Source organism: Heterodontus francisci, chromosome 21, assembly GCF_036365525.1.
Source record: "Heterodontus francisci isolate sHetFra1 chromosome 21, sHetFra1.hap1, whole genome shotgun sequence".
Classification (NCBI taxonomy): Eukaryota; Metazoa; Chordata; class Chondrichthyes; order Heterodontiformes; family Heterodontidae; genus Heterodontus; species Heterodontus francisci.
Window position 1 is genome coordinate 86,398,399 of NC_090391.1, and position 72,089 is coordinate 86,470,487.

Genomic DNA, 72,089 nt, shown 5'->3' on the forward strand with positions numbered 1-72,089 from the left:
AGAAAGTCAGAAATAGAGAAAAGACAAAGTCAGAAAAAGACAGAAAGTCAGAAATAGAGAAAAGACAGAGTCAGAAATAGAGAAAAGACAGAAGGTCAGAAATACAGAAAAGACAAAGTCAGAAATTGCGGGGGGGGGGGGGTTGGATAAAACACGAGAGAAAAGAAAGAATGAGCGAGAAAGAAGGAGCGAAAAGATAGAGAAATAAAGAGAGAAGGAAGGAGAGAAAAGATAAAAGAAAGAGACAAAGAAGGGAGAGAAAAAGAATGAGAGAAAAGATAGAAACAGAAGTCAGAAATAGAGAAAACACAAACTCAGAGAAATGGAGAAAAGACAGAAGGTCAGAAATAGAGAAAAGAGAGTCAGAAATGGAGAAAAGACAGAAAGTCAGAAATAGAGAAAAGACAGAGAGTCAGAAATACAGACAAGACAGAGAGTCAGAAATAGAGAAAAGACAAAGTCAGAAATAGAGAAAAGACAAAGTCAGAAAAAGACAGAAAGTCAGAAATAGAGAAAAGACAGAAAGTCAGAAATAGAGAAAGGACAGAGAGTCAGAAACAGAGAAAAGAGAGTCAGAAATGGAGAAAAGACAGAAAGTCAGAAATAGAGAAAAGACAGAGAGTCAGAAATACAGAAAAGACAGAGAGTCAGAAGTACAGAAAAGACAGAGTCAGAAATACAGAAAAGACAGAGTCAGAAATACAGAAAAGACAAAGTCAGAAATACAGAAAAGACATACTCAGAGAAATAGAGAAAAGACAGATAGTCAGAAATACAGAAAAGACAGAGAGTCAGAAAAGACAGAAATAGAGAAAAGACAGAAAGTCAGATATAGAGAAAAGACAAAGTCAGAAATACAGTAGAAAGAAAGTCAGAGGAATAGAGAATAGGCCGAAAGAGACACAGAAAAAGAGGAGGGAAAAAAGTGGAGGGAAAGAACTGTGACACAAAGAAATTGCAGGCAGCAAAGAGACAGACAGAAAGCCAGTGAGAAAGGCACACAGAGAATCACAAAGAGATTGAGAGAGAGAGAGAGACACAGAAGACAACCCCGGCATCTCCAATCTATCCACATAATTGAAGCCCTTCATCCCTGGAACCATTCTGGTGCATTATTTCTGCACCCTCTTTCATGCCCCCACATTCTTCATAAAGTACGTTGTCCAGAATTGGACAATGATCCAGTTGAAGACAAACGAGCGTTTTACAAAGGTCACATTTTCCTTGCTTTTGTATTCAATGTCTCTATTTATAATCTCAGGACCCCTTATGCCGTTTAACCACTTTCTGATCCTGCCCTGCCACCTTCAGTGATTGGTGCACAAAAATCCGCAAAATGTGTCTGTTCCTGCACCTCCTTTAGAATTGCATCATTTACTTTATATCGTCTCTCCTCCTTTTTCCGAACCGTGGTGGCGGAAGATGCGGGCATGTTTCTTAATGGATACATTGCGACTGTGTTCACAAAAGAGGGTACGACACAAATATTGTAGCCAATGAGGAGGGGTTTGAAATATTGAATTGGATAAACAGTGAGAGAGGAAATATTCAGGGGTTTAGCATCTTCAAAAGCTTATAATTCAACAGGCTCAGACTGTTTAGAGGTGCGAGGGAGGAAATAGCAGAGGTTCTGACCATCATTTTCCAATCGCCTCTGGTTCTAATCGTGCTGCCAGAGGACTGGAGGACTGCACGTGTTGTGCTATTGATTAATAAGGGGAAAAAGTAATAGACTGAGTAATTACAGGCCACTCAGCCTAATCACAGTGGAGGGCAAATTATTGGGCAGAAAGGAATGATTAATTCCTTTCTAGTACTGGGTATCTCAGTCTTTCCGTGTCTATGTCTCTGTCACATTTTAAGCACTATCCTTACATTGGTGAGGAATCGGTCTCTGGAATAAATGTCCCAATGTTGTGGTAACATAAAATGGCCACCGAGAACCAGCCTAAAATGGCTGACTAATGTTTGTGGCTTTCCACAGATATTTGAGAGAGGAGAGAGAGACAGACAGACAGAAAGAGAGATAAAGAGAGAGACACAGACCAAGACACAGAGAGTGATAGCAAGATATTTGTCATTGGACAGAGGAAGAGGAGGAGGCCATTTGGCCCCTCAACACTCTTCTTTCATTCAATGAGCTCATGGCTCATGTGTGATCTAACCAAATGTACCTAACTTTGCCCCTTAATACCATTGGTTCACAAAAATATATCAAACTCAGATTTAAAAACAAACAAGTGTCTCAGCATCAATTGCCGTTTGTGGAAGAGAGTTCCAAATTGATACCACAGCTGGTGTGTTGAAGTGTTCCTTCATTTCACTCCTGAAAGGTTTTTAGACTACGTTTAGATTTTTAGAATATGCCCCCATGTTCCTGACTCCACAGCCAGTGGTAATTGTTACTCTCTGTCCACCCGTTCAGTTTCCCTTATGATCTTGAAAACATTCATCAAATCACTCCATAACCTTCTAAATTCCAGGGAAAAGACATGTTGGAGCTGGAGGGGAGAGTGGAGCAGATGGTTTTGGAAAGTGGATAAACTGAAGCAATGGATGAGGAGACTGATGATTCAATACAGTGAGAGTATATGCTGAGATTCACAGGGAGAGACTGCAGCAGAGTGTTAGAGGAAATCTAATCTATAGATCCCAGTAATACAACTCAATTAATACATTCAAACAATAATCCCTGTGGTTATTGGTGTTGGAGAACAGTTCATTGTTTCTACAATATAGTCAATATATTTAGTTTGTACAGGCTATTAAATATAAATTTAAATATATTTCTGATATCAGCCTCGCTCTTCATTGAATTCAGCAGTCACAGAGATTGTAAAGTGCAGTATTTCTAATAATGAATTACCATCAGTGTAGAACTGATTGTATTCAGTTCATTCAGTCACTGAAGAAGGAATAGGAACTTTCTCCAAAACAAAATGAGGACCTGACAGAAATCAACACAGAGGATCAAGTCCAACAGGAAAATGAGCACAATCTGACAACAGACAACTTCAACTCTCAGTTTCTCTCACCAATTGTTCTGGACATACCAGCACTTTATGACAATGAATTATTTACACTGCTACTTCTTTCACTTTCTCTTTACTTCTGCCTATCTCTTTCCGTCTGTTTCATTCTCCCTGCTTCTATTCTCCTTCCCGATCTCTCCGGAGTACTCACACCCTGCAAACTGTTAGCTAATGCTACTTTTCACATATGATTTATTCCTAACATTCTGCGTCTGTGTTCTGTTCACCAGCCCCAGGTTCAATGATTCTTTTCTCAGAGTCAGTTTATTCAATGGTGAAACCTCTGTGAATAATTTAATGTATCTACAGACCACCTGTTCACCTGCACTCTTCACTTCATCTAGAATACATGGAATAAACAGGATCGAAAGCGACTTCCAGAAAAAACCTCACAATCATTGAAATTCCTTCTCTGGAATTATGAAGTAATCTGTTAGAATGTGGGATTGTTTAATTAATAAAACACCAACATCAGCGCTGCAGCTGATAATCTACAGATAAATGGAAAGACTCTTGATTCCAACTGATCGAGTGAAAACCAGTAAAACATCACATCAATACTTTCTATTTTACAATGTAGTCCAGTGACAGTGAAGGTCCACAGTGAAGCAGAGAAGGAGAAGTGAAAGTGTCAGCAGCAAACTCAGTTCAGTAGCCAGACTTCTGAAGCAGTGCCAGACACACACAGAGTGAAATAATATTTGATAATAGTGATAATCAATAAATACATTGAAATCCCAGTTAATCTGAGCCATGTTATTGGGGAAGGAGGACATTGTTCTGTCCCCTTGTAACACTGAGACCGTGAGATGTCTCATTGTCAATCGCTGAAAAAAAATCATTAAAATATTCCAGGACCGGTTAGATCCACATCATGAAATTGTTGAAAACTCCTGATCGTCTGGTTATTAATCCTCACTGAAACATCTACTTCCAATACATTCAATGCACAGAATAATCCAGTAACAATGCCACAGTTACTTAAAACAATACCATTAAATACATAATACAGCTCCTGCAAGAATGAACTAGTAGACAATGAGGAGATTCCATCAGTCAATTGCTGAAAAAGAACAGGTGGCTGTGTAACACACACAGTGAGAATTAATACCGAGCACAGTAGCACAGTTAACATTGATTTACACCATTAACAGCTGAGATACTGCTCACCAGGAACTCCAATTGCTGCAAGTACAGGATAATAAATGTCTTCTATCTGATAGATTACTGGATCTCCCATTTCTGTGAGAAGAAGAGTCTTCTATTAGCCTGGAACCCACAGCTCCACCAGGCACTCTGAGCTGATCCATTCCAATGGGTCCTGATTTATACAGGGGATAAGTCTCCACTAACACGGTTATACCCCTGATAATTGCTATTAGTTACACTCACCTGAACAAACACATAACATCAGCAGTTTTAACTCTGAAGTAGAAATGTGGTGGATAACGCACAATCATTGCTCCAGTTGCTCTAAACAGGCTCCAGAAGATGGCCGAGCGTGTCTACCCTGAGGCACAGTGTGGCGTTCATGCAGAGAGATCGACCGTTGACATGCTGTTCTCCCTTCGTCAGATACAGGAGAAATGCCGTGAAAAACAGGTGCCCCTCTACATTGCTTTCATTGATCTCACCAAAGCCTTTGACCTCGTCAGCAGACGTGGTCTCTTCAGACGACAAGAAAAGATTGGATGTCCACCAAAGCTACTAAGTATCATCACCTCATTCCATGACAATATGAAAGGCACAATTCAACATGGCGGCACCTCATCAGACCCCTTTCCTATCCTGAGTGGCGTGAAACAGGGCTGTGTTATCGCACCCACACTATTTGGGATTTTCTTCTCTCTGCGGCTTTCACATGCGTTCAAGTCCTCTGCAGACGGAATTTTCCTCCACACAAGATCAGATGGCTGGTTGTTCAACCTTGCCCGTCGAAGAGCGAAGTCCAAAGTATGGAAAGTCCTCATCAGGGAACTCCTCTTTGCTGACTATGCTGCTTTAACATCTCACACTGCAGAGTGTCTGCAGAGTCCCATGACATGTTTGCGTCTGCCTGCAATGAATTTGGCCTAACCATCAGCCTCAAGAAAACGAACATCATGGGGCAGGACGTCAGAAATGCTCCATCCATCAATATTGGCGACCACGCTCTGGAAGTGGTTCAAGAGTTCACCTACCTAGGCTCAACTATCACCAGTAACCTGTCTCTTGATGCAGAAATCAGCAAGCGCATGGGAAAGGCTTCCACTGCTATGTCCAGACTGGCCAAGAGAGTGTGGGAAGATGGCGCACTGACACAGAACACAAATGTCCGAGTGTATCACGCCTGTGTCCTCAGTACCTTGCTCTACGGCAGCAAGGCCTGGACAACGTACGTCAGCCAAGAGTGACGTCTCAATTCATTCCATCTTCGCTGCCTCCGGAGAATACTTGGCATCAGGTGGCAGGACCGTATCTCCAACACAGAAGTCCTCGAGGCGGCCAACATCCCCAGCTTATACACACTGCTGAGTCAGCGACGCTTGAGATGGCTTGGCCATGTGAGCCGCATGGAAGATGGCAGGATTCCCAAAAACACATTGTGCAGCGAGCACACCACTCGTATCAGACCCACTGGCGGTCCATGTCCCCGCTTTAAAGACGTCTGCAAAAGCGACATGAAGTCCTGTGACATTGATCACAAGTCGTGGGAGTCAGTTGCCAGCATTCGCCAGAGCTGGCGGGCAGCCATAAAGGCGGGGCTAAAGTGTGGCGAGTCGAAGAGACTAAGCAGTTGGCAGGAAAAAAGACAGAGGTGCAAGGGGAGAGCCAACTGTGTAACAGACAGACAAATTTTTCTGCAACACCTGTGGAAGAGCCTGTCACTCTAGAATTGGCCTTCATAGCAACTCCAGGCGCTGCTCCACAAACCACTTACCACCTCCAGGCGCTTACCCATTGTCTCTCGAGATAAGGAGTCCAAAGAGATTTCAATGTCAATGACATTTTCTGAGTAAGACCTCTCTCGGGAATAAACCTGAAATCTGTACTCACACTGGACGGATGGCAATTATGAGAGGCGTCATTTACATTTTCCATATTATTGCATTGACCTTGTTCACTCCTGGCTTTTCTATTGTAAATGTAACTGATCTGTATGCAGTGGTCACTCAATCCAGGGACAAAAGCAATCCCGTTTCAATCTGTTCCTGCATTTTCCCAGTTAAAATGTGAACTTTGAGTCTCTGATTCCGGACCATGTTCAGGGTTGCAGTCCAGAAACTACTGTGAGTGATATTACAGACACTGTACGCATCCATTTGGGAGGCAGTTGGGTCATGATAATATCACTGGTCATGTAATCCAGAGGCCCAACCTGATGGCCTGGGGACAGGGGTTCAAATCCCACGACGGCAGCTACATAAAACAGAGGGAGCTCCCTTTCTCGTTTGGCAGGGGGATGGGAACCGGAGCTACGGATCAGTGGATGGGGTAGCTGTTGAACAGGCAGATACAGAGTGCAGAGAGTCTGTGAGGAAGGTTAGACAGCTGACAGGGCAAAGTTGCAGCCAGTATGAAGGGTTGAAGTGTGTCTATTTTAACGCAAGAAGTGTCAGGAATAAGGGTGATGAACTTAGAGCATGGATCAGTACTTGGAGCTACGATGTTGTGGCCATTGCGGAGACATGGATATCACAGGGGCAGGAATGGATGTTGGATGTTGCAGGGTTTAGATGTTTCAAAAGGAATAGGGAGGGAGGTAAAAGAGGTGAGGGAGCGGCATTGCTAATCAGGGATAGTATCACAGCTGCAGAAAGGGAGGTCGTCGAGGAGGTTTTGTCTCCTGAGTCATTATGGGTGGAAGTCAGAAACAGGAAAGGAGCAGTCACTTTGTTGGGAGTTTTCTATAGACCCCTCAATAGCAGCAGAGACATGGAGAAACAGATTGGGAGGCAGATTTTGGAAAGGTGCAGAAGTAACAGGGTTGTTGTCATGGGTGACTTCAACTTCCCTTCTTTTGATTGGAACCTCCTTAGTGCAAATAGTTTGGATGGAGCAGATTTTGTCAGGTGTGTCCAGGAAGATTTCCTGACTCAATATGCGGATAGGCCGACGAGAGGGGAGACTATTTTGGACTTGGTGCTTGGCAACGAACCAGGCCAGGTGGCAGATCTCTCGGTGGGAGTGCATTTCGGTGATAGTGATCATAACTCCCTGACCTTTACGATAGTCATGGAGAGGGACAGGAGCAGATGGGATGGGAAAATATTTAATTGGGGGAGGGGGAATTACAATGCTATTCGGAAGGAACTGGGGAGCATAAATTGGGAACAGATGTTCTCAGGGAAATGCACGACAGAAATGTGGAGGTTGTTTAGGGAGCACTTGCTGCAACTGCTGGATAGGTTTGTCCCGATGAGGCAGGGAAGGGATGGTAGGGTAAAGGAACGTTGGATGACAAGAGATGTGGAACAGCTAGTCAAGAGGAAGAAGGAAGCTTACTTAAGGTTGAGGAAGCAAGGGTCAGACAGGGCTCTGGAGGGTTACAAGGTAGCCAGGAAGGAACTGAAGAATGGACTTAGGAGAGCTAGAAGGGGACATGAAAAAGTCTTGGCGGGTAGGATTAAGGAATATCCCAAGGCATTCTGCACTTATGTGAGGAACAAGAGGATGGCCAGAGTGAGGGTAGGGCCGATCAGGGATAGTGGAGGGAACATGTGCCTGGATTCGGAGTAGGTAGGGGAGGTCCTAAATGAATACTTTGCTTCAGTATTCACTAGTGAGAGGAACCTGGTCGTTTGTGGGGACAGCGTGGAACAGGCTGATACGCTTGAACAGGTTGAGGTTCAGAGGGAGGATGTGCTGGAAGTTTTGAATGATATGAGGACAGATAAGTCCCCGGGGCCAGACGGGATATACACAAGGATATTATGGGAATCGCCGGAAGAGATTGCTGCGCATTTGGCGATGATCTCTGCGTCTTCACTGTCCACTGGAGTCGTACCGGATGATTGCAGGGTGGCAAATGTTGATCCCTTCTTCAAGAAATGGAATAGGGATAACACTGGGAATTATAGACCAGTTAGTCTTACGTCGGTAGTGGGCAAATTATTGGAGAGGATTCTGAGAGACAGGATTTATGATTACTTGGAAAAGCATGGTTTGATTAGAGACAGTCAGCATGGCTTTGTGAGGGGCAGGTCATGCCTCACAAGCCTTATTGAATTCTTTGAAGATGTGACAAAACACATTGATGAAGGAAGAGCAGTGGATGTGGTGTATATGGATTTTAGCAAGGCGTTTGATAAGGTTCCCCATGGTAGGCTCATTCAGAAAGTGAGGAGGCATGGGATACAGGGAAAGTTGGCTGTCTGGATACAAAATTGGCTGCCCATCGAAGTCAGAGTGTGGTAGTGGCCCTTGTGATTTTTATAAATGACTTGGATGAGGAAGTGAAAGGCTGGGTTGGCAAGTTTGCCGATGACACGAAGGTTGCTGGAGTTGTGGATAGTGTGGAAGGCGGTTGTAGGTTGCAACGGGACATTGACAGGATGCAGAGCTGGGCTGAGAAGTGACAGATGGAGTTCAACCTGGAAAAGTGTGAAGTGATTCATTTTGGAAGTTTGAATTTGAATGCGGAATACAGGCTTAAAGATAGGATTCTTGGTAGTGTGGAGGAACCGAGGGATCTTGGGGTCCATGTCCATAGATCGCTCAAAGTTGCCACCCAATTTGATAGGTTTGTTAAGAAGGCGTATTGTGTGTTGGATTTCATTAACAGGGGGATTGAGTTTAAGAGCCGCGAGGTTATGCTGCAGCTCTATAAAGACCTGGTTAGACCACACTTGGAATATTTTGTTCAGTTCTGGTCGCCTCATTATCGGAAGGATGTGGAAGCTTTAGAGAGAGTGCAGAGGAGATTTACCAGGATGCTGCCTGGACTGGAGGGCATGTCCTACGAAGAAAGATTGAGGGAGCTCGGGCTTTTCTCATTGGAGCGAAGAAGGATGAGAGGTGACTTGATAGAGGGGTACAAGATGATGAGAGGCATAGATAGAGTGGATAGTAAGAGACTTTTTCCCAGGGTGGAAAGGGCTATCACCAGGGGGCATAATTTTTAGGTGATTGGAGGAATGTTTCGGGGAGATGTCAGAGGTAGGTTCTTTATACAAAGCGTGGTGGGTGCGTGGAATGCGCCAACTGCGGTGGTTGCAGAAGCAGATACATTTGGGGCATTTAAGCGACTCTTGGATAGGTACATGGATGATAGTAGAATGAAGGGTAGGTAATTAGTTTGATCTTAGATTCGGTTAAAGGTTCGGCACAATATCGTAGGCCAAACTGCCTGTACTGCTCGATGTTCTTGGTTGAGGGAAGGGCATGATTGGCAACTAAATATCCCAGGATATCGATGCTTCAGGCGGGATAGAGAGGGAGGTAAAAGGGGAGGAGGAGTTGCATTACTGGTCAAAGAGGATATCACAGCTGTGCTGAAGGAGGGCACTATGGAGGACTCGAGCAGTGAGGCAATATGGACAGAACTCAGAAATAGGAAAGGTGCGGTAACAATGTTGGGGCTGTACTACAGGCCTCCCAACAGCGAGCGTGAGATAGAGGTACAAATATGTAAACAGATTATGGAAAGATGTAGGAGCAACAGGGTGGTGGTGATAGGAGATTTAAATTTTCCCAACATTGACTGGGATTCGCTTAATGTTCGAGGTCCAGATGGAGCAGAATTTGTAAGGAGCATCCAGGAGGGTTTTCTAGAGCAGTATGTAAATAGTCCAACTCGGGAAGGGGCCATACTGGACCTGGTGTTGGGGAATGAGCCCGGCCAGGTGGTTGAAGTTTCAGTAGGGGACTACTTTGGGAATAGTGATCACAATTCCGTAAGCTTTAAAATACTCATGGACAAAGACGAGAGTGGTCCTAAAGGAAGAGTGCTAAATTGGGGGAAGGCCAACTATACCAAAATTCGGCAGGAGCTGGGAAATGTAGATTGGGAGCAGCTGTTTGAAGGTAAATCCACATGTGATATGTGGGAGGCTTTTAAAGAGATGTTGATTAGCGTGCAGGAGAGACATGTTCCTGTGAAAATGAGGGATAGAAATGGCAAGATTAGGGAACCATGGATGACAGGTGAAATTGTGAGACTAGCTAAGAGGAAAAAGGAAGCATACATAAGGTCTAGGCGGCTGATGAAAGACGAAGCTTTGAAAGAATATCGGGAATGGAGAACCAATCTGAAACGAGGAATTAAGAGGGCTAAAAGGGGTCATGAAATATCTTTAGCAAACAGGGTTAAGGAAAATCCCAAAGCCTTTTATTCATATATAAGGAGAAAGAGGGTATCTAGAGAAAGGATTGGCCCACTAAAGGACAAAGGAGGAATGTTATGCTTGGACTCAGAGAAAATGGGTGAGATTCTAAACGAGTACTTTGCATCGGTATTCACCGAGGAGAGGGACATGACGGATGTTGAGGTTAGGAACAGATGTTTGATTACTCTAGGTCAAGTCGGCAAAAGGAGGGAGGAAGTGTTGGGTATTCTAAAGGGCATTAAGGTGGACAAGTCCCCAGGTCCGGATGGGATCTATCCCAGGTTACTGAGGGAAGCGAGAGATGAAATAGCTGGGGCCTTAACAGATATCTTTGCAGCATCCTTAAACACGGGTGAGGTCCCGGAGGACTGGCGAATTGCTAATGTTGTCCCCTTGTTTAAGAAGGGTAGCAGGGATAATCCAGGTAATTATAGACCGGTGAGCCTGACGTCAGTGGTAGGGAAGCTGCTGGAGAAGATACTGAGGGAGAGGATCTATTCCCATTTGGAAGAAAATGGGCTCATCAGTGATAGGCAACATGGTTTTGTGCAGGGAAGGTCATGTCTTACCAACTTAATAGAATTCTTTGAGGAAGTGACAAAGTTGATTGATGACGGAAGGGCTGTCGATGTCAAATACATGGACTTCAGTAAGGCGTTTGATAAGGTTCCCCATGGCAGGCTGATGGAGAAAGTGAAGGCGCTTGGGGTCCAAGGTGTACTAGCTAGATGGATAAAGAACTGGCTGGGCAACAGGAGACAGAGAGTAGCAGTAGAAGGGAGTTTCTCAAAATGGAGACGTGTGACCAGTGGTGTTCCACAGGGATCCGTGCTGGGACCACTGTTGTTTGTGATATACATTAATGATTTGGAGGAAAGTATAGGTGGACTGATTAGTAAATTTGCAGACGACACTAAGATTGGTGGAGTAGCAGATAGTGAAGGGGACTGTCAGAGAATACAGCAGAATATAGATAGATTGGAGAGTTGGGCAGAGAAATGGCAGATGGAGTTCAATCAGGGCAAATGCGAGGTGATGCATTTTGGAAGATCCAATTCAAGAGTGAACTATACAGTAAATGGAAAAGTCCTGGGGAAAATTGATGTCCAGAGAGATTTGGGTGTTCAGGTCCACTGTTCCCTGAAGGTGGCAACGCAGGTAAATAGAGTGGTCAAGAAGGCATACGGCATGCTTTCCTTCATCGGACGGGGCATTGAGTACAAGAGTTGGCAGGTCATGTTACAGTTGTATAGGACTTTGGTTCGGCCACATTTGGAATACTGCGTACAGTTCTGGTCGCCACATTATCAAAAGGATGTGGATGCTTTGGAAAGGGTGCAGAGGAGGTTCACCAGGATGTTGCCTGGTATGGAGGGCGCTAGCTATGAAGAGAGGTTGAGTAGATTAGGATTATTTTCATTAGAAAGACGGAGGTTGAGGGGGGACCTGATTGAGGTGTACAAAATCATGAGAGGTATAGACAGGGTGGATAGCAAGAAGCTTTTTCCCAGAGTGGGGGTTTCAATTACTAGAGGACACGAGTTCAAAGTGAAAGGGGAAAAGTTTAGGGGGGATATGCGTGGAAAGTTATTTACGCAGAGGGTGGTGGGCATGTGGAACGCATTGCCAGCGGAGGTGGCAGATGCGGGCACGATGGAGTCTTTTAAGATGTATCTAGACAGATACATGAATGGGCAGGAAGAAAAGAGATACAGAAGCTTAGAAAATAGGCGACATGTTCAGAGAGGATCTGGATCGGCGCAGGCTTGGAGGGCCGAAGGGCCTGTTCCTGTGCTGTAATTATCTTTGTTCTTTGTTCTTTGTTCTTTGTTCTATATTCTTTCTGAGTGACAGTTTTTCCTGTCTCTCAGAATATATTCCAATCATTTGCCCACTACTGAGGTTACACTGACTGGTTTGCAATCCTTCGCTCCCTTTTTAAACAGAGGTACAATGTCAGCTGTTCTCCAATCCTACAGCACCACACCTGTGTCCAGTGAGCACCCAATCTTCCCATCTCTGTCACCTCCTCCAACCCATAAACCCTCCCTATTTCTGTAACCTCCTCCATACCCTACAACCCTCCTCGCTCTGTTACCTCCTCGGCACCCCAACTCTCCCTACGGCTTTTACCTCCTCAGCCCCTACAACACTCCCTATGTCTATGACCTCCTCCAGCCCCTACTAACTTCCCTATCTCTGTCACCTCCTCCAGTCGCTGCAACCCTCCCCATCTCTGTTACCTTCTCAGCACCTCAACACTCACTACCTCTGTCACCTCCTCCAGCCCAGACAGCACTCCCTTATCTCTGCAATCTGCTCCAGACGCTACAACCATCCCTTGCTCTGTTACCGCCTTAGCCCCCCAACACTCGCCATCTTTGTAACCTCCTCAGCAGCTACAACCTTCCATACGTCTGAAAACTCCTCCCTCCCCTCTAACCCTCCTTATCTTTATCACTTCCTCTAGTCCCTACAACTATCCCTATCTTGTCACATCCTCCAGCCCCGACAACCCTCCCTATCTCTATGACCTCTTCCTGCACCTACAAACCTCCCTACCCCTGTAACCTCCTCCAGCCCCGACAGCCCTCTCCAGCTCTATCACCTTCTCAAAGTCTGGCAACACTCTCTAACTCTGTAACCTTCTCATCCCCAACAAACCTCCCTCACCCTGATACATCTTCCAGCCCCTGCAACCCTCCCTAGCTCTGTCATATCCTCCAGCCCCTACAACCCTCCTTATATCTGTAATCTCCTCCACCCCATCAACACTCCCCATCCCTGTAACATCGTCCATCCCCTAGAACCCTCCCGGGCTCTGTCACATTCCCCAGCCCCGACAACCCTCCTTATCTCTGAAATCTCCTCCAGCCCCTACAACCCTCCTTATCTCTGTAATCTCCTCCACCCCATCAACACTCCCCATCCCTGTAACATCGTCCATCCCCTAGAACCCTCCCGGGCTCTGTCACATTTCCCAGCTCTGTGACATTCCCCAGCCACTGCAACTCTCCCTACGTCTGCAACCCCCTCCAGCCCATACAACCCTCCCTTGCTCTGTAACCTCCTCCACCCCATCAGCACTCCCCATCCCTGTAAAATCGTCCATCCCCTCGAACCCTCCCGGGATCTGTCACATTCCCCAGCCCCTACAACCCTCCTTATCTCTGTAATCTCCTCCAGCCACTACAACCCTCCCTAACTCTGTAACCTCCTCCACCCCATCAACACTCCCCATCCCTGTAATATCGTCCATCCCCTAGAACCCTCCCGGGCTCTGTCACATTCCCCAGCCCCTACAACTCTCCCTACTTCTGCAACCCCCTCCAGCCCATACATCTCTTTGAAACTTTGTGACCTCCTGCAGGCCCTCCAAACCTCCCTATCTCTGCAACCTCTCCCAACCGCACAACCCTCCCGAGCTCTGTCACCTACTCCAGCCTCGGCAATCCTCCGTATCTCTGTACTCTCCTCAGCTCCTGCAACCCTCCCTAACTCTGTCGCATCTTCCAGCCCAACAGCCCTCCCCAGGTCTATCACCTTCTCCCGCCTCTGCAGCTCTCCCTATGTCTCAACACCGCAAGCCCCGACAACACTCCAAATCTTTGTAACCTCTTCCATCCCCTACAACCCTCCATATCTATGTAACCTCCTCAGCCCCTACAACGCTCCCAATTTCTCTAAACCCCTCCAGCCACGTCAACACTCCCTATCTCTGTAATCTCCTCCAGCCGTGACAGCACAACCTTTCTCTGTAACCTCCTCCGGGCCCTACAATCCTCCCTATCTCTGTCACCTCCTCCAGCACCACAATCTTCCCCATCTCTGTAACCACCTCCAACCCTACAGCCCTCCCTATCTCTGCTGCCTCCTCCAGCCCCGATAACCTGTCCGATCTCTGTCACCTCCTCCAGGCCCGACAACCTTCCCCAAATCTGTCACCTACTCCAGGCTCTACAACCCTCCCTCTCTCTGTAACGTCCTAAGCCCTACAACCCTCCTGATCTCTGTAACCTCCTCCACCCCTACAACCCTCCCTGTCTCATGCTTCAGGTCAATGATGAAGGTTCTGATGATGGGTCACTGTCATGCAAAGTTAACTCTGCTTCTCTCTCCACAGATACTGCCAGACCGGCTGAGTATTTCCTGCATTTCCTGTTTTTGTTTCACTTTACATCTATGACACCTAGTCACTGACCTCTCTGCGAAGTTAAATAGGCCCATCATGTCCACTCTAGCCGGGCCCCTCAAAACTTTGAAAATTTCAATCAAACCTCACCTCAGACTTCTCTGTTCCAGCATAACAGTCCCAGCCTATCCAATATTTCCGCATCGCAGCATTTTTCCAGACCTGGCAACATCCTCGTAAATTTGCTCTGTACAATCTCTAGTGCAATTAAATCCTTTCTGTAATGTGGTGACCGGAACTGCACAAAGTACTCACGGTTCAGCCGAACCAGTGACTTATATAGTTAGAGCATAACCTCTTTCCTATTCTGCACCTCGGCTAATAAAGGAACCGTATTCCCTATACTTCTTAACTCTCTTAGCGAGCTGCCCTGCTATCTTCATGGATCTGTGAACATCCACTCCAAGATCCCACACTTCTTCTACACCTGGAAGGATTCTACCATTAATTGTGTATTACTTTGCCGAGCTCGACCTCCCCAAATTCATCACCTCATACGTCTCTGCATTGAATACCATTTGCCACTTGTCTGCCCACCTGGCTAGTCCATTGACATCTTCCTGCAGTCCACAGGTATTCTTCTGTCCATCAACCAATGTGCCATTTTTTTTGTACCGCCTGAAATCGTTTTGATCATTTCCCCTACATTTACATCCAAAATCCTATATATATCGCACAAAAAGCAATGGATCTATTAGCGAGCCCTGTGGAACGTCACTGGAAACAGCCTAACAGTCGATATATCAGCATGAAAAGAGGATTAGCTAAATAACAGGAAGCAGAGAGTCGGGATGAATGGATTATTTTCAGGGTGCAAAGCTGTAACTAGTGGAGTACAACAGGGATCAGTGCTGGAGCCTCAAAGTTTGTACAGTCAATAATAATGACTTGGATGAAGTCCTGTAGCCAAATTTGTTGAGGAGGCGAAGATTGGTAGGAAGGCAAGTTGTGATGAGGGTAAACATAGTCTGCAAAGGGAAATATATAAGTTAAGTGAGTGGAGAAAAAGTGGCAGATGGAGTATAACGTGGAGTACGATGTGAGGTTACCACTTCGGTGGGAATCACAGAAGAGAGGACTATTATTTATGTGGTGGGACACGGCAGAATGCTGCGGTATGAGGAACCTGGGTGTCCATGTACAGGAATCAGAAAATGTCAGCATGCAAGTACAGCAAGTAATTCGGATGGGAAATGGATTGTTGGTATTCTTTGCAAAGGGATGAAGTATAAAAGTAGTGAAGCATTGCTCCAATTGTACAGGCCATATGTGAGAAGGCAGCTAGAGCATTGTCTGCAGTTTTGGTCACCTTATTTAAGGAGCGATATACTTGTAATGGAATCAGATCAGAGAAGGTTCATTGGGTTAAATCCTGGGATGAGAGGTTTCTCTAATGAGGAAATGTTAGACCAGTTGTCTCCATACTCAACGGAGTTTGAAGATTGAGAGTTGATCTTACTGCGAAGTAAAGGATTCTGAGGAGACCTGACAGGGTAGAAGTTGAGAGGAAGCTTCTTCTCGTGGGGAAATCTAGAACTAGGGAGCACAGTTTCATATTAATGTGTCTTCCATTTAAGTCAGACGTGAGGAGGAATTTCTTCTCTCAGACTGTTGTTAATATTTGAAATTCTCCACCCGAGCGAGCAGTGGAGCTGAGTCATTGAATATATTCAAGGCTGAGATCGACAAATATCCATTAACATGAGAGACAATGGTTATGTTGTGGGGGAGAGTGCGGGTGGGGGTTGCAAGGAGGGAAGTGGACTCAAGGTCGCGATGAGATCATGCATGATCTTATTGAATGGAGGAGCAGGTTCGAAGGGCCGAATGGCCTACTCCTTCTGCCAGAGGGAGCTGTGCAGAAGAACTACTGTACTATTGGAGGGAGCAGTACTGAGGGAGTGCTGCACTGTTGGATGGGCAGTACTGAGAGAGTGATTCACTGTTGAAGGGGCAGTATTGAGGAATCACTGCATCGCCAGTGGGGCAATAGGGTGGGAAACCACACTGCTGGAGGGGCAGCAATGTGGGAGTGATGCCCTGTTTGAGGTGAATTACTAATAGCATGCTGCACAGTTGTTGGGTAAGTACAGAGACAGAACTGTACTGTGGGAAAGTCAGTATTGAAGAGGTACCGGACTGTCGGTGGGATATTAATGGGGAACTCGGCCCTGTCAGCAGAGACAGTACTGGAGGAATGCTGCACTGTCAGAGGGGCAGTACCTTTGGGGCCCTGCACTGTCAGCAGGGCAATATTAGTGGAGGGCTGCATTATCCGATCTTCAATACTACGGGAGCGCTGCACTGTTGAAGGGCCAGTACTGATGAAGTGCTGCACTATCAAAGGTGCATTTTTGGGGATGACACGTTACATTGAACCCCCTTTGCCTTCTTTTTGCAGATAAAAGATCAGAAAGTACTATTTGGAAGGAGAGCGGGGCCTTATCTGCGGTGTCCCAGCCAATATTTTGCCCTCAATGATGATCTGTGATGATCTGTTTATTATCACCTTGCTGTTTGTGATATATTACTGTGTGTCAATTAACTGCTCTGTTTTCCACATTCCAGCACTGATCCCACATCAGAAACATTTACATGGCTGTAAGGCACTTCGAAACGTCCCGTGGTGCTCAACAACGCAATGCAAGTGCAAGCCTTTCGTTCTTTTCTTTGCTTCATGCCACTAAAGATAACTGCAGCAAATATCACTTCAACTGACCACCGCAAATATCTCTTAAAATTGCCACAGCAAACATCAAAATATGATTTTAAATTTCCAATAGGCATATCACATAAAATGGACTCAGGGCACATCACTGAAAATTGCCAGAGCAACTATCTTGTCATTTCATTGACCGATATATAATGAAAACAGTCACAGAAAATATCACTTTAAATGACCTCAGCATATTTCACTTAAAATGACCACTATACCTGTCAATTGAAATGGCTACAGGTGATATCACTTAAAATGGCCGCAGTGCTTATCACTTAATATATGTACCTTGTATGCCACTTAAAATGGCTGCAACGCATATAACATAAAATGGCAGCCATACAAGAAACTTAAATGACAACTGTGCTTGTCATTTAAAAGAACCAATCGGCATATCACATAAAATCACAGCTGTAGTCAAAAATTACTTAAAATGGTACGGTGGATCAAACGAATTTAAAATGGCTGCTGTGCATTTCACTTAACCATGGAATTCATTGCATTGCCCGGATAACAGGCATTGTCCTGGAATTATCAGAAATATTCGCACTTCTCATTGATCGCTCAAAGGATTACAGGAAATAGGAGCAGGAGTATGCAATTCGGCTGGCGAGCCTGCTCTGTCATTCTAACAGTGTCGTTCAAACAGATCATGGCTGACCATCTACCTCTACACCATTTTTACCCACTATCTCCATATCCCTAAATGTCATTAATATCCAGAAATCTATAGATTTCTGTCTTGAACATGCTCAGTGATTGAGCTTCGTCATCCCTACGGGGTTCGGAATTCAACAAATTCACCACCATCTGAGGAAAGAAATACCTCCTCATCTCAGTCTCAAATGGCCTGTCCCTTATTCTGAGACTGTGTCGCTTGGTTCCAGACTCACCAGCCAGAGAAACATCCGACCCACATCTGCCCTGTCACACCCTGTAAGAATGCAGTAACTTTCAATGAGATCAACTTTCATTCTTCAAAACTCTAGCGAATACAGGCCCAGTTTCTGCAATATCTCCCAATAAGATAATCCCGCCATTCCAGGGTGAAATTGCTGAACCTCTATTGCACTCTCTCTATGGCAAGTATACACATCTTAACATCAGGAGACCACAACTGTATAGATTACTCCAAGTGAGTCTCACCAAGGCTTTTTACAATTGCAGCAACATATCTTGAAAACCTGTATTCAAATGCCGTTGCAATGAAGGCAAGCATACCATTTGACTTCCTAAATGCTTATTGCATCTGTGCACTAGCTTTTAGTGACTGATGAACCAGGACACCCAGATCCCTTTGGACATCAACACTTCACAGTCTCTCACCATTTAAGAAATAATCTGCCTTTCTGTTTTTCTACCAAAGTAGATCACTCTCTGGAACTGGTTCAAGAGTTCACCTACCGAGGCTCAACTATCACCGGTAACCTGTCTCTCGATGCAGAAGTCAAGAAGCGCATTGGAAAGGCGCCCGCAGCTATGTACAGACTCGGCATGAGAGTGTCGGAAAATGGTGCACTGACACGGAACACAAAAGTCCGAGTGCATCAAGCCTGTGTCCTCAATACCTTGCTCTATGGCAGCCAGGCCTGGACAACTTATGTCAGCCAAGAGTGACGTCTCAATTCATTCCATCTTCGCTGCCTCCAAAGAATCCTAGACATCAGGCGGCAGGACCGTATCTCCAATGCAGAAGTCCTCGAGGCAGCCAACATCCCCAGCATATACACCCTACTGAGCCAGTGGTGCTTGAGATGGCTTGGCCATGTGAGCCACATGGAAGATGGTAGGATCCCCAAGGACACATTGTACAGCGAGCTCGTCACTGTTATCAGACACACAGGCCGTCCATGTCTCCGCTTTAAAGACGTCTGCAAATGCGACATGAAGTCCTGTGACATTGATCACAAGTCGTGGGAGTCAGTTGCTGGTGATCGCCAGAGCTAGGGGACAGCAATAAAGGTGGGGCTAAAGTGTTGCGAGTGGAAGAGACTTCGCAGTTGGCAGGAAAAAAGACAAAAGCGCAAGGGGAGAGCCAACTGTGTAACAGCCCCGACAACCAGCGCCGGTGGAAGAGTCTGTCACTCTGGAATCGGACTTTAGAGCCACACCAGGAGCTGCTTCACAAACCACTGACCACCTCCAGGCACTTATCCATTGTCTCTCGAGACAAGGAGACGAAAGAAAGAAAGAACGAGAAAGAAAGAAAGAAGGAAGGATCACTCCACACTTACTCACATTATATTCCATCTGCCATGTTCTTGCACATTCACGAAGCCTGTCCAAACCCCCTTAAAGCCTCCTTGCATCCTCCTGACAACTTAATTTCCCAGCTAGTTTTGTGTCATCAGCAAATTTGGAAATATTCCCTTTGACCCCCACGTCCAAACCATTTTATTTTATATTTGTTTAGAGATACAGCACTGAGTCAGGCCCTTCGGTCCACCGAGTCTGTGCCGAGCAACAACCACCCATTTATACTAATCCTACATTAACCCCATATTCCCTACCACATCCCCACGATTATAATGGCCAATTTACCTATCAACCTTCAAGTCTTTGGCTGTGGGAGGAAACCGGAGCACCCAGTGGAAAACCACATGGTCATTGGGAGAACTTGCAAATCTCGGACAGGCAGTACCCAGAACTGAACCCGGGTCGTTGCAGCTGTAAGGCGAACCACTGAGCCATTGTGCCACCCATTTAGATAGATTGTGAACAGCTGTGGCTAAAGCACTGATCCTTGTGGTACCCTATTACTAACAGACTGCCATCTTGGCAATGTCTCATTTATTCCTACCCTCTGCTTTCTTTCTGTTAACCAGTTCTCAATCCATAGTAGTATGTTATTCGCAATCCCATGTGCTCTGATTCTGTTTATTCATCTCCTGTGCAGCATCTTATCAAAAGCCGTCTTAAAATCCAAAGACAGCACATCCACTGGTTTTCCTTTCTCTATGCTACAAGGAACATCCTCAAAAAATAAACTCCAACAGGTTTGTCAAACATGATTTCCGTTTCATAAATCCACATTGACTGAGCCCGATCATATCATTTGTTCCAAGTGCTGTGATATCTCATTCTTCTTCATAGATTCTGACATTTTCACTACTACTGACATCAAATTAACAGGTTTATAGTTCTCTGTTTCTCTTTCGCTCTCTTCTTAAAAATTGGGATGACATTTGTTAATTTGCAGTGTGCAGGAACCCTTCCAGAATCTATAGAATTTTGAAAGATAACCTACTATTTTATAGCCACTTCCTTCAATACTCTGGGATGTAGCTCATCTAGTCCAGGGGATTTATTCATTTACAATACAATTATTTTTTCAATAACTACCTCTTTATTTATACTAATTGATTTCAGTTCCTCATTTTTACAAGTCCCATGTTTCCCTAGAATTACTTGAGGATTTTCTGTATCTTCCTCCGTGAAGATAGATACAAAGTATAATTGTTTAGTCTCTCCGTCATTTCCTCATTCTCCATCACAAACTCTCCGATCACCGCTTGCAATGGACCCACATCCGTCCTTGCTAATCTATTCCTTTTCAAATACATAAAGAAGCATTAAGTTGCTAGCTAGTTTACATTCCAGATTTATTTTCCCTTTCCCGATTAGTTTATTGGTTCTCCTTTGTTGGTTTCTAAATCGCTCCCAATCCTCGGGCTTGCCACGTTTCCTGGTGACCTTGCAAGGCATACAAGTTTGACCGAATGCAATCTTGTTTCGCCAGGGATGATTCACCTTTCCTGTTGGGTTTTTGGTCCTTCGAGGAATGTACATTTCTTGTCAACCGTGAAATAACATCTTTAACTGCAGCCATTGTCTTTCAACTGTCAAATCGTTCAATGCATTTTCCCAATACACCAGAGGCAATTTGCCATTCATATCTTCATAGTTTCCTTTGTTCAGATTTACAAGCCTCGTTTCAGAATGAACTATAACATTTTTTCAAATGTAAATTACTATCATATTGCGGTCACGATTTCATAATGGCTCCTTTACAGAAAGGTTATTAATTAGCCCTTTCTCATTACAAAATGCAAAACCTGAAATAGCTCAATCCCGAGTTGGTTCTTCAACAGACTGCTCCAGTCATCCATCTCATACACATACTAGGAATTCTTCCTCCACAGAATTAGTGCCAATTAGCATGAGGCAATCTATCTGTAAATTGAAGATGCTCATTGTTACTGAATTGCCCATGTTACATACAGCTGTAATTTCCTAATGTTTCCCATGTCCAACATTACCACTGTAGTTTGGTGGTCTACAAAACATCTCCCACCAATGTTTGCTGCCTCTTGCTGTTTCTTAACTCCACCCAAACTGATTCTATATCTTGCCCCTTTGATCTAAGATGCTGTCTCACTAATGTACTGTCTCGTCCTGCATTAACAGCACTATCACACCTCCTTTTCCCCTCCACCTATCCTTCCAAAATGACTGCATCGAGGATTAACATGTTCGTGTCGTAATGACGGGCCAGGCCTAAATTAACCAAACCTTTAATCCATTTTAAAAATCAAGGACCACAATCCAACAGGCACATGTTGAAATGAGGGATCAAAAGACTGACACAAATGTAGGTAGACACATTGAATCCAGCCTCTGGGTGAAGGACACTGTCCAAGGCGGATGGACAGTCTGTCCAATAATATTCCTCATCCCAAAACTCTCTGGGACTCCTTTCCACCCAGACACAACCCAGCTCAGCAGTTTGCTTCACCAGTGAATATGTTTTAATTTAAAGCTAGTCTAATGATGGCCATGAAACCATTGTCAATTGTTGTAAAAACCCATCTGTTTCACAAATGTCCTTTAGGGAAGGAAATATGCTGTCCTTACCTGGTCTGGCCTACATGTAACTCCAGATCCACAGCAATGTGGTTAACTCTTACATGCCCTTGAAATGGCCTCGCAAGCCACTCAGTTCAAGGGCAATTAGGGATGGACAATAAATGCTGGCCTGGCCTGCGACGTCCACATCCTATGAAAGAATTTTTAGAATGTTACCGTTGGGATGTTGTTCAATATGTTCCTTGGGGTCCTGTCCATTGACATGTTAATTCAGCACAATGAGGACAGAACCAGTTTGACCAATGGACCTGTTTTCTTGATGTGAAACATTTAACTCAAAGCCCTTGTCGGGAACATTACTGGAGTTTGAAAATGTCTGATCCCCCTTAAAGGTCCCACACAGGGATTGAAAAATGTTCGGGAGGCAGTGACACATGTCAATTCCAACCTCAGCTCAAAACTCACGTTGAACAAATTCAGATCCATCTGTCTGACTTTCTCTCTGTGTCTGTCTGTCTCTCTCCCCTGCTCTGTCTGTCTCACTGTCACTCCCCCTCTCTCTCACTCATTCTATGTCTGTCTCTCTCCGTGTCTGATTTACTCTCTCATTCCACGTCAGTCTCTTTCTCTTCATTTCATGCTGTACCTGTCCAACTTTCGTTCGCCCTCTTTCTCTCCCTCTCATTCTCTCACTCTTTCTCTCTCTCTTTTTCTCATTTTATTTGCCAACCTGTCTCTCTCAAACTATGATTCTCCCTACTGTCAGTCTGTGTGATTCCAAGTCAGCCCCTCTCTTTCTCTGTCTCATTCTCTCTCACTTTCCATCTTTCTCTGTCACATTCTCTCTCGCCCGCCTTCTCTTTCTCTCCAGCACTCTATCTATCTCTCGAGCCTACTGGCTCTTGCTCTCTCTCTCTCGGATTTTGCTCTTTATGACTCTCTCTCACTTCCGTTCTCGTTTTTTTCTCTCTCTCTCTCTCATTCCCTGTCTGTCTCTCGTGCACATTCCGTCTGCCTAACTGTCTTTTTCATTCCTCTCCCCACGTCTCTACCTCACTCTGTTTGGTGCTCTGTACTTTTCTTTTCTCTCTCTCTCTTCAATCCTTTTTCTCACTCCCTGCCTGTATTTCTGTATCAATCTGTCTGCTTCCTTTATCTCACTCTCTGTCACCTCGTCTCTTTCATTCATGTGGTCTGGCAACCTGTCTCCTTCGTCCAGACAGTCTGCAACCCGGCTCTTTCGTCTCTCTGTCTCTCTGTCTCTCTAATTTGTTTTGTTATCCATACTTTGCCACATTGTAGCTCTGCCTTTTATCTGGGCCAGCGACAGGATCTCCCATTGTACAATACACACTGTAGAATTTCGTCATTCACCTTTTGAAACTGCGTGTTTTCTGGGCCAGAGAGAGCAGGTTGCATTGTTAAATGGAGTTCTGAAATATATTCATTCACACATTGCAGAATTGCTATGTTACTGGACAAGATAAAGAGAGAGAGAGAGTGAGAGAGAAGCTGGGGTTGATCATTGGAATTCGATGCTGCGTTTATTGTAGCAAAGATATTATTCTGGCTGGAGGGCTAAATATTAATCAGATCGTCAGTTCTTGGCTAATTGTAATGAAACGTTATATCATAGAAAGAGAAACATAGAACGTTTAACGCACAGAAAGAGGCCACTTGGCCCATTGTGTCTGTGCCAGCCCAAAAACGATCCACCGATTCTCATCCCACCTTCCAGCATTTGGTCCGGTGCCCTGCAGATTATAGCACTTGAGGTGCATATCCAGAGTCCTTTTGAATGAGTTGAGGGTCTCTGCCTCAACTACCCTTTCAGGCAGCGAGTTCCAGACCCACATCAGCCTCTGGGTGAAAACATTTTGCCTCATCTCCCCTCTGATTATTTTGACAATCACTTAACATCTATTCTCCCGAGTCACTGAACTCTTTGCTAAGGACAATAGAACCTTCACCTCCACTCTATCCAGGCACCTCAACATTTTATACATTTCAATCAGATCTGTTCCAAGGAGAATAAACCCAGACTTTCCAATCTTTCCTCATAGCTGCATTTTCCTGTCCTGGCATAATCCTCGTAAATTCCCTCTGTACCCTCTCCAGTGCAGTTACATCCTTTCTTAGTGACGTGACCAGAACTGCACACAGTACTCAAGTTGTGACCGAACTAATGAATTATACTGTTCCAGCATAACCACCCTGCTCTTATATTCTATACCTCGGTTAATAAAGGAAAGGATTCCATATGCCTTCTTAACCACCTTATCGATCTGTCCTTCTACCTTCAGGGATCTGTGAACATTCACTCCAAGGTCCCTTGATACTTCTCAGTATTTTCCCATAAACCGTACATTCAGTTGTCTTGTTTGACCTCCCCAAATGCATCACCTCACAATTCTCTGAGTTGAACTCCATTTGCCACTTTTCTGCCCATCTTACCAGATCATCAATATCTTCCTGCAGCCGACAACTATACTCCTCGCTATCTACTACAAGGCCAATCTTTGTGTTGTCTGCAAACTTCTTGATCATGCCCCCTTTACATTTCCATCCAAAACTTTAATATATACCACAAAAAGCAGGGGACTCAGTACTGAGGCCTGCAGAATGCCACTGGAAACATCCCTCCATTCACTAAAACACCCGTCAACAATTACCCTTTGTGTCCTGCCACTGAGACACTTCTGTATCCACATTGCTGCATTTCCCTCAATCCCATGGGATTTTAATTTTTTAACCAGTCTGTCCTGTGGGACCTTATCAAAAGCCTTGCTAAAATTCTTGTAGACCACATCAACTGCACTACCCTCATCTATCTTTCTTGTTATTTCTTCAAAACATTCAATCAGGTTGGTCAAACAAGATCTTCCCTTAATGAATCAATGCTGACTATCTGTGATTAAGCTATACCTTTCGAAGTGACAGTTTATCCTGTCTCAGAAAATATTCCAATTATTTGCCCACTACTGAGGTTATACCGACCGGCCTGTAATTAATCGGTCTATCCTTCGCTCCCTTTTTAAACAGAGGTACAATGTCAGCTGTTCTCCAATACTCCAGTTCCACACCTGTGTCCAGTGAGCACCCAAACTCCCCATCTCTGTCAACTCCGCCAGCCCCTACAACCCTTACTATCTCTGTAACCTGCTCCAGCCCATACAATCCTCCCAACCCTGGTAACTTCCTCCAGCCCCTAAAACCCTCCCTATTTCTGTAACCGCCTCCATCCTCTACAGCCCTCCCAATCTCTGTTAACTCCTCAGCCGCAGAACAATCCCTATTACTGTGGTCTCCTCCAGCTCCTAAAACCCTCCCAGCTCTGTTACCACCTCAGCACCCCAATTCTCCCTATCTCTGTAACCTCCTCCAGACTGCATAAACCTCCCCATCTCTGCCATGTCCTTCAGTCCCCACAACTATCCCTATCTTGTCACATCCTCCAGTCCCTACAACACTCCCTATCTCTGTGACCTCCACCAGTGCGCACAACACCCCTCCCGCTTATCTGTGTAACCTCCTCCAGCACTTACAACTCTCCCGATCTCTGTCACCTACTGCAAACCTGATAACCCTGCCTATCTCTGTAACCTACTCAGCCCCGACAACACTACCTAACTCTGTTATGTCTTCCAGCCCCTCGAAGAATCCCTATCTCTGTCATTTCCTCAAGCCCTTACAACATTCCCTAGCTCTGTAATCTCCTCTAGCCCCTACAGCCATTCCGATCTGTGCAGCCTCCTCCAATCCTCCCTATCTCCCTAACCCCCTCCAGCTGCTCCAACCCTCCCTATCTTTGTAATCCCCTCTCGCCCCGACAGCCCTCCCGATCTGTGCAGCCTCCTACAATCCTCCCTATCATCGTAACCTCCTCCAGCCCCTCCAACTCTCCCTATCTCTGGCACCTATCCAAGCCCCTACAACGCTCCCTATCGCTGTAACCTCCTCCAGAGCGACAACCCTCCCTAACTCTGCCAACTCCACCAGCCCCTACAATCCTCCCTATAAATGCAACCTCCTCCAACCTCTAAAACCAACCCTATCTCTGGAACCTCGTCCAGAGCTACAACCCTCCCTAACTCTGCCAACTCCTCCAGCCCCTACAATCCTCCCTATCTCTGTCACATCCTCCAGCCTCCACATCCCTTCCTATCTCTCCAAACTCCACCAGCCCTACAACACTCAATTTTTCTGTAACCTCCACTAACCCAACAACTGCCCCTGTCTCTGTAACGTCCTCCATCCCCCAGAAGCTTCCCTAAATCTGTCACCACCTCCAGTGCCGATAACTCTCCCTATCACTGTACTCCCCTCCAGCACATACAACCCTCCCGATCTCTCTAACATCCTGCAGCCCCTCCAAGCTCCCTATCTCTGTAAACTCCCCCAGCGCCCACAACACACCCTATCTCTGTGACCTACTCCTGACCGTCCAACACACCCTATCTCTGTCACCTCCTCCAGCCCCTACAACCCTCCCTATATGTGTAACTTCCTCCAGCCCCTACAGCCCTCCCTATCTCTGTAACCTCCTCCTGACCGTCCAACCCTCCCTATCTCTGTCACCTACTCCAGCCCCTACAACCCTCCCCATATGTGAAACCTCCTCCAGCCCCCACAACACTCCCTATCTCTGTAACCTCCTCCAGCCCGTACAATCCTCCCTATCTCTGTAACCTTATCCAGCCCTGACAACCCTCCCTATCTCGGTAACCTCCTCCAGCCCCTACAACCCTCCCTATCGCTATTACTTCCTCAGCTCCTACAACCCTCCCTATCTCTGTAACCTCCTCCAGTCCCTACAACGCTCCCTATCTCTGTAACCTCCTCCAGCCCCTACAACCCTCCCTATCTCTGTAACCTGCTCCAGCCCGTACAACCCTCCCTATCTCAATAACCTCCTCCAGCCCCAACAGTCCTCCGTAGAACTGTCAACCCTTCCAGCCCCTAAATCGATCCCTATCTCTCTAATTCCTCGCAGCCCCTAGAACACCACCCGCCCCGCCATGTCTGCACCCTCCTCCAGCCCCTACAAACCTCCCGATCTCTGTAACCTCCTCCACCACGACAACCCTCCCTACCTCTTTAACCTACTTCATCCCCTACAATCCTCCCTATCTCTGTTACCTCTTCAGCCCACGACACTCCCGACCTCTGTGACCTCCTTCACCCCCTACAACACTCTGTATTTCTGTAACCTCCTCCTCATCTCTGTAACCTCTTCCAGCCCCTACAACCCACCCTAGCTCTTTAACATCCTCTTGCCCCTGCAACACTCCCTTTCGCTATTGCTTCCACAGCTCCTACAACCCTCCCTCTCTTTGTAACCTCCTCAGCCCCTACAACCCTGCCAAGCTCTGGAGCCCCCACCAGTCCCTAATACCATCCATATCTCTGTAACCTCCTCCAGCTTCTATATTCCTTCCTATCTCTCTAACCTCCTCCAGCCTCTACAACCCTCAACATCTCTGTAAACTCCTCCACCAGCTACAACCCTCCGAATCTCTAACCTCCTCCAGCCCCTACAGCCTTCCCAATCTCTACAACGTCCTCCAGCCCCGACAAACCTCCCTATCTCTGAAACCTTCTCCACCAAGACAACCCTCTCGATCTCTGTAGCCTCCTCCACCAAGACAACCCTCCCTATCTCTGTCACCTCCTCCAGGCCCGACAACCTTCCCTAACTCTCTAACGTCCTCAGCCCTACAACCCTCCCGATCTCTGTAACCTCCTCCACCCCAACAACCTTCCCTGTCTCATGTTTCAGGTCAGTGATGAAGGTTCTGATGAGGGGTCACCGTCATGCAAAGTTAACTCTGCTTCTCTCTCCACAGATGCTGCCAGACCTGCTGAGTATTTCCTGAATTTCCTGTTTTTGTTTCACTTCAGATCGATGCCCCCTTGTCACTGACCTCTCTGCGAAGGTAAATAGGCCCATCACGTACACTCTATCCGGGCCCCTCAAAACTTACGACATTTCAATCTAACCTCACCTCAGACTTCTCTGTTCCAAGCACAACAGTCCCAGCCTATCCAATATTTCCTCACAGCAAAATTATTTTCCAGACCTGGCAACATCCTCGGAAATGTGCTCTGTACCCTCTCTAGTGCAATTAAATCATTTCTGTAATGTGGTGACCGGAACTGCACAAAGTACTCATGGTTCAGCCCAACCAATGACTTATATAGTTCGAGCATAACCTCTCTCCTATTCTACACCTCAGCTAATAAAGGAAACGTATTCCCTATGTCTTCTTAATTCTCTTAGCGACCTGTCCTGCTATCTTCATGGATCTGTGAACATTCACTCCAAGGTCCCACACTTCTTCTACACCTGGAAGGATTCTCCCATTAATTGTGCATTCCTTTGCCGAGCTCGACCTCCCCAAATTCATCACCTCACAGGTCTCTGCGTTGAATACCATTTACCACTTGTCTGCCCACCTGACTAGGGCATTAACATCTTCCTGCAGTCTACAGCTACTCTGCTCTCTCTCAACCACACGGCCATTATTTTGTTTCACCTGCAATCTTTTTGATCATGCCCACTGCAGGGGATAAGTCTCCACTGACACGGTAATACCCCTGATCATTGCTATTAGTGACACTCAACAGAACAAACACATTAGATCAGCAGTTTTCACTTTGATGTAAATAATGTGGTGGATAAAACACAATAATTTCAATTTCAATGATATTTTCTGAGGAAGACCTCTCTCGGAATAAACCTGTACTCATACTGGATAGATGGCAATTCTGAGAGGCGTCATTTACATTTTCCATATTATTGCATTGACCTTGTTCACTCCTGGCATTTCTATTGTAAATGTAACTGATCTGTCTGCAGTGGACACTGAATCCAGGGACAAAAGCAATCCCGCTTCACTCTGTTCCTGCCTTTTCCCAGTTAAAATGTGAACTTTGAGTCTCTGATTCGGGACCATGTTCAGGGTTACAGCCCAGAAACTACTGTGAGTGATATTACGGGACAGACAGTGTCCGCATCCATTTGAGAGGCAGTTGGATAGTGATAATATCACTGGTCACGTAATCCAGAGGCCCAACCTGATGGCCTAGGGACAGGGGCTCAAATCACCCCTTAACCTTCTACATTCCAGGGATACAGAGTAAAGCTCCATCTACACTGTCCCATGAAACACTCCCAAGCCAAGCACAGTGTGGGGTTAGACACAGAGTAAATTTCCCTCTGTACTGTCCCATCACACACTTCCAGGGCAGGGGCAGCATGGGGTGAGATACAGAGGAAAGACAGGGCCTATTGTATTATAAACAGAGAAATGGTCTTCTGCAGTACAAACTGAGACCGGGTGAAACGCAGCATAAGCAGAGACGACTCCCAGGGCAGGAACATCATGGTGTGGCTACAGAGTGAATCTCGCTCTGCGCTCTCCGAAACAGACAGAGAGAGAGAGATGGAAAGAGAGAAATAGAGAGACATACAAAGACAGGGTGACTGAGAGTGAAAGAAGGATATTTAACATCGGACATAGGAAGCGTGGAGGGCAATTTAACCCCTCAACCCTCTTCCTGCATTCAGTGAGATCAGGGCTGATCTGTGATCTAACTAACACCATTTACCCCGCCTTTGCCCCTTATCTCTCAATACCTTTGGTTAAGAAGAATCTTATCAATCCCAGATTTAAAAATTAATTAAGTCATCCTGCAGTGATGTCGTGAGACTGAGATGATTGACCTCCAACAACCACAACCATCTTCCTTTGTGCTCGGTATGACTCCAACCAGCGGATTCCTACTGACTTCAGTTTTACTCGGGCTCCTTGATGGCACACTCAGTCAAACGCTGCCTTGATGTTAAGGTCAGTCTCTCTTCCCAGTAGCAGACAGGAGTAAATCGTTCCCTTTGGCCCGTCGTGTACTGGGACATTTATTTCAGAGACTGACTCCTCACTGATGTAAGGTTAGTGCTTTAAACTTGACAGAGAAACTGATCCTGGGATTCATCTGAATGCAGCTTCTCATCCTGAAAAGTGTTTGCAAACGTGTTGGGAAATGTGTCAAAAGCTGTTTCCATTCAGACATTCCTGCATTGTGGAAGTGTGGAGGAAGAGAGGGATCTTGGGGTCCGTGTCCATAGATCGCTCAAAGTTGCCACCCAAGTTGATAGGGTTGTTAAGAAGGCGTATGGTGTGTTGGCTTTCATTAACGGGGGATTGAGTTTAAGAGCCGCGAGGTGATGCTGCAGCTCTATAAAGCCCTGGTTAGACCACACTTGGAATATTGTGTTCAGTTCTGGTCGCCTCATTATCGGAAGGATGTGGAAGCTTTAGAGAGGGTGCAGAGGAGATTTACCAGGATGCTGCCTGGACTGGAAGGCATGTCTTATGAAGAAAGGTTGAGGGAGCGAGGGCTTTTCTCATTGGAGCGAAGAAGGATGAGAGGTGACTTGAAAGAGGGGTACAAGATGATAAGAGGCATAGATAGAGTGGATAGCCAGAGACTTTTTCCCAGGTCGGAAAGGGCTATCACCAGGGGGCATAATTTTAAGGTGATTGGAGGAAGGTTTCGGAGAGATGTCAGAGGTCGGTTCTTTACACAGAGAGTGGTGGGTGCGTGGAATGCGCTGCCAGCGGTGGTAGTAGAAGCAGATACATTAGGGACATTTAAGCGGCTCTTGGATAGGTACATGGATGATAGTAGAATGAAGGGTTTGGAGGTAGTTTGATCCGAGAGTAGGTTAAAGGTTCGGCACAGCATCGTGGGCCGAACGGCCTGTACTGTGCAATACTGTTCTATGTTCTATGTTCTAAAAAGAGAATGTGTGTATGGAGGTGGGAGATGTGGGCCTGGTTCCCCTTAAAATCTCAACAATTTGATCAAATCACCTTGATACTCCTAAATTCCAGGGAATAAATCCCTATTTTGTGTACTACCACCTCGTAATTTAACCCTTGGAGTCCAGTTATCATTCTGGTAAATTTACACTGCAAAAAAATGGACAAGGATCCCTCAAGTCTCTTTGGACCTCCAGTGCTTCTAGTTTTTTTAATTATTTATAAAGTACTCTGTTCTTGTCTTTTTTTACTGACATTGAAATCTATCAACCACAGTTTTGCCCATTTGTTTAAGATATTAATATCTATCTGTAATTTGATGCTTCCAGCTACACTGCTTACAATGCTGCCTATTTTTGTGTCATTGGAAAACTTGGGTATGTGGCATTCGACCCCATCATCTTAAATCGTTAATAAATACAGCAAAACTGAGACACACACGGACTTTGCACTAGTAGACAGGAGTGAATCATTCCATCCTAGAGGTTTTTTAATTCCAGATTTAAGTTTTTCTTAAGAAAAAAAAAGTTCAAATTCACAACCGCCCAGTGTGGGATTTGAATTCCTGCTGTTTCAATCATCAGCTCAGGCCTTCAAATTAAAACCCATAAAGAGATTCATTTTCCTACTGCTGTTGTCTGACTGTCTCAGGTTTTGGATATTGTTCCCTTCTCCTCTTCTTCCATGTGTCTGATGTCTTTGAAGTTTGTCAGACATTGGTAAACTACTTCATGTGGTGTTCTGTAAATACCTTCAATTCTGTGTATGTGCAAGGGACACAATTCAAATTCTTACCTTACTGCATCAACCAAAACCTGCAGGTCCAATCAAACACCCCTATTTCCTGTCTCTGCAAAGATAGCTCACACTTCCACAATGCAGGAATGTCTGAATGGAAACAGCTTTTGATACATTTCCCAGCACGTTTCTAACACTTTTCAGGATGAGAAGCTGCATTCAGCTGAATCCCAGGATCAGTTTCTCTGTCAAGTTTAAAGCACTAACCTTACATTAGTGAGGAGTCAGTCTCTGAAATAAATGTCCCAGTGCTGTGGTAACATAAAATGGCCACTGAAAACAAACTGGAAATAGCTGACTGATGTTCTGAGAGAGGAGGGAAAGAGAGACAGACAGAAATACAAAGAGGGAGACACAGACCGAGAGGGTGTCTCAAACACAGAGAGTGATCGCAGGATATTTGTCAGACGACAGAGGAAGAGGAGGAGGCCATTTGGCCCCTCAACCCTGTTCTGTCATTCAAAGTGATCATGGCTGATCTGTGATCTAACTCCATGTACTCGCCTTTGCCCCATATCACTTAATATCTTTTGTTCGCAAAAATCTATCAAACTGAGATTTAAAAATTAACAAATATCTCAGGATCAATTGTTGTTTGTTGAAGAGTGTTCCAGAGTGAAACCACCCCTGGTGTGTTGAATTGTTTATCCATTTTACTCCTGAAAGGTTTTTAGACTATGTTTAGATTTTTAGACTATGTCCCCAAGTTCTGGACTCTGCAGCCAATGGGAATAGTTTCTCTCTGTCTGCCCTATCAGTTTCCCTTAATGTTCTTAAAACTTTCATCAAATCACCCTTAATCTTCTAAATTTCAGGGGTTAAGAGTAAAGCTCCATTTACACTGTCCCATTAAACACTCCCAAGAATAGCACAGTGTTGGGTTAGACACAGAGTAAATTTCCCTCTGCACTGTCCCATCACAAACTCCCAGCACACGGGCAGCATGGGGGAAGATACAGAATAAAGACAGGGCCAATTGTATTATAAAGAGAGAAATGGTCTTGTGCAGGAAAAAACTGAGATCGGGTGAAACGCAGCACAAGCAGAGACACACACACAGATACAGACACTGATGCTCACACAAACCGACAAACAGAGACTGCACAATCTGCACATCGGTAAAAATCAACCAACAGAACCTTCATAAAATATCCCCATGTTCTGTCCAATCCTATGTTGGGCATTTTGTGTTCTTGTGTGTTCCATTTCACCAGACTACCTCTATCCTCCTGAAGTTTGCTCCCAGTCCCTTCCATGTTGATTGCATTGCAGATGCCACAAACATTGGCAAACTTTGAAGTTATGCCCTGTAAACACAAGTCCAAGTCATTAGTATATATCAAAAAGATCAGTGGTCCTAATATGATCCTCCACTGTATACCTCCCTCCAGTCTGAAACAACCATTGTCCACTCTCTCAGCCAATGTTGTATCCACTCAGCCACTGCCCCTTTCATCCATGGAGCACCAATATTGCTAACTAGTCAATTAGGAGGCACCATTAAGTCCTCCCCATGAGGACACTGGTCCCAGACCTCTCTGTTTGCACTCTCCCATCAAAGTTTCCTGGACAGGTACAGCATGGATTAGATACAGAGTAATGCTCCTTCTACACTGTCCCATCCAACACTCCCGGGACAGGTACAGCACGGGGATTGGCTGGTCAATTTGGAGCATTTCCTGCCAGCAATCAGGGGGAGCAGCTGCACCTGTGTTGCTGCATCTGCAACTGGAGAGGAGAGAGGAGACTGGAGTTACTGCAGAGAGGTGACTGCAGACAGCTGTATTTACTGTGGAACTGTTGCACTTTTTCAAGACTAAGAAGACCTGAGAGTCATTTTGGAGACGTGGGTGTTGGAGCACCAGAGAACTGTTGGTTGTTTGGACTGTTGGGGGAGGGAGAAGGCACCGGAAGATCCAGGGGTGGGGCTGCCAAATTCTATAGGGAGCCCCTGCACTAGCTCTTGTGTTTATCTGCCATCCTGCACAAAAGGGGCTCCCTCCCCACCCCCAACTGTGTGGCTCGGGACGGCTGGAGCTGCCCGGCTGAAGAAAATCCTTATACAACAACAGAAAAGGGAGATAACTGGGCGGCTCTAACCGACCCGGGCGAAGAACCCTCCCCTAACTGGAAGAGTGGAGTGTCGACTCTGCAGGAAGGTGCTCCAACCACCAATTGAAGTGTAACATCCTTGCAGCTGTTCTCTCTCTTCCATCACTCGGCCACCTATCCTCTCCTCTCCTTGTCCTTTTCAGCCCTATCCTCCTCCAGTCCCATCCCCCCTCCCCCATCATATTGCTTGTGTTAAAGAAAACTGTCGTGTGCTTTGTTTCTTGGGGGTGGGCGGAGCTCTGCGACCCCATGGCAAGCCTCTCTTCGCCGGTGGCGGGGCCTTCCCGTTCATATGCTGCTGCGGCTGCTGCAGCTGCACCTGTTGCCCCGTCACCGTTTGCTTTGTTAACATCGAAGCATGGGGTCAAGAGCTACGTCCACCCGAACATGACTATCGAGGCATGCGTGAAAGCAATGGCCGAGGTTGTCGGCCCTTCGGCCATTGTTGCAGCCTCTAACATGTACGGGAAGGCAGTGTTTTTCCTGAAGACCGAGCGGGCGGTGTCCCTGGCTCTGAGCAAGGGGCTCACCGTGGGCGGGACCTTTCTGCCAGTGGACCCCCTGGAGGCCACTGCGCAAAGGCTCATTCTATCCAATGTCCCGCCCTTCATTCCTGGTGAGCTCCTCCTTCCCCACCTGCACCATCTGGGGGAGGTAAAGACGGGGCTCACCCCAGTCCCGCTCGGTCTTCGGGAGAACAGCCTCCGACACGTGTACTCCTTCCGCTGCCAGTTATTCATGCAGCTGGCGCGGGAGGAGGTGACAGAGGGCCACTTTTATGTAGAATTCCAGGGGACGGCCTACCGCGTCTTCTGGACCTTGGACGGGGTGCGGTGCGATGTCTGTAAGGGGGTGGGGCATGTTCGTAAGAACTGCCCCAACCTCCCGGCTGCCAACTCCAACTCGGCGGCCCAGGGTGGCGACGCTGCACCTCCCCCCACCCCCACTACACCACCACCAGATACCATTCAGTCGGTACCGGAGGCTGTGGATTTCACGGCCTCCGGCAGGGAGTTGGGTGACCGTCCAAGTGGAAGGAAGGCGCGGAGGAGAAATAAACATCGAGAGGCTCGTCCCCTGGACACCGTGACACTACCCGAGCCTGAGCTCAGCCCAAGGCCCGATCTCGGGAAGTCAACTTGCCCCAGGGCTGGGCTCAGGCCCTGGGTGAATAAAAAAAAGGAGAGGGTGGAGGTGGAGGCCTCTGATGATATGGAGGTCTCTGAGCCTCCGCACACAACTGGGAAAAAGAGGAGAAGGAACCCCTCCAAAGAGGTAACAAGGGGCCCTGAGGCGCAGGGCCCATCTGTTGGAGGGGAGCTGTCTCCTGTTTCGGGTCCCCAGGTTTCCCCTACCGCCACCACCAGGGCTGCAAAGTCCGGGCAGGAGCACTCTATTCCTCAGGATGGAGGGGAGGGGAAGGCCCCGGTACTTGAGGCCCCTCCTGAAGGAGTAAGTGGGGCCCTGCTTGTGGTGGGGGAGCCTGGGGACGCCGCCCATTCTGCCACTGCTACTGGGTCGGGTGCCCTGAATGAAGGGGAGGGCGATGCACCAGAGGGTCGGGCCTCCCAGTCGGAGTCCACCACCAACCAGGAGACACCCGACCCAGTTATAACTGAGAATGCTGCCCCATCTGCTGGGCCTGTGGGTGCTGGCGGAGCGGGAGATAGCCTCCTCCCTCCGCCTCCAGTCCCGGCTCGGGCTGGTGTCCCGGAGTCCGGGACTTCTGTCTCCCCTGGACCACTCATTGGCCTGGGGACGGAGGTGGAGGGGGGTCCTGAACCGCTGGTGCCGACAGGTTCCAGGTTCACAATAGAACCCAGAGAGGACTCCTCCGCAATCGATCCTGGGGGTGGGATCGTGATGGAGGCGGGACCAGCTGGCGCGGCCGGGACGTCCGCCCCACAGTGTGTGGTAGATGTGTCGGCCGGTGGCGGTGACGACCTGGAGGAGGATGGGGATTCGGTGCGGGACATGGAGGATGATCTTAATTCCATCGCCAATGAGGTGGTGGAGTCCCTCGTGCCTCCCACCGAATCTCCTCTCATCCCCACGGCGGAACTCCGGGATTTCCTCGCGGCTTGCAGGGGTTGCCGCAATAAAGTTCAGCTGGCCCTCGACCGTTGGTCGAATCTGGCGCTGATCATACAGTCCGTCCGTGCCGCCCTTAAGCTAGCGGGCAAGCGCGCAGACGTGAAACTGGTTGAGAGGCGCCATTTTAATGTGTTCCTCAACGGGTTGCTGGGGGAGTGGAGGGCCAGGTGCACTTCCACTCCCTCCTCACAGTGAGGTGTTTGTGACGGGTTTTAGTTACCTTTGACATGAAGATAACCATAGCCAGCCTCAATATCAACGGCAGCAGAGGGGCTCACCGCAGATTTCACAATCTCTCAGTCCTTAGGGAAGGGGGATCCGTGGTGAGCTTTCTGCAGGAAACCCACGCCGTTCCGGGAGATGAAGCCACCTGGCTCCTGGAGTGGCAGGGTGGGGTCTACATGAGTCACCTCACCCCTATTTCTAGTGGGGTGGCTACCTTGTTGGCCCCGACTTTTCAGCCGGAGATCTTGGGGGTCAAGGAGCTAGTGCCGGGCCGCTTGCTCCACCTCGCCGTTCGCCTGGGTAGCGTGCCGCTCCACTTTGTGAACGTATACGCGCCCAGGCCCGGCGCATTGCAAGCGCGCTTCTTTGAAGAAGTGTCCGCTCTCTTGAGCTCCATCGATAGCGGCGAGTGCATCATCCTCGGGGGGGATTTTAACTGCACCTCGAGGTGGGGGATCGCTCCGGTCCCCAGCGCTGACAAGCGTCGGTGGAGAAGTTGAGGGGACGTCTGGCGGAATCTCCATCCCGACTCCAGCGCCTTCACGTGGAGGTCTGGAGGAGGGGGGTCGCGGATCGCCCGCCTCTACATTTCGCAGGCGTACATCTCCCGCGTCTCGCCGGCCTCCATGCGGCTGGTGCCGTGCTCAGACCACCGCCTGGTGTGGGCGGAGTTTACTCCGCTCCGCACGCGGGCGGGGTCCGCGTACTGGCACTTTAACAACAGGCTGCTGGAGGACGTGTGATTTCGGGACTCGTTCTGTCGATTCTGGGCCGACTGGAGAAGGAGGCAGGGGGGCTTCCCCTCCTTGAGGCTATGGTGGGATGTGGGCAAGACTCACATCCGCGTCTTCTGTCAGGAGTACGCGAAGGGGTCGACCAAGAGGCGGGAAGCCGAGATCGGGCGCCTTGAGAGGGAGGTGCTCGACTTGGAGTCCCGCCTCGGTCATGCCGTCGCGGACCCGGCCCTGTGGCAGGCGTACAAAGAGAAGAAGGGCGCGCTGAGGGACCTGCAGCTCATAGGGTCCCGAGGCGCGTACGTGAGGTTGCGGATCCAGATCCTGGAAGATTTGGACCGCGCCTCACCCTTCTTCGACTCGCTGGAAAAATGGCGGGGGGTCCATAAGCAGCTCGTCGAGCTGCTGGCCGACGACGGATCCTCCATCACGGATCCGGAGGGAGTGGGTTTTGTGGGAGGACCTGCCGCAGGTCAGCCCGGAGGGCGCCGAAGGATTGGAGGCTCCGCTCACGTTGGCGGAACTGACTGGCGCCCTCCACCAGCTCTCGAGGGGCAAATCCCCAGGGCTGGATGGGTTGACTGTGAAGATCCTCAGGGCATTCTGGGACGTCCTGGGGGACGATTACGCGCGGGTCCTGGGGGAAAGCCTGGCGACCGGGGAGATGCCCCTCTCGTGGCGCAGGGCGGTCATCATCCTGCTGCCGAAGAGGGGCGATCTCCGCCTGCTTAAAAACTGGCATCCGGTCTCCCTCCTCAGCACGGATGATAAGATCTTTCCCCGGGCTAAGTCTACCCGCCTGGGCTCCGTGCTGGCCCACATGATCCACCCCGACCAGTCCTACTTGGTCCCGGGCCAGTGCATCCAGGACAACATCCACCTGGTCCGGGACCTGATCCATCTTTCCCGGAGGACTGGTCAGTCGGTCGCCTTTCTCTCCCTCAATCAGGAGAAGGCATTCGACAGGGTGGATCACGATTACCTTTTCGGGACTCTGCGCGCTTTCGGACTCGGGCCGCATTTCGTGGCCCGGGTCCGACTTTTATACGCCGCCGCAGAGTGTCTAGTCAAAGTTAATGGGTCCTTGACGGCGCCCCTTCGATTTGGGAGAGGGGTGCGTCAGGGGTGCCCCATGTCCGGCCAATTGTATACCATCTGCGTGGAGCCATTCCTGTGCCTGCTTCGCAGGAGGTTGACGGGATTGGCTCTGCGCGAGCCAGCCATGCGGGTCATCCTCTCGGCTTACGCCGACGACGTGCTCCTCGCAATCACAGATCCTGTTGACTTGCGGAGGATGCGCGACTGCCAGCAGACCTTTTCTGCCGCGTCCTCCACGAGGATCAATTGGGAGAAATGTTCCGGACTCCTGGTTGGTCAGTGGTGGGTGGACTCCCTGCCGGAGGAGATGACATCTTTTGCGTGGAGCACCACGCACCTCCTCTATCTGGGAGTCCACCTTAGCCCCGCTGAGGAAGCCTGGCCGGCAAACTGGCAGGAGTTGGAGGCGAAAGTCACCGCTCGGCTGGGGCGCTGGACAGGACTGCTCCGAGTGCTCTCCTACAGGGGCCGAGCGTTGGTCATAAACCAACTGGTGGCCTCCATGCTGTGGGACAGGTTGGTCACTTTGGCCCCGCCCCCTGTATTTGCCACCAAGATCCAGAAGAAACGCGTCGATTTCTTCTGGGGCAAGAGGAAACACTGGGTCTCTGCCGCGGTCCTGAGTCTCCCGATCGAGGAGGGCGGTCAGTCGCTGGTGTGCGTCCGCACCCAGGCTGCGACTCTCCGCCTTCAGACCCTGCAGAGATACCTGTACGTCGAGCGTCCTCCCAGATGGTGTGCGCTGGTGATGTATTTTTTCCGCCAGTGTCACTGCCTTCAAGACGACACGCAGCTCCCGGTGGAGTCCGTTAGCCGTGCCTCTCTGAGGGAGTTGCCTGTCTTTTACCGGGATCTTTTCCGAGTCTGGAACATGGTCGCCTCCAGTCAGGGTGCTCCCGCGCCGGCGGAGGAGAGCGCCTCGGCTGTCCGGGCGGCCGACTCCGGGGACGGTCCGGCGGGCGGAGGAGTAGCCGAATCCCCCGGGACGCCCCTCACTGCGGGTGGCGAGGCGGCTCGGGAGTGCGGAGCGATCCCGGCCGAGCTGACCCCCGCTCGGCCGGAACTGTTCATCGGACCCAGGCCCCGAAACCCTCCTCGGGAGCCGGTCCCACACAACCCGAGCTGCCTCTCAGAAATGCCCTCCGTGCCATTCCATTCGTTATGGAGGGGTTTCCTGTACGGGCTGCTCCTGCACACTCTCCACTTCCTCGCCCTCGTCAGCCGGCCGGACACGCCCTGGCGGTCCGTGTTGCCATCTGGCGGCGAGGGGAAACCCCGATGGAGGTCTCTCTACGTGGGAGTCTTCCCCTTTTACATCGGGGACCTGGGGTGGAGGGTGCTGCACAGAGCAGTCCCGTGCAATAGGCTTTTAAGTAGGTTCACGGACTCCCAGGCCACCTGTACTTTCTGCGGCCTGGACGAGTCCGTGTTCCACATTTATACGGAGTGTGCGAGGTTGCAGCCCCTATTTGAGTATCTGAAGGGGCTGCTCCTAAAATTCTGGCTGCACTTCAGTCCCACGCTCCTGATCTTTGGGCACCCGGTGCGGAGGGGCTTGGGCCAGGAGGAGGATCTCCTTGTCGGTCTGCTCCTGGGCCTGGCCAAGGTGGCAATTCACAGGTCCAGGTTACGTTCGCGCCCGAGTGTCCCTGGAAAAGGAGCATGCGGTGTCCGCCAGTACGCTTGAGGCCTTCTGCGACCGGTGGGCACCGCAGGGACTGGAGTACATTGTCGACGCTGAGAATGGCATTTTAATTTGAGTTTTTTGTTTATTTATCTGGTTTCAATAAAGTTATTTTAAAATATAAGCGTGTATATAAAGGGGGCCTGAGGAATAAAGGCCCCCTCGACATAAAAAATATTTTTTTTAAAAAAGCCTTTCCACCACCTACAAGACACAAGTCAGTTGTGTGATGGGATCTCTCCACTTGCCTGGATGAGTGCAGGACCGACAATACTCCAGAAGCTCGACACCATCCAGCACAAAGCAGCCCACTTGATTGGCAACCCATCCACAACTTTAAACTTTGATTAGATCACCCCTTAACCTTCTAAATTCCAGGGATACAGAGTAAAGCTCCATGTACACTGTTCCATCAAATGCTGCCAAGCTATTAGTTAGCTATTGAGTAAATCTCTGTCCTCACTGTTCTATCAAACACTCCCAGGGCAGGTACAGTGTGGGGGTATATACAGAGTAAAGCTGACTCGATATGTGCCTCTCTTTCCCTTCCTCCATCCAGATGGAGAGAGTAACAGTGAGAGAGACAGGGATAGTGCGGCACAGTGGCGCAGTAGGGCGGCACAGTGGCGCAGTGGTTAGCACTGCAGCCTCACAGCTGCAGGGACCCGGGTTCAATTCTGGGTACTGCCTGTGTGGAGTTTGCAAGTTCTCCCTGTGTCTGCGTGGGTTTTCTCCGGGTCCTCCGGTTTCCTCCCACAAGCCAAAAGACTTGCAGGTTGGTAGGTAAATTGGCTTTATAAATTGTCACTAGTATTGGTAGGTGGTCGGGAAATATAGGGACAGGTGGGGATGTTTGATAATAATATGGGATTAGTGTAGGATTAGTATAAATGGGTGGTTGATGGTCAGCACAGACTCGGTGGGCCGAAGGGCCTGTTTTAGTGCTGTATCTCTAATCTCTAATCTAATCTAAAAATATAGAGAGAATAAAACAGAGAGAGGGAAGGATAGCAATGGGTAGGAAGTATCAGTGAGAAAGAGGAAGAAATTGGGATGGAGAGTGTCGGTCAGTGTTCCTGCAAAGCTGTGTTCAGCAGACTGGAAGATTTGACACAGCGAAGATTGGGATTGAGAGGGGACAGAGGGAGATAGAGATAGAGAGAGAAGAGGAGACATATAAACATGGAGAGAGTAGCAGAGTGGGGAACTCGCGATTGAATGAGTAAGGGAGAGGGGAAGACGGAGATGGAGAGAGATTACCAGTCAGAGTCGCTTTCCACTTCTCTCTCCATGTATATCTCTCCCTTTCTCACTGTTACACTCTCTCCATCTTTATTTCTTCCTCTCTCCTGATCGTTCACACTCTATGCCTATTTCTTGTACCTCCGTGCACACAGGATTACATCAAACTATGATTATATTTGACATTTGCCCTTTCGATCAAACCGAACAACGTGACTGTCTCCAACATTTTCTCTGTGTCTGTGAACAGCGGGACCTTGGAGTGAATGTTCACTGATTCCTTAGGGTAACAGAGAGGGAGAGATTGGGTTTCAGAGGATAATACAGAGACTGGGATTCAGAGGGTAACAGGGAAGGAGAGACTGGGTTCAAAATGTAACAGAGGGAGAGACTGGGATTCAGAGGGAAACGGGGAGGCAGAGACTGGGATTCAGAGGGTAACAGAAAGGGAGAGACAGGGATTTACAGGGCAACAGAGAGAGAGAGACTGGGATTCAGAGGATAACAGAGAGAAGAGACTGGGATTCAGAGGGTAACAGAGAGAGTGAGCCTGGGATTCAGAGGGTAACAGAGAGAGAGAGACTGGGATTCAGAGGGAAACAGAGAGAAGAGACTGGGATTCAGAGGGTTACAGAGGTTAACAGAGTGGGAGTGACTAGGATTCAGAGGGTAACAGGGAAGGAGAGACTGGGATTCAGAGGATAAAAGACAGGCAGAGACTGGGATTCAAAGAGTAACAGAGAGGGAGAGACTGGGATTCAGATGGAACAGAGAGGGAGATACAGAGAGAGAGAGAAGGATAGAGGAACAGCCAGTGATAGATGCAGAGACAGAGATAATGCCAGAGAGAGACAGAGATAGAAGGTTAGAGAGAGAGAGGGAGAGACAGAGAGGGAGAGACAGATGGAGGAAGAGAGAGACAGAGAGAGGGTCAGAGAGCGAAGAAGAGAGGGAGTGACAGGGAGGGAAAGATAGATGGAGGGACAGAGAGAGATAGACAGAGAGAGGAGAGAGAGGGAGTGACAGAGAAGGAAAGACAGGTGGAGGGACAGAGAGAGAGAGACAGAGATGGAAGGAGAGAGAGGGATGGACAGGGAGGGAAAGACAGATGGAGGTATACAGAGAGAGACAGAGTTCGAAGGAGAGAGAGAGCGAGTGAGAAAGAGGGAAAGAGAGATGGAGGGACACAGAGAGATGGAAGGATAGAATGGGAAAGATAGGGAGGGAGACAGAAAGAAGGAGAGAAAGAGACAGACTGAGGGAGAGACAGAGGTGGGGAGAGCGAGAGAGGGAGGCACAGAGGAAGAGAGACAGGGATTGGGAGAGACAGGGATTGGGAGAGAGGGTGAGACAGAGAGAGAGAGAGAGAGAGAGGCAAAAGTAGAGGAAGAGCCAGTGATCGATGGAGAGGCGGAGATAATGACAGAGACAGAGATAGAAGGAGAGAGAGGGAGTGACAGAGAGGGAAAGAGAGATGGAGAGACAGAGAGAGAGAGAGACAGAGATAGAAGGAGAGAGAGGGAGTGACAGGGAGGGTAGGACAGATGGACCGTTCGAGAGAGACAGACAGAGATAGAAGAAGAGAGAGGGAGTGACAGAGAGGGAAAGGCAGATAGAGGGACAGAGCGAGAGAGGGCGAGGCAGAGATAGAAGGAGAGAGAAGGAGTGACAGGGGAAGGAAGACAGATGGAGAGACAGAGAGAGAAGGAGGGAGATGGAGAGACAGAGACGGAAAGACAGATGGGGAGACAGAGAGAGAGAGGCAGAGATGGAAGGAGAGAGAGGGAGTGACAGGGAGATAAAGACAGATGGAGGGACAGAGAGAGAGAGACAGAGAGAGCAGCAGAGACAGAGATAGAAGGAGAGAGAAGGAGTGACGGGAGGTGGTGGAAGACAGATGGAGAGACAGAGAAAGAGAGACAGAGAGAGGAGAGAGAGGGAGTGACAGGGAGGGAAGGACAGATGGAGGTACAGAGAGAGAGAGACAGAGATAGAAGAAGAGAGAAGGAATGACAGAGAGGGAAAGAATGATGTAGGGACAGATAGAGAGAGGGAGAGACAGAGAGAGAGGGAGAGAGAGGGACAGAGACGGAGGGATAATGAAGGAAGGAAAAATGGTTTAAACCATTGCTGTCCTGGGAGCGAGGGAGGACGGGAGAGATGAAAAGAGAGAGGGGGAAGAGAAATGGAGAAATGGTGTCAGAGAAGGAGACAGAGTTATGGACAGAGGCAGAGAGAGAGAGGGAGAGATGGAGAAAAAGAGACAGAGGGACAGGAGAGGGAGATGGAAGGAGAGAGAGGGAGTGACAGGGAGGGAAACACAAATGGAAGGACAGAGAGAGAGAAGGAGAGAGAGGGAGAGACAGAGAGAAGGACCGAGGGAGTGACAGAGAGGGAAAGACAGATGGAGGGACAGAGAGAGAAGGAGAGAGGTGGAGTGTTAGGGAGGGAAAGACAGATGGAGGGACAGATCGAGCGACAGATAGGAAGAGGCAGAAATAGAGAGGGAGACAGAGATATAGAGAGGAAAATACTGAGACAGTGACAGAGAGAAAGAGAGAGTAACAGAGAGAGAGAGAGAGAGACACAGACAGAGAGAGAGAGATGGAGACACAGAGAGAAACAGAGAGAGAGGCAGCGGCAGTGAGAAAGAGAGAGAGACAGAGACAGTGATAGCAAAAGACAACTGGAGGGATATATGGGGGGAGAGAAAGTTGTACGGGGAAGGGAGAGCGGGAGAGAGAGGGGAGAAAGAGATAGAGGGGGATTGAGAGATAGAGGGGGAGTAGAGAGATAGAGGGGGAGGAGAGAGATAGAGGGGAGGAGAGAGATAGAGGGGAGGAGAGAGATAGAGGGGGAGGAGAGGGAGATAGAGGGGGAGAGGGAGATAGAGGGGCAGAGGGAGGTAGAGGGGGAGAGGGAGATAGAGGGGGAGAGGGAGATAGAGGGGGAGAGGGAGATAGAGGGGGAGAGGGAGATAGAGGGGGGAGAGGGAGATAGAGGGGGGAGAGGGAGATAGAGGGAGGAGAGGGAGAGAGCGGGGAGAGGGAGATAGAAGGAGGAGAGGGAGAGAGAGCGGGAGAGGGAGACAGAGGGGGATTGGGAGATAGAGGGGTATTGGGAGATAGAGGGGGAGAGGGAGATAGAGGGGGAGAGATAGATGGGGTAGAGGGTGGTGAACCTGTGGAATTCTCTACCGCAGAAGGCAGTGGAGGCCAAGTCATTAAATATATTCATGGAGGAGAGAGATATATTTCTTAATGTCAAAGGGATCAAGGGGTATGGGGAGAAAGTGGGAACAGGGTACTGAATTAGACCATCGGTCATGATATTTATTGAATGACGGAGCAGGCCCAAAGGGTCGAATGGCCAGCCCCTGCGCCTATTTTCGATGTTTCTTTGAGAGAAGCAGACTGGGAGAGGGAGAGGTAGAGAGAGAAGGAGAAACAGAGAGAGAAGGAGAGATAGAGATGCAGAGAGGTGACGCTGAGATTCTCTCTCTCTCTCACACAAACATGCAGACACACACATAAAGGGACACACAGACACACACACATAGACACACACAAAGTCACTCACAGAGAGAGACGCACACACACACACACACACACAGATTTTACAATCCACACTGATGACAGTAAAAATGGCCAACAGAACTTCAATAACAATCCCCAGTGTCTGCCCAGTCCTGTGAAGGACAGAGCGAGAGATAGGGAGTGACGGAGAGAGACCTTGGAAGGAGGAGGACAAAACAGCTCGTCGGAGAAACTTTACATTTATTTGCGTTCTCCAGATTTTATTAAAAGTTGAAGGGGACTGGGCACTGGAAAAACTGTCGGCACACAACAACAACACTAAGAGACTTGAGAAGTGAGGGAAGGGGAGACACTTTACAATCCACACTGATGTCAGTAAAAATCGCCAAACAGAAGCTCAGTGACAATGTTTGATATTTTCAAACTGCAGGGAAAGAATTAAAGGTTTGAAGTTAATTACGAGATGGCTGAAAGCATTGCTGTGTTGGGATTAACATATCAATGGACTGTAAAAGTCCGGATGGTCCTGACCTGGGATTAACATATCAATGGACAGGCCCCCTCCCCCGCCCCTGAGGCAGGAGATTGAGAGACAGCCCAACATGTCAGAGGCTCAAGGTGGAGTTTGCAAACAGCTCACTCAGGATATAAACTGGGTTTGAAGATCTCAGTTCCAATCACAAAACCCACCTTTCACTCTCTCTCTGGAGAGATTGGACACATTCCCCAGTCTGAATCAGTGTGTGTGTCTGTGTATCTGTGTGTGTACTCTCTCTGTCTCAATCTGGTTTATAACTGTGATTTGATTGTATTTGAATATTGCTGATTGTCTGTGTAACTGAGAGAGGAATCCCTGGGCTCTTGCTGTGCTATTTTGTTGAAATATGTCCTCGCTTTGTATTTTAATCAATTTTTTCTCCTTCTTTCCCCTGAGGAATTTTCATTCTGAAAACTGCACCGTGAAGTTGAAAAGAGGGAAAGTTTGGGACGAGGAATCCTTGGACAGATTGAGGCCTTGTCCACAGGCTGCACCCAAAGGGCCCACGTTAGTTGTGTCTATTTATTAGCCCGAGGTTCAATTTCCTCTCTGGGGCCCACTTCTCAAGACTCATTCTCTCTCTCCATCTGTCTCTCTGAATGAGAGTAACAGGAGGGCGAGAGACGCAGGAGAGTGAGGGAAACATAGAGAGAATCAGAGAGGGAGAGGAGGGGTAGCCGGCTGGTGTCAGAAAGCTGTTTGTGGGATCTTGCTGTGCACCAATGGCCTGCAGCTTTTCCAACATTGTAACAGTGACGACCACTTTAAAAATTAACCCATTGAGGGTCAAAAGCTTGGAATTAAGTCACAAATGTGATAGTTTCTAAAGGCTTGTTATAATTCTAGAGTAATCCGTGTGCTTTGGGCAATGTTCGGAATCTTTACTGTTAAATAAGATGAAAGGAGTTATTTTCTTTAAAAATGCCTTTTAATCAATTTTCTCTCTTTCCCTCTTGCCTTCAGGAATTTCCATTCTGAAAACTGCATCGTGAAGATGAAAAGAGGGAAAGTTTGCACGAGGAATCCTTGGACTGGAGCATCCTCCCGAGGGGACGGACTGAGGCCTTGTCCACAGGCTGCACCCAAAGGGCCCACGTGAGTTGTGTCTGTTTATTAGCCCGAGGTTTAATTTCCTCTCTGGGGCCCTGGGTTATCTAGTTCCTGTCGGATTGGGGCTCTAGAGTTTTAAACATGTTGAAAGCCTGGGGTTAAAGGAGCAGCCCCAGGAGGGAGTCCCATTTGCACTTGCTCCATCCAGCCCTGTCTGTGAGGTTTGCTGATGTTTTGGGCAATGCTTCGTGAACTTAGTGAAATAAGATGCACGGTGCCCATTTTAATTCATTTTACTGTAGTTATGAGGTTAGCTTTCCCTCTGTCTCCACATTCTTTCCCTGTGTCTTTATCTCCCCCCATGCTTTCTCTTCTCTGTCTCGGTTACAGACTCTCCATCCCCACTTAAACCTTTAATAAATAAAAATAAACATACCACACACAGCAATGTGATTTGTCGTTATTTGAAATGGTGAGACAGAATCAGCAGCTTGTTCCCAGTTTGAAGAGGGAATTTCACCCTTTCTAGGGACTGAATTCTGGCTATTATCACATTGCTGCTTGTGGGATCTTGCTGTGCATCTAGTGGCCTGCAGCATTTCCTGCATGACAACAATGAGGACACTTCCCTCCCTGTCACACCATTTTAGAAGTGAATTCATTTTGTGCAAAGCTCCCCTGAAGGTCTGGAATTAAAGTCCTGAGCTTGGAGCCGGTCTAATTCCAGAGTGGTGCTGGTATTTAGGGCAGTGACGTGAATTTGAGGGTGAAATAAATTGTGGGATCTTGCTGTGCACATATGGCATGCAGTGTTTCCAACATTGCAATAGTGACGAGCACTTAAACAGTTCACTGAGTGTCAAATGTTCCCGATTCAAACAATTCAGTTTACTGAAGTTCTGAGTTTCGAATTCTCTCTGTCTTTCTCCAGATTTCTTTCCCTCTGTCTCTCTATTTAAACCTTTAATAGGTAAAAACACACACAGCTGTGTGATTTGTTGTTGGTTTAAATGGTGATACAGAAATATTTCACAGCTATTTTCAGTCAAGATTACATATGAGATAGAGGGACAAAAACAGATATGGATGGAGAGAGAGAGACAGGGGAGAGAAATACACAGACAGGGGAGAGAGATACAGAGACAGGGAGAGAGATACACAGACAGTGAGGGAGATACAGAGACAGGGAGAGAGATACAGAGACAGGGGAGAGAGATACAGAGACAGACACAGAGAGGTGGAGGTTGCTGTCTGAACCCTTTTATCCTCCGGTTTATTAACTGTGATTTGTCTGTATTGGGTGTTGCTGAGAGAGTGTCTGTGTCACTGAGGGCAATTCCTGGGCTCTTGCTGTGCTATTTTGCTTAACAATGCCTTTTAATCAATTGTGGGATCCTGCTGTGCATCCATTCCCTGCATCAATTCCTACATTACAACACTGAGGCAGAAACAGATGGAGAGAAAAAGAGGGAGAGTGAGAAACAGCTGGAGGTGGCAGGTTAAATGCAGAGAGAGAGAGAGACAGGTGAGTGAGGGAGGGAAGGCAGAGAAAGATGGACAGACACAGAGAGATACATCAGCCAATAAAGGAAAGAGTTCCGAAGAAGGGTCACTGACCCGAAACGTTAACTCTGCTTCTCTTTCCACAGATGCTGCCAGACTTGCTGAGTGAATCCAGCATTTCTTGTTTTTGTTTCAGATTTCCAGCATCCGCAGTATTTTGCTTTTATTTTAGGGTATTTAGCTGGGGGTCTGTTGCGGGCGGGTCGCGAGATGGGAGTCTGTTCCCGGGGGGTTATTAGATAGGAGTTTGTTCCTGGGGGGGGTGGGGGGGGTATTCAGAGGGGAGTTTGTTCCAGGAGGGTATTGAGATGGGAGTTTGTTCCTGGGGGGTTATTCAGAGGGGTGTTTGTTCCTGGGGGGGGGGGTATTTATATGGTAGTTTGTTCATGAGGAGGTATTTAGATGGGAGTTTGTTCCTGGGGGTGTATTTAGATGGGAGTTTGTTCCTGGGAGGGTATTTCGTTGGGAGTTTGTTCCTGGGGTGTAGTTAGATGGCATTTGAGCTGGGGGGTGTATTTAGATGGCAGTCTGTTCCAGGGTGGGGGTATTAAGATGGGAGTTTGTTCCCGGGGGTATTTAGATGGGGGTCTGGTCCTGGGGGGTGTTATTCAGATGGGAGTCAGTTACTGGGGGAGTAGTTAGATGGCAGTTTGTTCTGGGGGGTGTATTTAGATGGCAGTCTGTTCCGGGGTGGGGGTATTTAGATGGGAGTTTGTTCCTGGGGGGGAATTTAAATGGGTGTTTGTTCCCGGGGTCTATTTAGATGGGAATCTGTCCTGGGCGGGTGGTAGTTTGATGGGTTGTTTTGTAACAGAGGGAAGGGGATAATTAGATGGGGGTCTGTTGATAATGAGGGTATTAGATGGGGGTCATATAACAGGGGATATCAGAAAGTTGTCTGCAGATGAGGATTATTTAGATCGGGGGTGTCTGTACAAGGGGGGATGTTTTCTGGCGGGGGAATTGCAGGAAAATGATTTGAGTGGTGGATAACAATTGCGGGCGGTGGATAAATTGAGGGCGGTGGATAAATTGATGGCGGTGGATAAATTGAGCGTGGTGGATAGGGTCAGGAAAAGACAGAAAAATTTGGAAAGAGAGAGAGAAATGATAGAAAGAGAAATAGAGAAGACAGAAAGATACAAAGAAAGAGAGAGAAAAAGAGAAGGGAAAAATGTGGAGGGAAATAACAGAGACACAAAGAAATTGAAGGCACCAAAGAGACAGACAGAAAGCCAGTGAGAAAGACAAAGAGAATCACAGAGAGATTGAGAGAGAGGACAGAGAATCACAGAGAGATTGAGAGAGAGGACAGAGAATCACAGAGAGTTTGAGAGAGAGGACAGAGAAACACAGAGAGATTGAGGGAGAGGACAGAGAATCACAGAGAGATTGAGAGAGAGGACAGAGAAACACAGAGAGATTGAGAGAGAGGACAGAGAAACACAGAGAGATTGAGAGAGAGGACAGAGAATCACAGAGAGATTGAGAGAGAGGACAGAGAATCACAGAGAGATTGAGAGAGAGGACAGAGAATCACAGAGAGATTGAGAGAGAGGACAGAGAATCACAGAGAGATTGAGAGAGAGGACAGAGAAAGCCATTGAGACAGAAAGACGCACAATCACTCAGAGAGAGAGAGAAACACAAAGTGAGGGGGAGAGAGAGAGATGGAGGAACAGAGAAATAGTGAGAAAAACAGAGACAGAAATACAAGGTGAGGGAGAGATTCAGAAATAGAGAGAGTGAGAGAGAGACTCATGCGAGAGAGAGAGATTGAGAGAAAGCGAGATTGAGTGGGAGAGAGATTGAGTGAGGAGAGATTGAGTAGGAGAGAGATTGAGTGAGAGAGTTTCAGTGAGAGAGAGATTGAGTGAGAGAGAGATTAAGTGGGAGAGAGATTGAGTGGGAGAGAGATTGAGTGGGAGAGAGATTGAGTGGGAGAGAGATTCAGTGAGAGAGAGATTCAATGGGAGAGAGATTCAGTGGGAGAGAGATTCAGTAGGAGAGACATTCAGTGAGAGAGAGATTGATTGAGAGAGAGATTGAGTGAGAGAGAGTTTCAGTGAGAGAGAGCTTGAGTGACAGAGAGATTGAGTGAGAGAGAGATTGAGTGAGAGAGAGATTGAGTGGAGAGAGATTGAGTGGGAGAGAGATTCAGTGGGAGAGAGATTCAGTGGGAGAGAGATTCAGTGGGAGAGAAATTCTGTGGGAGAGAGATTCAGTGGGAGAGAGATTCAGTGAGAGAGAGATTCAGTGAGAGAGAGATTCAGTGAGAGAGAGATTCAGTGGGAGAGAGATTGAGTGGGAGAGAGATTGAGTGGGAGAGAGATTGGGTGGGAGAGAGATTCAGTGGGAGAGAGATTCAGTGGGAGAGAGATTCAGTGAGAGAGTGATTCAGAGAGAGATTCAATGAGAGAGAGATTGAGTGAGAGAGGGATTGAGTGAATGAGACTTAGTAAAAGAGACTGAGTCAGAAGAAGGGAGAAAAGCAGAAACAGACAATAAAGATGTGATACTCACCATCCCACACCGTCTGCTTTCCATCGTTGGACTCTAACACCTTCCCGCCATCAGCTCATCCATGGGGAAGAGCTCCTGGAGAGGGACATTGTGGTGGGATTTGGAGAAATGTGTCAGGACTGGGACAGAGAGTGTGGGGGATACAGACTGGACTCTCTCTCACATACACACACACTGTAATCAGTTCCAATTCACCTGGGCACAGAGATTGAGACACAGAAACTCACCTTCAGAAACCAGCCACATGGAAGGAAAGAATGTGGTCTGATGTTGTCCCAAGATATCCCAGAACCTGTCACTCAAAACAGACAGTCTACCCAAAATGCAGCTCAACCAACCAGCTCTCAGCTTCCTGCATCTGGACACTCCCTCCCAGGTATGGGAAAGTCCAAGGTGAGTCTCTGTGCAAACAGCGAATGGGGGAGAGAGGGATATTCCAGCCATATCCCAAATGGACCATTCCTGATCGAAACCTCTCTGTCTGCCTCTCTCTCTCTCTCCCTCCCCCAAAAACCTCATTAACAGAGCAGAAAAGCTGCTGTAATTTAAACCTGGAGGGACGGGTTTGGATACTGGCCATTTAACACTCATTGTATTAAATGTCTTTCACGATTCACCTCCACTTAACAGAAAGCTCAGAAAATGACTCATTGCAATTACCTTGAAATTCTGACAAAGTGTTATTGCTGGAGAGGCCTGTGTGACTGCAGTACAAACATGCGGTTTTTATTCGGTTTTTCATTTCCACTGTGTGACAAACACTGAAACTAGAGCCAGGTTAATGAGGCAGCCAAGAGTACTTTTATAACCAGTGACATTTCACACAACAATACTTACCCATATTTACAGTTGTATTCGTCAATGATTCTTTGCCCTGTATTTGACGCTGCTGTATTTATGTATTAACTGTAATCAATCAATAAAACCTTCTTAACATTCACCAGTTTAATGTTACAAGGGTTCACAAAGCTGGGAAATGGCCATTTAACACAAATGGTATTAAAGATCTTCCACTTTTCACCTCCAGTTTATATAAAGTTCAGCAATAAAGACCTTTACATTCTGACAAAGAGTTTTTACTGCTGCAATAAAGTGTCACTTGTTTCCATTTGCTTCCTGACTGTTTCTATCCACTGTTCTCCCGGGGGATTCAGAGGGATTTTTGTTCATTGTTTGTCCACATTCAGGAGGTTCCAGATCCTCTGCAGCTGCTGTCCTGGAGAAATTAATTGCATTGCATTCAAAATCTTTCCCTCATTTTGGAGATATGAGGAGAGACTGTTTACACCAGTAGAGGGGTGAAACAAATAGGCAGGGAGTTCTTATGGTCTGGAATTCACTGTCTGACAGGTTTCTGAAAGCAGATTCAATATTAACTTTCAAAGGACAATTGGAGTAAAATTTCAACGACTCGTAGTTACAGTAGAGAAGATACCAAAATAGAAAGAGAAGTGTGAGAGAGAGAGATGTCATAACGTAGGTGATCAAGAACTCTACACAACTTATATTGAGAGTTTTTATTTCTAAATAACTGTTTCAGTTTTATTTGATCCTGTTGTTTCATTTATACATTTCCGTTAATCACTCAATATAACTTTCCAAGCAGGAACGAGTTTCATGTTACAAGTGTTCACACAATAGAAAAATAGCCATTTTACAAAAGTTGCATTGAAATTATTTTATTCAGCATCTCAAGTTTACAATAAAGTAAATTCTTCAGATTTGTGGAAACTTTCAAACTCAGCAAGGGAATCTCCCATCAGTAATGGCTCAGCATCTCCATTTGCTGGTGTCCCTGTCTCACTGCAGTTAATGTACCTCTCTCACCTGCCTCACTGCTGGTGTCCCTGTCTCACTACAGTTAATGTCCCTTCGTCACTATCTCCATCTCCTGGTGTCCCTGTCTCACTGCAGTTAATGTCCCTTCGTCACCATCTCCATCTCCTGGTGTCCCTGTCTCACTGCAGTTAATGTCCCTCTCTCACCATCTCCATCTGCTGGTGTCCCTGTCTCACTTCAGTTACTGTCCCTTCCTCACCATCTCCATCTCCTGGAGTCCCTGTCTCACTGCAGTTAATGTCCCTCTCACACCATCTCCATCTGCTGGTGTCCCTGTCTCACTGCAGTTAATGTCCCTCTCTCACAATCTCCACCTGCTGGTGTCCCTGTCTCACTGCAGTTAATGTCCCTCTCTCACCATCTCCATCTGTTGGTGTCCCTGTCTAATTGCAGCTACTGCCCCCTCTCACAATCTCCATCTGCTGGTGTCCCTGTCTCACTGCAGTTACTGTCCCCTCTCACCATCTCCATCTGCTGATGTCCCTGCCTTACTGCAGTTGCTGTCTCTCGCTCACCATCTCCATCTGCTGGTGTCCCTGCCTCACTGCAGTTACTGTCCCTCTCTCACCATCTCCATCTGCTGGTGTCCCTGCCTCACTGCAATTACTGCCCCTCTCAACACATCACAATCACTGCGATTTGCAGCTTTGCCCACGGGATACGGTTGTTGCCAAAGCACCCACTAGGTGGCGCTGTACTCGCACATGCGCAAAAGTACACTAGTCCAGTTGAACGTCATGGTCTGCCCACTCTCAGGCAGCTGCCAGGACTAAAGATGGCGCCGGTCAAATAATCACAGAGGCGGGTGGAGGGTGGGAGGTGGAGCTGGGGGTCTGGGGGTTGGGGGGGGAGGAGGGGGAATGGGATTTAGTTCCAGTGTTTGAAACCCTTCAGCTCTTTCTATGATTTCACTAATTTAACAATGAGATTGAGAGGGTATTTCACCCCCTTCTTCAGCTCCTGTCTGAATTTCGTCTGGGTCACAATGTAAATACATGTGTTGGTGCAGGAACTGAGAAGCTGCAGCATCTTTGATGTTTGATGTGTGATAAAGAGAGGGTCAGTGTAGGAGGAATAATAATTAATATCTGTAATTCGAGTATAAATGATAAACACAACCCAGGTCACCCATAACAGGATAAAACTGCCGGATATACTGAAGAGTAAAATAATTGATTTCCTGCGATTCTCCATCTCTGGGTCCTTGTGATTCTCTGCATTGCAGTGGCGCCGGAATCCCCTGCGGACTTTACTGGAGAATAAAATCCGTCTGACAGTCAGAACATTGAGCAGCAACATCAGAAAGACCGGGACACAAAAGGTTAAAATGAGGTCAAACAATTCAAATGCCCCCCATATGGGGGAAGTGAAGAAGCTCAGTTTATTAACACAACCCATGGGAACATTATCAATAATGTATTCTTGTTCCTCTGTAAAGTACCAGGGGAGAGACTCTAAACAGCCCAGCACACTCACTGTTCCCACAACCACAGCCGCCCTTTTCTCGCTGCAATATTTTGTTTTGAGCTTCTCACAACAAATGGCCACAAATCGATCAAAGGTGAAAGTGACTGTGAGCCAGACAGAAACAACTGTGGATGCACAACGCAGAACGATAATGAGAGAACACACAGGAGTAATTCTCAGGAATGAATATGGGAAATAAATTACAACAATCCAGTACAATATGGGATTAGTGATAACGACCAGGAGATCAGACACTGCCATTCCCACCAGGTAGACACTGATACATTTGGAGAGACCGCACTTTCCTCGGGACAGGATCACAATCGCCACCAAGTTAACTGGAAGAGGTAGAGAAAAGGAAGCAGAGAAATTACTGATCAGACCTGGAGACAAAGCAGCAGTTTGACAGGATCTGGGCTGAAATTTCCAGCTTTGTTGCTGCATCGAGCAGTGAAAACTGATTCATTGACCCGGGCACTGCTTTGTCACAGTGAAATGTTTGAAAACACAGTTATTAATAATGAATTGGCAAATTGATGCAGAAAGTGAATAAAGTCAGCACCGGATCTACTGGAGGTACTGAGTGAGGATGCAGTGTCAGTGGGGAAATGAGAAGGGGTTTTACAGAGATGGAATCCAATGGGTTAATTGGGAATTTGTCTCCAGACTGTTGGTTGGGAAGGTTTGGGGAGACCGGGATGTGTAGCTGGTTTGTTGCTCTGGGTTCAGGGAACCGACAGGAAATGATATCAAATGGGAAAAGGCAGAAAACTGCAGCGCTATGTTTGAGTGTCAGCCATGATCTGGAATGGTGGAGCAAGCTCGAAGGGCTGAATGGCCTCCTCCTGCTCCCATGTAACTGTATTCCGATCAGGTTGGACAAGGCAGCTGGAGGTGGAGCCAGTGAGTGAGATTGGGAGGGAGAGAAGGAAAAGTACATGTTGGAGCAGGAGGGGAGACTGGAGCAGATGGTTTGGGAAAGAGGATAAACTGAAGCAATAAATGAGGAGACTGAGGATTCAATACAGTGAGAGGAGAGGCTGAGATTCACAGGGAGAGACTGCAGCAGAGTGTTCGAGGAAATCTAATCTATAGATCCCAGTAATACAACTCAATTCATACATTCAAACAATAATCCCTGTGGTTATTGGTGTTGGAGAGCAGTTCATTGTTTCTACAATACAGTTTGCAAGTTCTCCCTGTGTCTGCGTGGGTTTCCTCCGGGTGCTCCGGTTTCCTCCCACCTCCAAAAGACTTGCAGGTTGATAGGTAAATTGGCCATTGTAAATTCCCCCTCGTGTCGGTCGGTGGCAGGAGAATAGTGGGGATGTGGTAGAGAATATGGGGTTAGTGTAGGGTTGGTATAAATGGGTGGTTGTTGGTCGGCACAGACTTGGTGGGCCGAAGGGCCTGTTTCAGTGCTGTATCTCAAAGTTAGTAAATATATTTAGTTTGCACAGGCTATTAAATATAAATTTAAATATATTTCTGATATCAGCCTCGCTCTTTATTGAATTCAGCAGTCACAGAGATTTTAAAGTGCAGTATTTAAATAATGAATTACCAACAGTGATGAACTGATTCTATTCTCTTTATTCAGTCACGAAGTAAGGAATAGGAACTTTCTGCAAAACAAAATGAGCACCTGACAGAAATTAACACAGAGGATCAAGTCCAACAGGAAAATGAACACAATCTGACAACAGACAAATTCAACTCACAGTTTCTCTCACTAACTGTTCTGGACATTCCAGCACTTTATGAGAGTGAATTATTTACACTGCTGCTTCTTTCTCTTTCTCTTTACTTCTGCTTTTCCTTTCCCGTCGGTTTCGTTCTCCCTGCTCCTTTTCTCCTTCCCTATCTCTCTGGAGTACTCACACCCTGTAAATTGTTACTTAATGCTGCTTTTCACATATGATTTATTTCTAACATTCTGCCTCTGTGTTTTGTTCACCAGCCCCAGGTTCAATGATTCTATTCTCAGATACAGTTTGTTCAATGGTGAAACCTCTGTGAATAATTTAATGTATCTACAGAACACTCAAGTCTCCACCTGTTCACCTACACTCTTCACTTCATCTACAATACATGGAATAAACAGGATCGAAAGCTATTTCCAGACAAACCTCACAATCATTGAAATTCCTTCTCCTGGAATTATAAAGTAATCTGTTAGAATGTGGGATTGTTTAACTAATAAAATACCAACATCAGCGCTGCAGCTGATAATCTACAGATAAATGGAAATACTCTTGATTCCAACTGATAGAGTGAAAACCAATAAAACATCACATCAATACTTTCTATTTTACAATGTCGTCTAGTGACAGTGAAGGTCCACAGTGAAGCAGAGAAGGAGAAGTGAAAGTGTCAGCAGCAAACTCAGTTCAGTAGCCAGACTTCTGAAGCAGTGTCAGACACACACAGAATGAAATAATATTTGATAACAGTGATAATCAATAAACACATTGAAATCCCAGTTAAACTAAGCCATGTTATTGTGGAGGGAGGACATTGTTCTGTCCCCTTGTAACACTGAGACTGTGAGATGTCTCATTATCAATCACTGAAAAAAATCATTAAAATATTCCAGGAACGGTTAGATCCACATCATGAAACTGTTAAAAGCTCCTGATGGTCTGATTATTGATCCTAGTTGAAGCATCTCATTCCAATACATTTCATACACAGAATGATCCAGTAATAATGTCACAGTTACTTGAAACTATACCATTAAGTACATAATACTGTTCCTGCAAGAATGAAAGAGTAGACGATGAGGAGATTCCATCAGTAAAGTGCTGGAAAAGAACAGGCGGCTGTGTAACACACACATTGAGAAATAATACCCAGTACAGCAGCACAGTTTACATCGATTTACACCATTAACAGCTGAGGTACTGCTTCCCAGCAACTCCAATTGCTGCAAGTACAGGATAATAAATGTCTTCTATCTGATGCATTCCTGGATATCCCATTTCTGTGAGAAGCAGGGACTTCGATTAGCCTGGAATCCACAGCTCCACCAGGCACGCTGAGCTGATCCATTCCAATGGGTCTTGATTTGTACAGGGGATAAGTCTCCACGAACACGGTTATACCCCTGATCATTGCTATTAATTACACTCACCTGAACAAACACATTCCATCAGCAGCTTTGACTCTGATGTAAATAATGTGGTGGATAAAACACAATCAATTTAATGTCAATTACATTTTCTGAGTAAGACCTTCCTCTGAAATAAATCCGAAATCTGTACTCATACTGGATGGATGGCAATTATGAGAGGCGTCATTTCCATTTTCTATATTATTGTATTGACCTTGTTCACTCCTGGCATTTCTATTGTAAATGTAACTGATCTGTCTGCAGTGGACACTGAATCCAGGGACAAAAGCAATCCTGTTTCACTCTGTTCCTGCCTTTTCCCAGTTAAAATGTGAAATTTGAGTCTCTGATTCGGGACCATGTTCAGGGTTACAGCCCAGAAACTACTGTGAGTGATATTACGGGACACACACTGCACACATCCATTTTGGAGGCAGTTGGGTAGTGATAATATCACTGGTCACGTAATCCAGAGGCCCAACCTGATTGCCGGGGGACAGGGGTTCATATCCCACCACGGCAGCTACATAAAACAGAGGGAGCTGCCTTTCTGTGTATAAAGTAGAGGGAGCACACACTCTATTTATTAAGTTGGGGGCGATGAAGGAAAGAGGTGAAGAGGGAAACGGAAACAAATGGGGAAATGGAGAGAGAGGGACAAAGTGGAAGACAGTGAGAGACAGAAGAGATAGTGAAAAGAGACGTTGACGGAACCCCAGTAACAATCCCCATTGTCTGCCCAGTCCGGTATTTCGGGTTTAATGTGAGGGTTTTCGGGATGAGTGTTAGATGAGCGTTTGATATTTTCAAACTGTATTGACATGCCCAACAAAAGCAAGAGTTAAAGATTCAAAATTAACCAAACAAATGGCTCAAAGCATTGCTGTCCATGTACAGAGGGACGGAGAGATGGAGGGAGTGAGACACAGACGGAGAGAGACACAGACAGAGTGGCACAGAGACAGAGGGAGAGAGAGAGACAGAGGTAGAATGATAGAGGAAAAAGGAGAAACAGTGACAGAGGGGGAGAGACAGAAAGGGAGGCAGGCAAATGCAGAGTGAGACAGACAGAAAGGGAGGCAAGCTGATGCAGAGGGAGAGAGACAGATGCAGAGGGAGAGAGAGAGGGAGGGAGTGAGACAGAGATGGAGAGAGACACAGACAGAGTGGGACAGAGACAGAGCTAGAGAGAGAGAGACGGAGCTAGAATGATGGAGGAAAAAGGAGAAACAGAGACAGACGGGGACACAGAGAAAGGCTGTCAGGCAAATGCAGAATGAGACAGACAGAAAGGGAGGCAGGCAGATGCAGAGGGAGAGAGACAGGGAGAAAGCGAGTGAGACAGATACAGAGGGAGAGAACCAGATGCAGAGGGAGAAAGGGACAGTGAGAGAGAGAGGGAGAGAGACAAACAGAGGGAGAAATAGAGACAGAGAGAGAGAAACAGGCAGAGAGAGAAGCGGACGGCGAGATTATAGGAAAAACTTTATATCTAATAATGTTGACAAAAGATAGAATTAAAAAGTAAAACTGGCTGTGTGCAAGAACTAATTTTGAAAGGAAAGATCAGGGGTTTCGTGTGAGTGTTTTGGGGGTGAGTTTTGGATCAATGATTGATATTTTCAAACTGAAGTGACATTTAATATTATTGAAAAAGATATTATTAAACACTTACAAACTTTAGAAGCAGGGGAAGTGGGATAGTGTGTGAGGGGACTTTGACAGAATCTCAGGAAACAATCCCCATTATCTGCACAGTCCTGTATTGGGGGTTTAGTGTGAGAGTTTTGGGGGCGATTGTTGATCAATGTTTGATATCTTCAAACTGCAGTGACGTTCCCAGCAAGGGCAAGATTTACAGTTTCAAAATTAAACAAGAAATGGATTAAAACATTTCGGTCCAAGGAGAAAGAGATGGTGTTAGAGACAGAGTCATGGAAAGAGGCAGAGAAAGAGGGAGAGGGTGAGGGAGAGAGAGAGAGAAAGATAGGAGGAAACAGACATGAGAGGGAGGGACAGAGAGAGGATGAGGCAAGTTGTAACAAACATTAACAATCCTCATTATCTGCCCAGTCCTGTTTTTGGAGGTTAGTGTGAGTGTTTTAGGGGTGAATGTTGGATCAATGTTTCACATTTTCAAACTGCAGTGCCATTCCCAACAAGGCTGTTAAAGTTTATAAGAGCAGGGAGGTTATGCTGGAACTGTATAACTCATTGCTTAAGCACCAGAATGGGACCTCCCAGGGCAGGGACAGTGTGAGTTTAGATACAGAGTAAAGGAGTGGATTTAGAGAAGGAGGGAGAGATGGGCAGAAAGAATGAGGAGATACGGGGAGGCAGTCAGATTGCAGGAGAAACTTTACATCTAACCACTTGAAAAAATAAATAATTAAAAATTTGAAAGGACTGCGCACTGAAAATACTGTCCACACAACAACGAAAGTCACACACCATCCCAACTTGAAACTATATCACCATTCCTTCACTGTTACTGGGTCAAAATCCTGGAACTCCCTTCCGAACAGCACTGTGGGTCTGCCTACCCCACATGGACTGCAGCGGTTCAAGAAGGAGGCTCAACACCACCTTCTCAAGGGCAATTAGGAACGGGTAATAAATGCTGGCCTGGCCAGTAACGCACACATCCAACAAATAAATAAGGCAAATAAAAAGTTGTCACCGAGTCACGAAAGGAGATATTACACGAGACGAACAAAAACTTGGTCAAAGAGGTTGATTTGAGGCAGCGTCTTCAAATAGGAAAGAGAGTTACTGAGACGGAGAGGTTTCGGAAAGGAATTCCAGAGTTAGGGTCTTGGCAGCTTGAACGCACGGACACCAATGGTGGGACCATTCAAATTGGGGAGGCTCAAGAGGCCAGAATTAGAGGATCGCAGATATTGGTGGATTGCGGAGCAGGGGGTAGGGAGGGGTCATTTGTGGAAGACAGTTCCAAACTTCTACCCCACTTTGTATGCAGAAGTGTTTCTGAATTTCATCTTTGAAAGGGCTTTCGACTAATTTTTGATTTTTAGACAGTCTCCCCCGTCTGAGACAGTCCCCATTGAACACTCACAGGGCAGTACGCACGGGGTTAGATACAGAGTAAAGATCTATCTACCAATGCCAGACTCAATGTTCCTCTGTCTCTTTCTCCTCATCACTCACTGCCTGCAACACCCTTTCTCTGCCTCTCCTTCTCCCTCTTCACATCATGAGAGCAAGAAGGAGAGATTGAGATAGTGTGCAGAGGGAGATGGAGCGGGGAAAGGGAGAGATAGACGAGGAAAGTGAGTAACAGAGAGAAGAAATAGGGTTTCAGAGAGTAGAAAAGAGGGGAAGAGAGAGAGAGAGATGGAGAGAGATTACCAGCAAGAGAGTTTACCAGAGATTACCTCTCTCTCCGTCCCTATCACTCCTTTCCAATCTGTTACCATCTCCATCTATTTTTCTCCCTCTACCCCGATGTTTCACACTCCATGCCTCTCGCTCGTATGTCTGTGGAGACTGCAGTGAAGGATTACATCAACTTATTATGTTTTACATTTGCTCTTTCAATCTAACTGAACAATCTCTCAGACTGTGAACAGAGGGGCCTTGGAGTGACTGTCCACTGATTCCTGAGGGCAACAGGACAGGTGGATAAGGTGGTGAAGAAGGCTCACGGAATACTTTCCTTTATTGGCCGATGTAGAGAATATAAGAGCAGGGAGGTTATGTTAGAACTGTATAAACACGAGTTAGACCACAGCTAGAGTACTGTGTACAGTTCTGGTCACCACATTACAGGAAGGATGTGATCACACTAGAGAGGGTGCAGAGGAGACTTGCAGAGGATGTTGTCAGGAATGGAGAATTTTCAGTATGAATAAAGATTGGATAGGCTGGAATTGTTTTCTTTGGAACAGAGAAGGTTGAAGGGAAGATTTAATTGAGGTGTATAAAATAATGACGGGCCTAGATAGATAGAGTGGATAGGAAGGACCCATTTCCCTTAACAGAGGGGTCAATAACCATGGGCATAGATTACAAGATTTCCACACCAATATCATGAGGGTGTGATGGCTTCCATGGTGGAATACCTTGTTGGATGTATACAATGGAGCGTTTTCCTAATGGATCATCAGAACTGGCCGCTTGGGTCCCAACTTCATCCACATTTCTCCTACTCTACCAATATTTCACTCCAAGTACCTATGTTTCTCTGTTTGCGTACACGGTAGTGAAGGATGACATCAAATGAATATATCTTACATTCTCCCTTTCAATCCACCCCAACAATCTCTCTCTCTTCAACCTTGTTCCTCTCGACAGCCCTCTCTCTGCCTGCATATCTAAGCCTCTCTCCCTCTGTCTCCCTTTCAGTTTCAGAGATAGCAGGAGGGAGAGATAGAGAGAGTAAGGCAGAGATAGACACAGAGAACAACCCCAGCTTCTCCAATCTATCCACGTAACTGAAGTCACTCATCCCTGGAACCATTCTTGAGAATCTTTTCTGCACCCTCCCTAATGCCCCCACATTCTTCCTAAAGTATGGTGTCCAGAATTGGACAATGCTCCAGTTGAAGGCAAACCAGCGCTTTACAAATGTCATATTTTACTTGCTTTTGTATTTAATGTCTCTATTTATAATCTCAGGACACCTTCTGCCGTTTAACCACTTTCTGAACCTGCCCTGCCACCTTCAGTGATTGGTGCACAAATAACCCCCAGATGTGTCTGTACCTGCACCTCCTTTCGAATTCAGTCCTTTTCTTTATATCGTCGCTTCTCCTTTTTCCTAACCGTGGAGGCGGAATATGCTGGTATGGTTCTTAATGAATACAATGCAACTGTCTTCACAAAAGAGGGGGCGACAGAGACATTGTAGTCAATGAGGAGGAGTTTGAAATATTGAATGGGATAAACAGTGAGAGAGGAAATATTCAGGGGTTTAGCATCTTTGAAAGCTGATAATTCAACAGGCTCAGATTGTTAAGAGATGCAAGGGAGGAAATATCAGAGGATCTGACCATCATTTTCCAATCCTCTCTGTTTATATTCGTGCTGCCAGAGGACTGGAGGACTCCGAATCTTGTACTGTTGATTAACAGGGGAGAAAGTAATAGACTGAGTAATTACAGGCCACCCAGCCTAATCACAGTGGAGGGAAAATTACTGGGCAAAAGGGAATGATTAATTCCTTTCTAGAAATATGTGTCTCAGTGTCTCCATGTCTCTGTCACAATGTGAGCACTATCCTGACATTGGTGACGAGTCGGTCTGTGGAATAAATGTCCCAGTGTTGTGGTAACATAAAATGGCCACCGCGAACCAGCCTAAAATGGCTAACTAATGTTTGTGGATTTCCACAGATGTTTGAGAGAGGAGAGAGAGACAGAAACAGAGACAAAGAGAGAGACACAGACCAAGACACAGAGAATGACAGCACGATATTTGTCATTGGCCAGAGGAAGAGGAGGAGGCCATTTGGCCCCTCAACCCTCCTCTGTCATTCAATGAGCTCATGGCTGATGTGTGATCTATCTCCAAGTACCTATCTTTGCCCCTGAATACCTTTGGTTGACAAAAATCTATCAAACTCAGATTTAAAACTAACAAGTGTCTCAGCATCAATTGCCGTTTGTGGAAGAGAGTTCCAAACTGATACCACACCTGGTGTGTTGAAGTGTTTCTTCATTTCACTCCTGAAAGGTTTTTAGACTGCGTTTAGATTTTTAGACTATGCCTCCAAGTTCCTGAATCCGCAGCAAGTGGGAATTGTTACTCTCAGTCAACCCGTTCAGTTTCCCTTATTATCTTGGAAACATTCATCAAATAACCCCATAACCTTCTAAATTCCAGGGAAAGGAAATGTTGGAGCAGGAGGGGAGACTGGAGCAGATGGTTTGGGGAAGTGGATAAACTGAAGCAATGGATGAGGAGACTGAGGATTCAATACAGTGAGAGGAGAGGCTGAGATTCACAGGGAGAGACTGCAGCAGAGTGTTAGAGGAAATCTAATCTATAGATCCCAGTAATACAACTCAATTAATACATTCAAACAATAATCCCTGTGGTTATTGGTGTTGGAGAACAGTTCATTGTTTCGTCAATATAGTCAATATATTTAGTTTGTACAGGCTATTAAATATAAATTTAAATATATTTCTGATATCAGCCTCGCTCTTTATTGAATTCAACAGTCACAGAGATTTTAAAGTGCAGTATTTAAATAATGAATTACCATCAGTGTGGAACTCATTTTATTCAGTTCATTCATTAACTAAGAAAACAATAGGAACTTTCTGCAAAACAAAATGAGGACCTGACAGAGGATCAAGTCCAACAGGAAAATGAACACAATCTGACAACGGACAACTTTAACTCATAGTTTCTCTCACTATTTATTCTGTACATTCCAGCACTTTATGTTAGTGAATTATTTACACTGCTGCTTCTTTCTCGATCTCTTTACTTCTGCTTTTCTTTTTCCAACTGCTTCCTTCTCCCTGCTCCTTTTCTCCTTCCCTATCTCTCTGGAGTTTTCACACCCTGTAAATGGATACTGAATGCTGCTTTTCACATATGATTTATTCCTAACGTTCTGCGTCTGTGTTTTGTTCACCTGCCCCAGGTTCAATGATTCTATTCTCAGAGTCAGTTTGTTCAATGGTAAAACCTCTGTGAATAATTTAATGTATCTACAAAACACTCAAGTCTCCACCTGTTCACCTACACTCTTCACTTCATCTACAATACATGGAATAAACAGGATCGAAAGCTACTTCCAGACAAACCTCACAATCATTGAAATTCCTTCTCCTGTAATTATAAAGTAATCTGTTAGAATGTGGGATTGTTTAATTAATAAAACACCAACATCAGCGCTGCAGCTGATAATCTACAGATAAATGGAAAGACTCTTGATACCAACTGATAGAGTGTAAACCAATAAAACATCATATCAATACTTTCTATTTTCCAATGTAGTCCAGTGACAGTGAAGGTCCACAGTGAAGCAGAGAAGGAGATGTGAAAGTGTCAGCAGCAAACTCAGTTCAGTAGCCAGACTTCTGAAGCAGCGTCAGACACACACACAGTGAAATAATAATTGATAACAGTGACAATCAATAAATACATTGAAATCCCAGTTAAACTGAGCCACGTTATTGGGGAGGGAGGACATTGTTCTGTCCCCTTGTAACACTGAGACCGTGAGATGTCTGATTATCAATCACTGAAAGCAATCATCAAAATATTCCAGGACTGGTTAGATCCACATCATGAAAATGTTAAAAAGACCTAATGGTCTGATTATTGATCTTAACTGAAAGACCTCATTCCAATACATTCAATACACAGAATAATCTGATAACAAAGCCACAGTTACTTAAAACAATACCATTTCATACATAATGCAGTTCCTGCAAGAATGAAAGAGTAGACAATGAGGAGATTCCATCAGTAAATTGCTGGAAAAGAACAGGTGGCTGTGTAACACACACAGAGGGAAATAATACTGAGTACAGCAGCACAGTTAACATCGATTTAGACCATTAACAGCTGAGATACTGCTCACCAGCAACTCCAATTGCTGCAAGTACAGGACAATAAATGCGGAGTACATGATACATTACTGGATATCCCATTTCTGTGAGAAGCAGGGACTTCGATTAGCCTGGAATCCACAGCTCCATCAGGCACTCTGAGCTGATCCATTCCAATGGGTACTGATTTAGACAGGGGATAAGTCTCCACTGACACGGTTATACCCCTGATCATTGCTATTAATTACACTCACCTGAACAAACACATGACATCAGCAGCTTTGACTCTGATGTAAATAATGTGGTGGATAAAACACAATCAATTTAATGTCAATGACATTTTCTGAGCAAGACCTCTCTCTGAAATAAATCTGAAATCTGTCCTCATACTGGATGGATGGCAATTATGAGAGGCGTCATTTAGTTTAGTTTAGTTTAGACATACAGCACTGAAACAGGCCCTTCGGCCCACCGAGTCTGTGCCGACCATCAACCACCCATTTATACTAACCCTACACTGATCCCATATCCTTACCACATCTCCACCTGTCCCTATATTTCCCTACCTCCGACCTATACGAGGGCCAATTAACCTATCAAGCTGCAAGTCTTTGGCATGTGGGAGGAAACCGGAGCACCCGGAGGAAACCCACGCAGACACAGGGAGAACTTGCAAACTCCACACAGGCAGTACCCAGAATTGAACCCGGGTCGCTGGAGCTGTGAGGCTGCGGTGCTAACCAGTGCGCCACTGTGCCGCCCATTTTCCATATTATTGTATTGACCTTGTTCACTCCTGGCATTTCTATTGTAAATGTAACTGATCTGTCTGCAGTGGACACTGAATCCAAGGACAAAAGCAATCCCGTTTCACTCTGTTCCTGCCTTTTCCCAGTTAAAATGTGAAATTTGAGTCTCTGATTCGGGACCATGTTCAGGGTTACAGCCCAGAAACTACTGTGAGTGATATTTCGGGACACACACTGTTCGCATCCATTTGGGAGGCAGTTGGGTAGTGATAATATCAATGGTCACGTAATCCAGAGGCCCAAACTGATGGCCTGGGCACAGGGGTTCATATCCCACCACGGCAGCGACATAAAACAGAGGGAGCTCCCTTTCTGTGTATAAAGTAGAGGGAGCACACACTCTATTTATAAAGTTGGGGGCGATGAAGAAAAGAAGTGAAGAGGGAAACGGAAACAAATGGGGAAATGGAGAGAGAGGGTCAAAGTGGAAGAAAGTGAGAGACAGAAGAGGTAGCGAAATGAGACCTTGATGGAACCCCATCAAGATAGATTGAAAGATAGAGGGTGGAGACGGAGATAGAGGGGGAGAGGGAGATAGAGGGGGGTGAGGGAGAGAGAGTGGGAGAGGGAGATAGAGGGTGGAGACGGAGATAGAGTGGGAGAGGGAGTTAGAGGGTGGAGACGGAGATAGAGGGGGAGAGGGAGATAGAGGGGGAGAGGGAGATAGAGGGTGGAGACGGAGATAGAGGGGGAGAGGGAGATCGAGGGGGAGAGGGAGATAGAGGAGGATTGGGAGATAGAGGGGGAGACGGAGATAGAGGGGGGTGAGGGAGATAGATGGGGTGAGGTTGATAGAGGGGGGTGAGGGAGATAGAGGGGGGTGAGGGAGATAGAGGGAGATAGAGTGGGAGAGGGAGATAGAGTGTGGAGACCGAGATAGAGGGGGAGAGGGAGATAGAGGGGGAGAGGGAGATAGAGGGCGGGGATGGAGACAGAGGGGGAGAGGGAGATAGAGGGGGGTGAGGGAGAGAGAGTGGGAGAGGGAGATAGAGGGTGGAGACGGAGATAGAGTGGGAGAGGGAGTTAGAGGGTGGAGACGGAGATAGAGGGGGAGAGGGAGATAGAGGGGGAGAGGGAGATAGAGGGTGGAGACGGAGATAGAGGGGGAGAGGGAGATCGAGGGGGAGAGGGAGATAGAGGAGGATTGGGAGATAGAGGGGGAGACGGAGATAGAGGGGGGTGAGGGAGATAGATGGGGTGAGGTTGATAGAGGGGGGTGAGGGAGATAGAGGGGGGTGAGGGAGATAGAGGGAGATAGAGTGGGAGAGGGAGATAGAGGGTGGAGACCGAGATAGAGGGGGAGAGGGAGATAGAGGGGGAGAGGGAGATAGAGGGCGGGGATGGAGACAGAGAGGGAGAGGGAGATAGAGGGGGAGAGGGAGGATGATTGGGAGATAGAGGAGGAGACGGAGATAGAGGGGGGTGAGGGAGATAGATGGGGTGAGGGAGGTAGAGGGGGGTGAGGGAGATAGAGGGGGAGAGGGAGGTAGAGGGGGAGAGGGAGATAGAGGGGGGATTGGGAGATAGAGGGGGGATTGGGAGATAGAGGGGGAGAGGGAGATAGAGGGGGGAGAGGGAGATAGAGGGGGAGAGGGAGATAGAGGGGGAGAGGGAGATAGAGGGGGGATTGGGAGATAGAGGGGAGAGGGAGATAGAGGGTGGAGACGGAGATAGAGGGTGGAGACGGAGATAGAGGGGGAGAGATGGATGTGGTAGAGAATGGTGAACCTGTGGAATTCTCTACCGCAGAAGGCAGTGGAGGCCAAGTCATTAAATATATTCATGGAGGAGAGAGATATATTTCTTAATGTCAAAGGGATCAAGGGGTATGGGGAAAAAGTGGGAACAGGGTACTGAATTAGACCATCGGTCATGATCTTTATTGAATGACGGAGCAGGCCCAAAGGGCCGAATGGCCTGCTCCTGCTCCTATTTTCTATGTTTCTATGAGAGAGGCGGATTGAGAGAGGGAGAGAAAGGAAAAACAGAGAGAGAAGGAGAGATAGAGATGTAGCGAGGTGACCCTGATATTCTCTCTCTCTCACACACACACATCCAGACACACACGCACATACATAAAGGGACACACACACACACACACACAGATTTTACAATCCACACTGATGTCAGTAAAAATGACCAACAGAACCTCAGTAACAATCCCCAGTGTCTGCCCAGTCCTGAGAGAGACAGAGAGAGAGATAGGGCAGTGACAGAGAAAGACAGTGAAAGAGGGAGGACAAAACAGCTTGCAGGAGAAACTTTACATTTCTTTGTGTTCCACAGATTTTATTAAAAGTTGAAAGGGACTGGACACTGGAAAAGCTGTCAACACACAACAACAACACTGAGAGACTTTAGATGTGAGGGAAGGGGAGACACACTTTCAAATCCACACTGATGTCAGTAAAAATCCCCAAACACAACCTCAGTAACAATCCACATTATCTGCCCAGTCCTGTATTGTGGGTTTCTTCTTTGGCCTCCTTATCTCGAGAGACAATGGGTAAGTGCCTGGAGGTGGTCAGTGGTTTGTGGAGCAGCGCCTGGAGTGGCTATAAAGGCCAATTCTGGAGTGACAAGCTCTTCCACAGGTGCTGCAGAGAAATGTGATTGTCGGGGCTGTTACACAGTTGGCCTTTCTCTTGTGCCTCTGTCTTTTTTGTGGGTTTAGTGTGAGGGTTTGAGGGGGGAGGGTTGGATCAGTGTTTGATATTTTGAAACTGCAGGGAAAGAACGAAAGGTTTAAAATGAACTAAGAGATGTCTGAAAGTATTGCTGTGCTGGGATTAACATATCAATGGGCTGCAAAAGTCAGGAAGATCCTGTCCTGGGATTAACATATCAATGGACAGGCCCCCTCCCCCGCCCCCGAGGCAGGACATTGAGAGACAGCCCAACATGTCAGAGGCTCTTGGGGTGGAGTTTGCAAACAGCTCAGTCAGGATATAAACTGGGTTTGAAGATCTCAGTTCCAATCACAAAACCCACCTTTCACTCTCTCTCTGGAGAGAGTGGACACATTCCCCAGTCTGATTCAGTGTGTGTGTCTGTGTATCTGTTTGTGTGCTCTCTCTGTCTCAATCTGCTTCATAACTGTGATTTGATTGTATTTGAATATTGCTGATTGTCTGTGCAACTGAGAGAGGAAACTCTGGGCTCTTGATGTGCAATTTTGTTTTAAAATGTCCTCGCTTTGTATTTTAATCCAATTTTTTTCTCCTTCTTTCCCCTGAGGAATTGTTATTCTGAAAACTGCACGGTGAAGGTGAAAAGAGGGAAAGTTTGGGACGCGGAATCCTTGGACAGGAGCTTCCTCCAGAGGGGACGGACTGAGGCCTTGTCCACAGGCTGCACCCAAAGGGCCCACGTGAATTGTGTCTGTTTATTAGCCTGAGGTTTAATTTCCTCTCTGCGGCCCTGGGTAAAACAGTTCATGTTGGATTGGGGCTCCTGGAGTTTTAAACAGATTGAAAGCCTGGGGTTAAAGGAGCAGCCCCAGGAGGGAGTCCCATTTGCCACTTGCTCCTTCCAGCCCTGTCTGTGAGGTTTGCTGGTGTTTTGGTCAATGCTATGAAGCTAACAGTTAAATAAGATGCTCGGTGCCCATTTTAATTCATTTTACTGCAGGTCTGAGCTTTCTCTCTGTCTCCACATTCTTTCCCTGTGTCTCTATCTCCCCCCATGCTTTCTCTTCTCTGTCTCTGTTTCACACTCACCTTCTCCAATTAAACCTTTAATGAATAAAAAACATGCCACACACAGCAATGTGATTTGTCGTTATTTGAAATGGTGAGACAAAATCAGCAGCTTGTTCCCAGTTTAAAGAGGGAGTTTTGCCCTTTCTGGGGACTGAAATCTAGCTATTATCACATTGCAGCTTGTGGGATCTTGCTCTGCATCTTGTGCCCTTAAGCATTTTTCTGCACAACAATGAGGGCACTTTAAAATTCAGCTTCCTGAGGGTCAGATTGTAGATTTCTCTGTTTTCTCTCCATCTTCCTCTGTTTTTCTCTCCCCCGCACTTTCTCTATTTTAACCATTAATCAATAGGTGCCACAATGTGTGCACAGCAAGATCCCACAGGCAGCAATATGATAATATGCAGATTATGTGTTTTCAGTGATGTAAGTTTCGGGATCGCAGAGGGAGGGACTTTCCTGCAGCGGCAAAGTGGTTAGTACCGCAGCCTCACAGCTCCAGCAACCCAGGTTGGGTTCTGGGTACTGCCTGTGCGGAGTTTGCAAGTTCTCCGGTTGTGTTTCCTCCGGGTGCTCTGGTTTCCTGCCACATGCCAAAGACTTGCGGGTTGATAGGTAAATTGGCCATTATAAAAATTGCCCCTCGTGTAGGTAGGTGGTCGGAGAATTGAGGGAAGGTGGGGATGTGAGAGGGGGAAAAATGGCATGAATGTAGGATTAGCATAAATGGATGGCTGATGGTCAGCGGTGGGCCGAAGGGCCTGTTTTAGTGCTGTATCTCTCTATGAATCGAATGTGATGTGTGGTTATTTTAAACGTTGACAGAAACATTTCAGCGGACGTTTCAATCTAGATTAAATCCCAGATCGAGAGAAAAAGAAACAGATGTGGATGGGGTGCAGGGGGGAGGGAGCAGGAGAAAGACAGGGAGAGGGGTGTTTGAGATTTTCAAACTGCAGGAATGTCCCTCCCTCTGGGATCTCGAAACTTACGTCACTGAAAACAGATTATCTGCATATTAGCATATTGTGGCCTTTGGGATCTTGCTGTGCACAGATTGCCTGCAGGTTTCCTGCATTGCAACAGTGACGACCACTTTAAAAATTAGTTCATTGATTCTCAACTGCTCCTGAGGGCCAATAATTACAAGAGCTGAACGTGAAGCTGTATAAAGTCTTGTGAAAAGTTTAAAGATGGAGTTCAGCATTTTCAGAGGCCTGTGATAGGATATCTGGCTATGATCACATTGTGGGATCCTGCTGTGCATACATTCCCTGCATCAATTCTTACATTACAACACTGAGGCAGAAACAGATGGAGAGAAAAAGAGGGAGAGAGAGAAACAGCTGGAGGTGGCAGGTTAATCAGAGAGAGAGAGAGAGAGAGAGACAGGCGGAGTGTGGATGAGGGACGAAAGGCAGAGAAAGATGGAGAAAGGCAGAGAGGGAGAGAGAGAGAGAGAAAGGAATCCACAATCAAAACTTCGGTAAACTGCATGTTGAAATGTCACCGTTACTGGGATCGTGCTGTGCACAGATTTATGTCTCTCTCTGAACGAAAGTAACAGGAGGGAGAGAGAGACGCAGGAGAGTGAGGGAAACATGGAGGGAATCAGAGGGGGACAGGAGGGGGTAGCCGGCTGTAAGCACACTGCTGCTTGTGGGATCTTGCTGTGCATCAATGGCCGACAGCATTTCCAACGTTGCAACAGTGACGAGCACTTTAAAAATTAATTCATTGAGTGTCAAATACTTCTGTGAATCAGCAATGAAATGGGTGAAATGTGAAGGTTTGTAAAGGCTTGTTCTCATTCCCGAATATTGCTGGTGTTTTAGGCTGTGGGCTGAATTTGACAGTGAAATGAAACACCGGGGGACCATTTGAATTCAGATTTTCAGGGATGGGAATGTGGATTTCTCTCTCTATCCTTCCACATGAGAGGGGATGGGGGTTACCAGTGTTTGTGTGCTTTTACAATGAGGCAGAAACAGATGTATAGAGACACACAGAGAAATAGAGAGAGAGAGGGAGAGAGACAGCAGGAAATGACAGGGTAAACACATCTGCACTTCCCAGTCTCTGGCTCTGTGTCAGCGGATGTGTTTGTAAGTCACTGAGAGATTGTTTTATGTTAGTGAGTTTGAGAGAGAGTCCTGGGCTCTCGCTGTGTTTTATTTCTGTGCAAAAATGCTTTGCTTTGTTTGAATCAATTTTATTTCTCTTATTCCCAAGGAGAATCTTTTCGGAAGCTGCAGCTGTGATGATGCAGAGGGCGAATCTTTTGTCCACGTGGAATTCTCCGACAAGAGCTTTCACCGGAGAGGGAAAGTAATAATAAAAATATATTTGTCATTGTCAAATTAATTTCTGGATCCAGAAAAGAAGACTGTGTGATTTCGGGACTGATAGAAAAACAAAGTGCTGGAAATGCTCAGTATTTCCAGCTCGGTTTTTATTTCAGATTTCCAGCATCCTCAGTATTTTGATTTTGTGTTTTCGGGGGTCTGTGGATTTTTTTTACCACAAGGGAGGGGGCTGGATGGTGTCCAAAGGGAATAGTTTGGGAATCGCTGCTCCAGAACAGTCAATGTAATCCCATAGATTTCCCTCTCTACATCTCTTGCTGCAACTTGTTCCCTGCACCTTCCTCTTTGTTCCTAACTCTGTTTCTTCACATCTTTAAATCCCTATCTCTGTATCTCTCAACATCCTTTCTATCTTTGCCTCTCTCTGGAGTCTCACAAGTTTCCAGTGTCACTCTCTTTCTGCAACTCTCTGCATCTTTATCTGTCTCTCTCTCAGTCCATTTCTTCTCTCACTCACTTCCAAATCCCTGAATCTTTCCATCTCTGCTCCTCCTTTCCTGCAAGATTATCTCTGCATTTCCCTCCCACCTGTCCCGGGACACCCCTCTCTAATCTGTGAACACATCTTACTTTGTATCTCTGCCCCTCCACCTCTTTCTGTCTCTGCATATTCAGATGGTATTTAGATGGGGGTCTGTCCCCGGGGTTAGTATTTAGATGGGGGTCTGTCCCTGGGGTTAGTATTTAGATGGGGATCTGTCCCCGGGGATGTATTTAGATGGGGGTCTGTCCCCGGGGATGTATTTAGATGGGGGTCTGTCCACGGAGTTAGTATTTAGATGGGGGTCTGTCCCCTGGGTTAGTATTTAGATGGGGTCTGTCCCCGGGGATGTATTTAGTTGGGGGTCTGTCCCCGGGGTTAGTATTTCGATGGGGATCTGTCCGCGGGGTTAGTATTTAGATGGGGATCTGTCCCCGGGGTTCGTATTCAGATGGGGGTCTGTCCCCGGGGATGTATTTAGATGGGGGTCTGTCCCCGGGATTAGTATTTAGATGGGGATCTGTCCCCGGGGTTAGTATTTAGATGGGGGTCTGTCCCGGGGGGGGTATTTAGATGGGGGTCTGTCCCCGGGGTTAGTATTGAGATGGGGGTCTGTCCCCGGGGATGTATCTAGATGGGGGTCGGTCCCTGGGGTTAGTATTTAGATGGGGGTCTGTCCCGGGGGGGTATTTAAATGGGGGTCTGTCCCC